We start from the raw sequence: 58,669 nt of genomic DNA, 5'->3' as shown, positions 1-58,669 counted from the left end.
TTGAATTGCAAAAGGTCATCAATGCCGTTTGCAGTCCCAATGGTGTGGAGAGAGCCAAGCAACCACCTAAATGACTGTTACTTCTGCTTGGTTCCTCCTCTTTCCGGCGGAATAACGAAGCGAAAGAAGTCGAGAATAGTCTACCCAAACATTCCGTCTGCATTGAGACCAGTTCCACATGGTGAGGGACTTCCTATTCCAGAACCTCCAGCAGAATATTATCTTGATTCATCTGACGAAGACAAAGGTGAGTCGACCTGTTCTTCTCCTGGTCCATCAGCATGCAGTGATCCAGATTTTCACTGTGGTGCATCATCAACCCCACACAGAATAACACAGGAAGAACTAAATGACCTGATTCGTGATTTGGACTTATCAAAGAACAAGGCAGAATTGCTAGGATCAAGACTCCAACAATGGAATCTTCTAGAAGAAGATGTCACAATTACTGCATATCGAAAGCGCCACCAGCAATTGGAGCCTTTCTTCAGAAAGGAAAGTAATCTGATATTCTGTTCCGATATTGAGGGCCTCATGAATGCTTTAAAAATCACTCATGACCCACAAGAATGGAGACTATTTGTGGACTCTTCGAAACTGAGTCTCAAGGCTGTGCTTTTGCACAATGGAAACATTCTTCCATCTATTCCAGTAGCGTATGCTGTCCACATGAAAGAGACATACGATAACTTAAGGCAGCTACTGAATTCCATTGAGTATAACAAGTACAGCTGGCACCTCTGTGGTGATTTGAAGGTAGTTGCCCTTTTAATGGGACTGCAGCAAGGATATACAAAATACATGTGTTTCTTATGCGAGTGGGATAGCCGAGCAAGGGAAATGCACTACATGAGGAAGGAATGGACTCACAGGCAGAATGTAGCCATTGGAGAGAAGAATATCCAACACCCAGCTCTGGTTGAGGCTCAGAAAATCTTGCTACCACCCCTTCACATCAAACTAGGTTTGATGAAGAACTTCGTGAAAGCCATTGACCGGACTTTGCCAGCATTCCGATACCTGCATGAAAAATTCCCTCGACTCAGCGAAGCAAAGATTAAAGAGGGAGTTTTTGTGGGTCCTCAGATTCGAGAGCTTTTCAGAGATGACCGGTTCAACAACTTGCTGGAAGGTGACGCGAAACAAGCATGGAATGCTTTTCGCCTAGTTTCTACAAACTTCCTCGGAAATGTTAGGGCAGAAAACTATAAGGAACTAGTAGAAGACATGTTGATGAAGTATAAGAAACTTGGCTGCAATATGTCTCTAAAGATTCACTTCCTTCATTCCCATTTGGATTTCTTTCCTAGCAACTGTGGTATTGTTAGTGATGAACACGGCGAACGTTTTCATCAAGATATCGCAACAATGGAACAAAGATACCAGGGAAAATGGTCCACTACAATGCTGGCTGACTACTGCTGGACACTCCTCAGAGATGCTCCCGAACAGCTGTACAAGAGACAGGCGAAGAAATCTAAGATGTAGTCAATGACTTGATTTTTTATAGGTAGGCTATTACAGTTGACCTTTTACTATTGGAATGCATTTCGTTATGTAAACATTAATTTCTTGCAGATTACAAAAAAACTAGAGCCAATTTTGCAATTTGACTGTCATATTCGTGTTCAGCACATAAAAATTGATAAGAATTGACTAATTTTATTTCAGTAACATGACTTTTGTAAAAATTTGTTGTCCAGTGTTATTATTATTCAGAGCTCGGTCAATAGGTTTACGAATTTCACGTCTATTTGCAGATGGGAAGGCTTCTGTTTGATTTTGTAGTACCATTGACCGATGCGAATGTATGCTAATACTTTAATGTGATCTTCAACTATTTCACAATTCCACCATGTCATGACTTGATGCAGATAAAGGTAACAAATGCACAAAAGTCTTGGTCAACCTCTACATCAGCCGTTGTGTTCGCTGTTCATAAACGTAAATACAACTTTAATACGTTGAGTATTAGAGAACATTGCCTGTCGATAAAATGAATTCAGTTGTGGACGAAAAATAAACAACAGGACAACAGGATGGATTAACTCAAGATAATGATGCTCCGACCGGGCATGTCATAACTGGATTGAATCATTGAATCACGGTATCAGATCACGTACAATATGTATCTTGGTCGCACATGTTCATATATAAATATATATATATATATATATATATATATATATATATATATATATATATATATATATATATATATATATATATATATATATATAGGCAGTTCTAGTTATGCTTTTCTGATTTTTGATGAACAATCATTTTTTGGCGATCTATAGATCAAGTGTCACAACTTGTTCTGTACCTATTTCCAAGATGGAAAAGTAAAATGTTGCATGGACTTCATTCTGAATTCAAACAATATGATATTTTATTGGTTAGCTTTCTGCAAAACTAGATTTAAATGTGTGTTGTTTGTAGTCAGTGCTCAGTGAATCTGAAGAAGAAAAAACAACGGAAATTTAATAACCTATCTCCTCGTCATTATCTTCGAGAGGTGCGATAAAAGCATCTAATTCGCCACTAGCTGGCTTTTTATACAACATTTTTTAACCGAATAATTTAATAAATTAGAACTCTCTGCTAAGAATATATTTGAAATTATGGCGTAAACTTTGAAATTACAATCATGAATATTGGAAAATAAGGTGAGTGGTTTTTTTACACACTTGTGATCACCAGTGCATACTTTGGAGTAAAAGATTATGATGAACACTGGGAGATGGTTTAAAATTACAATTCTGACTAGTAAAAGTTATTTTCATTAAAAGTGGACGACAAGTTTAACATGTTTTGAATACTATTCTGATGACCAGCAGTAAAAGATTGTCGTTGATATTCTAAAGGACTAAGTTTTGAAGTAATGTTTGATGACAAATTACCTAGCGTTTGGAGACAAATCGTGATGACATAAGGTTTGATTAAAATTCTTATATCCAGTGGCCCGGGGTCTTCAGTAAACATTTTGTGAAAAGAGGCTTACGTTTTTTTTTTTAAAAATTAAACTTTCTTAAAAAATATTGAAACACTAGCGCTTAAAATTGAGTAGGATGTTAGAAAGTTTAAATTCAAAATTTGGATAACAATGCTTTAGAATGTGGCATGTAGTCAAATGTTAACTTAGCAGTCAAGAACGTTAGGGTATTATTGTAATAATGTTAATATTATACCATTTAAGACAAACGTAGACGTTAGACGAAAAGTCTTGATAAATGCTAAATTTTCTTATTTTGTTCATTCCATGGAACAATCTGGATCATGGATTTTCAGGAGTGAAAAGTGTCATTTAAAGTTATTTCCGTCCTAAAAGGAGTGAAACTGTATAGATTCTAGTTTTGTTCTGAACTTATTCATGGTATAGGTGATATATGCAATATTAATTTTGCGAGACCTGCTTATATTATATTATGGACAGAACTTATTATTCTATACAACTCAGAAGTTTGTGACCTAGTTTAAGTTTCGCCTTTAGCAGAATGTTTGATTCCTTGCATAAGTAATATCTTTGGTTTGATGATATGACCAAATACATCAGCAAATCAAGCTTTAGTTTGCGTAAAACGTAAAATAGGCTATAGTGTAAGGAACTGCTATTGTCTCCGATTTTATTTATCCACACGTGTATGGTACTAGAAGTGAACAACAAGTCCTGATTGCATTTGTTTCTTCATGTATTTTGATAATGTACGCACAGTGAATGAAACATTCCTGTTCAGCCAGCCAATGGTGTTTGCCTGTTATCTGATCATATGAACACAAAAGATTTAAGATATAAGTCAAAGCTATAAATCTGTCTAAAATTAGTGTCAACAGGCACAGTTTGTTTCTTAAAAGTTATACAAAATGGAGACTATTTTCCATTATCCTTAAGCGTATTCATTTAAGTGTTATTTGAAGAGACTTCATCATAGAAGATACCATATTCAACGCAAATACTTATGACGATTTCTGTTTGTAATCATCATTTGACATCTCGAGGAATTTTGCAGAATATGGCGGTAAGATTTCCATTTGTTTCTCTCCTTTTGCCAATTCAAAAAGATTTCCTATCAACTGATCGTATTTGCAAACAAATATTCAAGCTTATTTTGTCTGCAAATCAACGTCTGAATAATAATATGATTGTACCTTTCGTTTTAAGTTTTTATTTTGTACTTCTATTTACCATACAACACGATTTTGTTGTTGTTGTTTTTTTTTCGATGAAAAGAGATCAACCGGCGGAAGATGAAAATTTACTAACTGCATTTCTAGGTGAGTAACACGTGGAATGAATCAATTGTTAATGCAGGAATACCCTCTCTGGCTAAGTATTCAATAAGGCAATAAGAAGAGAATAACTGAACTGATTTGAAGCTGGAAACATTAAACACATTAATTATTCTTAGGACATATTTTTTAAAGGCTATATGTCTGAATATCTCAAATTTGTAAGTTAAAAAAAATGTACAAAGGGACTATGACAATAGTAAACATTTGAAACTACAACAAAAGCAAGCCAAGGTCTAAATCCCTTCTGGCATTAATCCTCACGCTTTCTTTGCATGGCACTCTTTCATGTGATAAATGAGGCAATTTCACAAAATCATAGTTTAAGAAAAGTATTGATGAAGGAATTAAATCAAATGAATAAATGCGCAAATATTACAAAAATGTGAAAGTGGACAGAGGAAAAAGGCAACATGCCTAAACGATATCTTAATGCCTCTGCCAACAATCGCAGAAGGTAAACTGCGCAACACGTTTATAAGAACACTTTTTTACTCTGGACATTTTTCATACACAACCTGAAAACTTGTTATTAAACATCATAACTATATCACACATGAAACAATGAAACGTTTACTAATAAAATTGTGTCCTTCTGTTGAGACCTATGTTTTTATTAAGCATCGGGACTACTTGTGCATCCTGTTTATATATAAATTATAACAGTGATTAAGGATTGCGTGAGACTCTTTGCCAAATGATTATAAATGCTAAAGACATAGAATATTGTTTAATTACAATCATTATATTATATATATGAAGAAGATGCAATCAGGCAGTCTTATGTGAATTTTTACTATATATTAATACGCATAATTACAGAATCCTCTACGTTTAATTTGATGTACTTACTGCCAACATCTAGTGTGTTAGGTACCGGTTTTTTGCATGAAAATTCATGCATTTGTATATGTGTATTTCTTTGATATCATTTCAGTGTATCTTTAGGTACCGACATCTAATACAATGTAAAACATTTTCCAATGACGTCCCGTCATTACTTAAGACATATACTTTGCATAGAAAATGTCCTCTCACATCCGCGGTTGAAATGTAGTCCTACTGAAATATTTAATATTAGCTTTTTCAAGACCAACCCAACATGTCTAATTTCTGAAGCCTTGTAGGCATGCATTTCTTGCAAATCTATTGAAATGAGGCTTATCCTACGGTAAACAACACCATTTTATGATATAGGTATATTATTAATAACACATATTTACAATAAGAGCAGAACCAAAATCGTAAACACATATGCTGAGAAGGGTTTCACTGCCGCTCTAGGAAGCTCAGAGGGTCGCTTGCCATAAAACCTAGTTATTTTTTTAAAATGCAATTATTTCCCCAAAACGCCACATAGCCTGTATTGATTTTTGTACATGATGTGTCCAGTATAGTACTAACATAAGTAAGATGGTCTTGGAGTATTTTGAACTTGGAACTATTGCACAGTATTCAATGAACAAATGTCGAGTAATGAAGGACAGATACAACAACTTATATTAATGATCCCTTATAAGCACTATTTCAAATCAAGCTGTTTTAAAGAAAAGTTAAAGATATTATCTAAATCTTCATATTTTATTGGAGGAATTAGTCATTATGTAATTCGTCCTTCAAAACAATTACTAGGTACAGGAAGCATGATATCGTTAATCCTACAGTGGATGACACTAACTTCCTATAATTAATGAACAGCATGGCACAGCTGTAATCACCGACTGCAAAAGACATGTTGGACAATAGCTGCTTTCGGCCCCACCATTAAATGAAAGTGTCTGTAAAATTATTTTTGTGGTTATGCTATATCCACTGTTTGTATCCTGCAGTATAAGTACACTAAGTATAGTGAAATGAGCAGTTAATTTTGTTCACAAATAGGTGTCTGTTCCATCAAAAAATCAAATTGTTATATATATATATATATATATATATATATATATATATATATATATATATATATATATATATATATATATATATATATTACGACTCCATGCTCTGAAACTAAGAAACAGAAAGAGGAAAAACCAACACATTTTCTTGAAAGAGACCAGAAACCAATGGAAATATAGAATAATAATAAAAGTACTATAGCAGAAAACCTTATTCTGAAGTATCCTCTGCGACTGTAATGCCAATATTTAAATATTGGCATATCTTCTAGGAGCTGAATTTCCGTGACCTCGTATACTAAATTTCCGCGCCTATTCAGTTACTTTCGGGATGTGACGTCATAGTAGCGACTCGAACATCCCAACTATGAGTTGCCAGAGTAAAAGACAATGCCGTTTAGCGTTGCCTACGTGTGTAATAGCACACTAAGAAAAGCATGTGGACAACATTTCGTTTTCTATTCCAAAAGATAAAGGCATAAAGAAAGTATGGATACATTATTACAAGCGAGTCGATTTCAAAGCAACACCATACAGTGCTCTGTGTTCATTGCATTTCTAAAAGGAATGTTACGAGAGGGATCAAGAAAAAAATGGCAGTTCTAGGATAGGCAAATGCTAGGCCTAGACTAAAAGTTGGCGCTTTTACAGACATACCGTTGGATATTTTAAATCCTGAGAAAAGTGTTAAACGTGTGAGTTACGAAAATAGGTAGAATGCCGAGTAAGTGACCACAAAATGCAACAATCAATTCACAGATATTTTATCTACACCAGCAGTGCTAAAACAAATCTGATAGCCCGACACCCAGGGCTCGTCTGATTTTAGTTCGGGACCATCCTGTATTCGAAGTGAGGTGCCCGTCGGGCTTGTCGAAACAAACATTGATTGGCTGAGGAAACTTTGTTTCGAGAAAACATAATTTTTAAAAAAATCTGTAATGATTTGAGCTGATATAAAACTATCGCTTGGGAAGTTTAAATAGTAACGATTAAAAGAAAAGAGGTCATGTATAATAATAAGTTTCACATTAACTGGCTGACAATAGAAATTGGGGGGGGGGGGCGGGCAACTATTGAACCCACCCCTACCCCAATGTGCGAGCGACAATGGGACGCTTCATTTCTCCCTGTGATACACCTTATTATCCCCCAGGACAAGCCCCTTTTTCATCTGGTCAGCTGTAGCTAAACTGCAAAATAGCTAAAGGTTTGATTTAGGTACACAAGCAAAAAAGCCAGTGTGACTAATTTACTGTTAATCCTTATCCTTGCATTTATCTTGTGAAAAGGACTGCCCTTTCGGACATGCTTCAAAGTGAACATGTTCGACAGAGTGTGTATGTAAGCACCAGCAATAGATTGTCAAAAAAACGATGCTATGAGGCGGACAAAAGCTGGTGCAATGAGAAAGTTGCAGTTGAAACTGCGATATCGTATGTCGAGAAATCCAATATGACGTGTTGGATCAAATTGCATTTCCTTAAAGTTCCATTTTCAAGATCGAGATTTTAGATTTTATATGTTGAGTTATACAGTGGTGTTTTAAAGTTCTATTTCCTATGTAGACGTTTTAAAGTGCATATTTTGAATTATACATTGGTGGTTGAAATTTCAATATCATATGTCGAGAATCCCTGTTTCACACTTTGTATGTAACTGTTTGTGATGAAAGTTCCATTTCATATGGCGAGTATTTAGATTTCATCTGTTGAATTTCACAGCAACGATAAGCAGCGTCCTTATTTAAAAATAACGCTTTCCGTTCACGATAGCGACCTCTAGCGAAGAAATTCATAGTAATTCTCGACTTGTGAATGGTAAATTTCAAACTGTAAATGCACGAAATGTAATGGGCCTCATAATTGAATACACGAATGACGTATCTTAATACTCGATATTATTTTAAATTGTTGAAGTGGAATGTTACATTTAACACTAACAAATCAGTACACCATATAAAAACAACAATTCTGACAAGCGCAATAAAAATGTCCAACCACCGCTGTATAATTCAACAGATACAATATGAAAACTCAACATACGAAACGGAACTTTCAGCACAATCAATATGATTCAACATGTTAAATTGAAACTCTCGACTTATGACATTAAAATTTCAACAACCGCCGTGTAATTCATAAGATACAATCTAAAACCTCGACATTGGACATCGAATTTTCAACCAGCGCTGTGTAATTCAACAGATGAAATTTAAATACCCAACAAATGAAATGGAACTTTCAACATAAACTCGTTGAACCAATACGTAAATTAGGAATTCTCGACGTATGCTATTGAAATTTCAACCACCGCCGTGTAATTCAAACAACACAATCTAAAACCTCGACATAGAAAATATAACTTTCAACCACTACTGTTGCATTCAACAGATACATTCTAAAATCTCGAGCTAGAAAATGGAACTTTGAGGACAAACATTTCTGATTCAACAAGTGAAATTGGAATTCTGGACATATGACAGTAAAATTTAAATTGCAGCATTCTGATTGGACCAGCTTTTGTCATCTACGGCGTCTCAAACGATGCCCTATTTTGTTGTAACCTACAATGCCTAGGACTTCATTTTAACAGTTCAAATCTTTGGGAAAAATTAGGGACCGCTGAATAAATTAAGGCGTACACTTTAGAACAATCCGACTTTAAAGTGACCACCTTAGTCAAAATTGTTTAATCTGAAATCTCCTGAAAGAGGAAAGAGTCTCGACTCCGTGGGAAGCCTAAAGAGAATAGTGCTTTCCTCGTTAAACAAGAAAGGGACCAGGTGGCCATCTTGTAAAAGAAAAGACGGGTTTTAGTGCTAGGACGCAAAAGTTCTGAAAAAGAACAACAATAAGGTACGCACTTTTAGTTTCACTTAATATTCTATAATTTGATTATTTGTTTTATGCATATATGTTTGCTATGACTATGTTTCCATCTTATGTATCGTGTATTCAATTTCATGGAAAGTGTTGATGCTAGAATTGTTATATAATTTACCTTTTCATTACACACTTATTAGTTCATTGGTAGAATTGATTGCATGCGATCCAAATGTTCATATGTGTAGGATTTAATAGGGTTATGTGAAATAACTTCCTTTGTTTGTTAGGACGTTACAGACTATCATGAATTAACGATAATTACCTAATTATATCTGATTTTGTAATGTTTGAATAATCTTGTAGGTTATGGATTGCTGTGAGTTACAATTTGTGAATTTTGTGTAATAGTAATCGAACATGTAGTAGCATGTAAAAGAATACGATAATATTCGATAGACGCTCACGTGATAATTTAAGACCTGCCGCTGGAAGCGAGGTCATTGTCCTACCGTACTAAGTCAGAATTTACACAGTGTGTTAAGCCAACATGCCCTGAGTAACGTAAGTGAATTGTATGTACCTCTAGAGAGTGGGGTATACAGAATTATGGGGTAATTTTGTCCTTTAAGGAACAGCTTTCTGAGAGAAAGACAGGACAGTCTGAAAACCGAAGTCCGAGGAAAAGAAGGGCGAGGTCAGAATAAGAGGAACAGGAAGTCCATGAAGGGGCAAAGCATAGAGCACAGACAGGAAGGTGATGCAAATCGGTCGTGGACATTGCGCTTTTTTCACCTCCCGTTACGAGTATGAAATAAATCCAAATTTGACACACCTGTTAAATTCTATTGATATAATCTAACTTGAATTGGAATTGCCGTTATTAATTTGTTCTAATTAAATATATTATTTTCTTGTCAAAGGGGGCTCGTTTTGCTTTATTTCATCCCAGTATTCTCGCTCAGTTCTCTGTTGAAATTCCATTCTTCTTTCACTCCCGCCGGGCTATAATCTCGAGGGAGGTCATCCTCTAGATAACGCCAGCCAAATCCAATTAACCACCCCTCTTACTAAGAGGGCGAAGTTACAGTATGGTTCGTATTTTTTTCTTCTGAGAACTAAAACTTGACAGACATAATGTAATAATCGGGAGTTCTCTGCGAAAAATCTGGAGATATCACGAGATCGGGAGGTAGGTGTGGAAATACCCGCAAAATCGGGAGGTGTTTCTCCCGGTTTGAGAGCTGACAGGTATGAACTGTCCGGGCTTGGAGAATTTCAGTCAGGGCTAGTAAGTTTATTTAAGTCACCAGCTTGGGGCCTGTGCCTAAAAAGTTTTTCTTTGAACACTCCTTAATACAGTACATAAACTATTTATACCGGACATGTATATGCTATTAGATTTGTCAATACGCTAAGTGTAGCCTGCATGTAAAATACACTGTAATTGAATCAAAAGAATGAAGTTTCTTAATGTTTAAATTAGTTACTTATGATTTCTACTTTACATATTTATTTGTGGGGAGGCGAGGGTGTGTGTGTGTGAAACGTTAATGCACAATTTACGACCGATGAAAACCGTTCTCAATGCATTTTACACCTCCCTGGTAATGGATGTTGTTTGACACACGAGTCGGTCCCCGTTCTAGTCTCTTGGCCCAGAATTCAGTATTATCTCTCAGCGTTTCAGTGTTGGATATATATTTTCAAGATATCAGTCTTTAGGTGGTGTGTGTGTGTGTGTGTGTTGTGGGTAGGTAATGAACATTATTTTTAAATTAATTTATTGCATTCTGGTAAATTTTTAATGTTTACATTGGGCACATTCACTTAATGCTTATCACAGTTTTGCACGGCACACAATGTATAAGTATTTATTTGCTTTTTTAAATTCCAAAATATGAAATATGAGCATCTTTCTGTTGTACCTTTATGCTGTCAGGTCTTAAACACATTATTAACACACAATTCAACAAATATATAATTTTTTGGGGTGGGGTGGGGTGGGGGTGGGGCACCAGACAGATATCCCCCTAATTTTCCACCAAAAAAAAAATCAAAGGTGTTTTATGTGTGTATATTGCTTCCGAAGTTATGTATGTCTGTCTTATATTAACAAAAGAATTTCGATCAAAAATGTAGTTAACTACTAACATTTTTGTCGGGGTATTATTTTTTTCCCCAGTGTCGGAGTTCCTTCCCCCTTTTTTGTGATCTGTGCCAACGATCTCCTAAGTCTCGTGTATGCTATATGTTTTGCTATATATTGTGTGTATGCTATAGATTTAGAAGTAGGGACGGCAGTCTCAGTCAAATTATATCCCATTTGTCTTATCATTTAATTTTTTTTGACTTATAAATTGTCCAAAATTTTGGATAATTTGCTTTTGTTTTTATTTACATTTTTGAATTTTGTAGAGAAAACGGTGTATTTCAAGGTATTTAAAAGAAATTCCGAGTAAGGAGTCGCATTTTCTTTATTCGTTTATGCATCCCTTATCTGCCGGGTTTTAGCCGTCTCATTTATCATTAAAGATATAAAAGTTCCAAAAGGGTTTTATTCTTGGGTTAGTCCCTAAAAGTTAGTGTGGGGAACTCTTGGCTATTTTACCAAATTTATAGTTTGTCCTCGTATAGTTGTTCTGTTTGTCCATTTCCAAACATGTGGAGTTTTCAGACGCTCTTCCGAAGGCCGTTTCACTTCGTGTAGCGCCATATGACATAGCCCTTCAACGTCTGTGCGTCATACTTCTCCCACATGGAAGTTCCCTGTATCCCTTAGTTAGAAAAGAATGCAAAGGACAGAATACTGTATCGGTGCTTTATTAGTATTATTTAGTGCAAACATATACTTAGTATTGCGTTTTTGGTTAGATTTTATTGTTTTCTCAAAATAGTCTGCAATAGTTTGGTTTCGTATATTGGTGCTGTGAGGTGAGAGTTGAAGTCGGGGTCTGGCCCGTCTTTAACGCTACTCGCCCATAGTTGGGATGTTTACTGAAGCCTCTCCCGCATCTCCGCTCTCCCTGGCCAAGACACACAACCTTAAAAAGTAGATTTGTTGTTAAAGACAGGATACGTAATACAAAATCACAATGTACCTTTTAGAAATGCATAACAACAACCTACTAAGTTTAATTGCTCTACCTTATGTAGTTTGTGCATAACTGTGCTGAACACATTTGTTTTCAGAAAAAGATAAGTTTCTATGTTACCAAATTGGACGTCAATTGATTTGTTTTGCAGAAAACTCGATCTCTAAACATAGTCGGCTATATATGACTCTTTTGTTATAGTACTGCAACAGATTCAAGATAATTCTTGTTTTTGAGCATATCTGACATTGGATCTATTTCGGCATTTTCTAAAGGATAAAACGACTAGGAAGGAATGTAAACTACTCCTGATATCGTGTGTTCAAAAACATACTCAGATTTTACACTGACTATCTCCTACGATTTGAGAATATACAGGAAAATATGTCTTAGATCGGTATGCTGACAGAAACAATTATTTGTGTTTCAGTAACTTTGGCATACCGATCTAAGATATGTTGTTTAGTACATTCTTGAATCATATCAGATGTAACAAAGTTTGCTTCCTGTCAGTGACACTGAATCTTTCTCAACTATGCTGTGTGTGTGTGTGTGTGAGTATGTGTGAAATCTATAACATTTAATGTGATTTGTGATTTGGATTTTTAACGTAGCTTTAACAATTTTTCAGTCATAACCCTACGATGTCTGCTATGTGGCAGTTTATAGTGATGTCTAACACTGGGGTATCATGCCGCAGACATGTAGCATGATGTCCCACCCAGTCACATTATCCTGACACCGGGCCGACCAGTCCTAACACTAACCTCTTAATGCTGAGCGCCAAGCGAGGCAGCTTTTAGTACCGTTTTTGTAAGTCTTTGGCATGACTCGGCCGGGGATCAAACCCACGACCTCCCGCATCCGAGGCGGACGCTCTAACCACTAGGCCACCGGAGCAGTTATTACATTTAATAATTTGAACAATAAATTATTAACTTATATTAAGGCAGATATGCATCTAAACAGTACAATAAAAAGTTAGTTTTTTTAGAAACACAAACTGCGTATATATATGTCAGACGTGTTTTGTGTGTCTGTGTGCAAATGTGTTTGAGAGAGAGAGAGAGAGAGGTCATTACGACGCTATTATCATAAAATAAGTAATAGAAAATTGTGAGAAGCAACAAACTTTGCAAAATTGAATAAATAATATAATTTCCAAGAACACAAAGTCAAATTGAAAAACAGGAACTTAACAATAATGTGAATAAAATCCCAAATAATTCTAGAATTACAGACACAAGTCATTTCATTAAAGTTCTCAATAAATTTTAGTTAAAATAATCCAACGATGAACGTATTGATGTGTCTATGATGGCTTGTATAGTGTTGATGTGCCAACAGTTTTTTGTTGGATCACAATGATATAGTCCAAGAATCAAATCCTTATTTGAATTTTCAGTGTAAATTCAAATGTCTATTTCCAAAAATGTTATCAGAGCACTTTTGTATTTCCAGAGAAGAAATAATTTGAATATTTCCAAATCAAATACTGTACACAACAATGATAACTTTATTCTGCTTAGATGTTAACGCAAGAATGAAAAATGTTTTCAGTGACAGTCCTGTACTTGACCTTAGGTCACAATTATCATTTTCTAATAAACACTATTGCCTGATTAAAAAAATCAATCTGGAAGGTTCTAAAAGTTCGCAAGATAAAATGTTAGTTATAATTAGAAATCATGTTACTAAAATTATAATATAGAACTGGAATATATAAAGTACGCCAGGGAAATTCTTGGGGAATTCCAGTAACCTTGTCTCAGATCCAGATAAACATGTTTACTTCTATTAATAATGGTCTTCATTTTAAGCTCATACACACATATTAATATTTTACCTATGTACCAATTGTTTACATAATATAAAAAAGTTATTAACTCACGTCAGGTAGAAAAAAAACTATGATTTAGGATAAGGTTAAGTCCAACATACAATGTTACATTACAATATGACCGCTCCGGTGGCCTAATGGTTAGAGCGTTCGTCTCGGATGCGGGAGGTGGCGGTTTCAAACCCCGGCCGATTCACATAAAAATCTTATAAAACTGGTACTCTCAGTTGCCTCGCTAGGAGCTCAACATTGAGAGGTTAGTGTTAGGACTGGTCGGCCAAGTGCCAGAATAATGTGACTGGGTGGGGCATGATGCTGCATGGATATGGAATTATGCCTATTAAGCAACGTAATAAATGCATAGGTACACCAAATGCTCTTATTTCTAAGACGTCAAAGGTCATGGTTGTGTATTGAAAGCAATATATTTGGTGGGTCAAACAAGCCTCAGTATAATTGTATTATAGAGAATTATGAACCATTCATGTCGACCGGTTCTGTTATATATATCTAATTTGCATTGTTTGTTAGGTTGTTTTTTTAATATAAAAATTCATTATATACAACGGATAATTATAGTATGGACTTGACCTTGTCCAAAATCAAGTTCATTTTGTTCCTGACTAGAGACACTGATGTTTTCTCATTATTTTGTTAACACAAATACATAGTTATTACGTTTCTGGGAGTGTGTATTAAATTCTAGGATCATTATCTTAAACTGAGTCAAGGACAGTATGTTTACCATATTCTTTATTATAATGTTAGTAACATATTTATCTTGTTGACAAACTCACAGTCTTCTAGAATGGAAAATGGCATTAAGTTATAGTATTTCCAGAAAATGCTAACTGTGACCTAGGTCAGATAGAGGAGTTTATATATCGCGTATCTAGAAATTACCCATTGATGCTTTCATATCTTTAGGCATAATCAGTCTTACTCTGTATTTGATTTCGGTGATTTATTTATTAAATTATTTACTCACTGTAATTACATAGTGCTCTTGAATAATATTCTTAGACAGAAACATTAAATGGAATAATAGTGAATTCAAACAACGACATCTTGGATTATATTAGTGTGATTTATCAAAAGACTGTTGGCACATCATCACACTTCATGTCTCTAGTACATTAATACATTCAAGACTACAGGAATATTAACACATACAGCGCTGGATCTTAGTTCGAACACCACTGGAATTTAATTAGAAATTTATTAATTAGGACTGATGATAGAACTTTAGTGCAGAGAAGACCAAAATGATGGCCAACAACATCAAGGGCATCAGCACTGACATCAGGGTCCAATGTACAAAGCTTAAAACAGTCGACAGCTTCAAGTATTTGGGGGCAACTGTAACAAATGAATGATCAAAGCCTGAAATACTATCCTGGATTGTACAGACAACAGCATCGCAGACAAAAGTGAAGCTCATCTGGAAGGACAAGAACATCGCACTCAGCTCATATGTCACACTGATGCACTCACTGGTGATCTCCATATTTCTTAACGCCTGCGAATCATGGACCATAACAGCGGACTTGGAGAAAAGGATACAGGCTGCAGAGATGAGATGTTTCCGAAAGATCCTCGGCGTCACATACAAAGACCATATCACCAATGAAGAAATACGGCAAAGGATAAGACAAGCCATTGGGCCTCACGATGACTCCTGACCATAGTGAAAAAAACGGTAACTGCAGTGGTATGGGCATGTCTCACGATCATCAGGACTTGCCAAGACAATCCTACAAGGCACTGTACAAGGAAGAATAAAGAGAGGCAGGCAACAAAAAAAAAAAAAAAGAGGTGGGAAGATAAAATTTGAGAGTGGACAGGCTTGACACTGAGCGACTCACTGAGAAATACGGAAAATCGAGAGGAATGGAGGAAGCTGGTTGTTAGGTCTTGTGCGGTGCCCCAACGGTCTTCCATACTACGGGACTGATGATGATGATGATGATGATGAAATATATGAAATATATTGTCGCACTTGGACCACCATAAGTTTTTAAAATAGCTCCATGTTTTGCACAAACGATTATTTCATAGCTACACGTGACGTCATGGCTACGTGGGTATAATGTGATGTATAAATATTTTTTAACTAATTTTAAATTCTTCAACTGCTGGTCAATCATTAGCCATGGTATTTTTAGAGCAACTGCTTTTCTTGAAAATTTATAATTTTTGGGGCCAAAAAAGGACTGTATGAAATAAGCAAAACCAACAAGTTTTGCAAAACTTAACAAATAATTTAATTATCAAAGTTATAAATGTCAGTGTGAGAGGAAACTTACAGTATTAGTAATTGAATCCAAGATGGTCATGCAAAAGTTCTATTAAAGTCCAAAAGAATGAAAGGTTCCGTATATATTTCAGAACCGGTAATGTACTGGTCCGCCAAGAATTGTGACGTTGTCAAAATGGCGTTATCCCAAACTCCCCATAATAATTCACAATAATTCCAGAATAATATTATAGTCCAAAAAAGAGCACTTTCTTTTACCACTGAACAGTACAAACAAATGTTGTTCTCTCAAATAATATCAAAGTACAACATAAAACGCGTCTGCAGATTTGATGTTACAAAACGAACACAAGAAATAAAAATGATTCCAAAATAGAAATGAATCTTATTGATCAGTTCTCTTCTTTTATACAGACGTTCAAGAATCTATTACGACTATATGTCGTAATAAACCCCACTTGACAGATCTTATTACTCCATCTAATATTTCAAAATACCTCCTCACGTGACCTAACTCTTCCAATTGGAATTAACTTAATTCACCTGACCGATTTATCCAATGTAAAATGGCCCTATATCGTAAACATATTTACTAAAAATTCTGTTTTTGTAACTGTCAACACGCAAGTAAGCATACAGTTATAGATCCTATGCAAGTTTACGCTTTTTAATATTTTAAATTAGACTCAATGCACGTACGAAATCCGGCTATAGGCAATCACTACAATTTATAGTTTTGGATACAAATTACAAGCAATCAAGTACCAGGAGCTACATAAAACAGTATCTAGCAATTTGCTATGTGAAAAAAATGTTTGTTTAATCAAATTACACATTACTTGAAACGCATTTAGTCACATTACGTAATTGTATTGTTTATTGAATAACATTGTATACTATTAAATTGAAGATAGAATAATAACTTTCCGTTTGTAAGACAGTCTAATGCACATAACGTTTGAAGAAAAAAAATAAAATTCATTTATTTTATGGCAGGCGTTTTCAAAGGCGTACCTCGCTGTACGAGCACAATAAATGAATATATAATGTTATCATCAATCGTAACAACCAGACAGCTTTCATAGCATACCATCGTGACGGGTTCGCCAATTTTCCATTTCAACCGGGTATTCAAGCCTTCTTTCGAGCTTTCAGACACGTCAATCTCGCACATTTCCACTTATCCGTGACTTACACCAAATCTACCAACTTAGGAATGCGTAACGTCACTCAGTCAGTATATGGTATTGTAGAACGGGCTGCTCATATTGACCTGGTTCGAAATTATGTTGTGCGATGCTTCAAAGTAATGTATTGTTGTTATTTGCTTTTTCTGCGTTTACATGAGCAGAAGCAGAGGAGAATTGAGAGTTCTTTTCAATGTGAAACAGAACCCAATGTGTGTCAAAGTTAGTCCAATACACAAGTGGGCTATGGGATATTTACAAGAGAAGATATGTTGCAAGGAGTGAAACTTGAGGTAAGTTTGGAATAGGGTCTGGAGAAGAGCTTGACTTTGACGAAAGTTGTTATAATACAAAACTGGGGAATATATTAATATGAAGTATCCGTAGAGCATAATATCATACTCAGATCAATTAAACAAATGGTTATACCGACTGAGTGTAGTGACGTAATTTACCGAATTTTGGCCTAAGTGTCGGGGGTCTGGAGGAAATGTAAGAGATTGAAACATGTTAAAACATGTCTGACAACCCGATAGATGGCCTAGCAAGCTGATTCTAGACAGCACTTCAAGCGTGTTGTCTGCATATTTAATATTTTGCTATATGGACATGTGCCAAAAAGAGTAATGCTGCCAGATTGTATATTTCTCAGATCTTGATTTATGTGCATCAATCTATGACATGGAAATGGACAGTATATATACCACCTCTGGACTCCCTTATCTCTTGATACTTATGAGTATTTTTGCTAAATATTTGTGACCATTCGTCAATCAGAGAGCCAAAAATGATATGATCTCTTTGCCTCAGTTTGCAAATTTGTGCGATTGACTGGAGCTTTTAATATTCTTGATAACATATTCATCTAGGAACACGTGTTCAGGAGACAATATTATATAAGGAGCGCAGAGAATAGGAAGTCGAGGAGACAGGAAGACGATGATACACGGTCAAGGGAGGAAGGTGATGCAGTTCAGTCGTGGACATTGCGCTCTTTTCAACACTCGTTATTATGATGAAATAAATCCAAGCTGGACACAGCTATTAACTTCTGTTGACGTAATTTAGATTGAATTGGAATTACCGCTATTAATTTGTTTATGTTAAATTTGTTATTATTCTGATCTAAGGGAGATCATATTGCTTTATTTCGTCCCAATATTAATGGTCAGTTCTCTGTTGAAATTCTATTGTTTTTTCACTCCCACCGGGCTATAACATCGAGGGAGGTCATCCTTTAGATAACGCCAACCAAATCCAATTAACCAGCCTTCTTACTAAGAGGGCGACGTTACAAAGTGGGGTCTATCGTCTGAGATTATTTTGAACGGTGTGAGTGACAGAGTCTGAGTAGGATATTGAATAGAAAGTAGAATACCATAGCAGTGATAAATTTGGTTATTGTTTAAGCAAGGAATGACGAGAGTAAATCGAGGCAACATATATGCATTCTGTAGTTAGTGCATGCCATTGTTTGATAGTTCTTTAATGTATATTATGACATTGTAAGAAATTAAGATTCCGTACCTGAACCGCTCTGATAGTATGGTCATTGTCTGAATAAAAAAAATTCTGAAATAATGCTTGCCTTTAGTTACTCTTGCGAGCAAAGATAATTAAGGAAGTCCCGAGGGAGTAATTGCACATTGTTGGTGCGAGCCAGCTGAATTTTGGAGAGAAATTCAGAAATTTATACTGCCAGACGCTGTTAGGTTGCATTAGAGTTATTTTAGTACGTACGTAGGTTGAGACTTTATTGAAACAGAATATGGGTAAGTATTCTTAAGGAAGCTGTTTCTTGTAAGGCAGCAAGAGTTAGTAAATACTTAAGATAAGTAAATTGGTTGGTGTTACAATCGTGTAGACTAGAATGGCAACTGATAGGCAGTTGGTCAAAGAGTTTAAATCTATTGGTAAAAACGAATTATGTGATGAAAGGACCCAATTAGCGGAATTTGTAGAGCGGAGTCTCAGGGAATACAGAGGACAGCACGCGGAAGAGAAAGAAAGAGTTAGACAAGCAGAGGTTAAAGAAAGAATTAGACAAGCAGAGGAAAAAGAAAGAGAAAGAGAAATCGAGTTAGCCAGATTGCAGGCCGAAGAAAAAGCCAGGGAGATAGAACATACGTTAACCATGGAGAGAGAACATACGTTAGCCATGGAGAGACTAAGGATATAAGCGTAAGCTAGGAGAGGTGAAGAACTGATTGAATATTCAGGACCCACAAGCAAAATATCAGAGGATAGACGAATCGTCCAGGTAACGATGCAGATGTTTAACGACAGGGACGAAATCATCAATAACGTTTTAACTCAGTTTGAAAAGTTAGCTTTAATCCATCATATACCCAAAGACCAGTGGGCCATTACTATCTCCGCATTTTTGCAAAGAGCTGTCGCAGATGTCTATCATAATATCGCACCGACTGCAGTAGACGATTATGCTCTTAAGAAAGCGCTGTTAAGGCATTACAGGCTGTCGGCCGAAAATTTTGCAAACTTTTCAGAGAATCGTCTCAGCGAACAACGGAGACACGCGCACAATTTCATACTCACGTACGCGTGATTTTCGATATATGATCAAAATGACAGGCACCGCGCTCAATTATGAAGGCATACGGGAAGAGATCTTGAAAGAAAATGTCCTCCTTACCTATCAGATAGAAGTGAACGTATTTTTAGCGGAGCGTGATTTCGAGACCTTAGAATATATCAGTGTGATGGCTGAACGAAATGAGTGTGCACACTCTTGTCCAACCACCTGGGGTGGCAGGGATCGACCCAGCGCCACTGACTTTAGAAGAGCTAACGGTTTGCCACCTCATAGGTGGAATGATCAAAATGGTTGGAAGCTAGGGGCTGATAATCCCAGCAGTGATCAGTTCCGTGGTCCAGGAAAGACCCAAGGGGTAGATAAGGGTACCCCTGATAAGAGCTGAAGTTGTATGCTACGGCTGCAACAAACCTGGCCGTATTTTCAAAGACTGCAGGAAAAATAGGCCCACGATAAACGCAGTGACATGAGGCACTGGTAGAAGGTGTAAACTACTAGAATGGTCTAATACAGCAGAAACTACGGTAAATGGAGAGAAGGCTACCGTGTTGTATGACACCGACTGTAGTTATCCAGCCTTGGCGGATAGCAAATTTGTCAGATTTGCTAATTATACAGGTGAGACAATGAAAGTCAAATTTGCTAATAGGACTAAAGATTCTCTCTCGGTTGTCTACATCGACCTTGATTCGCCGTATGTGAAAGGACGAATTCAAGCAGTATGCTTGTCAGGATTGTCGCACGAGCTAATTCAAGGATGTAGGTATGTGTTGCCATAGCCTAATCCTATGACGTATACATCTGTACACGTGGGGTCCATAGAGACGAAGTCTTTAAAACGAAGGTCAGGGTCGAAGCCGCTGAACCCCTCGACTTAACTCAGAGACAATTTGATACCTGGTGCATTAAGGAGACTTCAAGAGGAAGATTCTACTCCTAACAGGATACGCGGGTATGCAAAGGAGGAGTCCGTGCGGAACTGCCAGACGGTGAGGAAGAGTTCGTGATGAAACGAGGTACCTTGTATCGATACGCCCGGAAGAGTTCTGATAGATATAAGCAAGTGATTGTACCTCGATCTAAGAGAGAAGAAGTGCTTAGGAACGCACATGAGAGTCTACTTGGTAGCCACATGTGCGTGCCAAGGACGAGAGATAAGTTAGTGAGGGAATTCTACTGGCCAAGTGTACATGGGGATGTAAGGATGCTTTGTCTGGCATGTGATAATGTCAGGTGGTGGCACCTAGAACCTCACATCGCCCAGTGCCACTAGGAACCACTCCTGTGATTGATGAACCGTTCTCGAGGGTGGCGATATATTTGATAGGTCCGATTAAGCCTGCATCAGAAAGTGATAATCGTTATGTGTTAACGATTGTTGATTACGCTACCCGATACCCGGAGGTCGTTACGTTGAAGAACATTGATTCAGTCACGGTGGCTGAGGCTTTTGTAGGAGTTTGGTCCAGAGTTGCTGTACCCGAAGAAATACTAACTGACCAAGTGACACAGCTTGTTAGCCAGGTGATGGAAGAAGTGAACCGGTTACTTTCCATTAGGCACCTGATAGCTACCCCGTATCATCCGCAGTACAATGGTCTAGTAGAGCGTTTCAATGGGACGTTGAAGCAAGCTCTGAAGAAGTTGTGCGAAGGTCGACCCAAGGACTGGGATCGATACCTTCCCGCGATACTTTTCGCGTACCGCGAAATCTCCCCAACCTAGTCTAGGATTTTCACCTTTCGAACTAGTTTATGGGAGGACAGTGAGAGGACCCATGGCTATATTGAAACAGTTGTCGACGGATGAAAAGGCATTCAAGGAAGTACGAACAACGTATCACTATGTTATTGACCTCCGTAACAAACTGGATGAAGTTTGCAACTTGGCCCAGAATAATCCCTGTGACGCACGGGGACGTCAAGCCAAGTACTACAACAAGAAGGCGAAGGAACGGAAGTTTGAAGTGGGTGACAATGTGCTGTTGTTGTTACCATTGTAGCAAAACAAACTCCAAGTATCCTGGAGGGGACCGTTCGTTGTAACGGAAAAGAAGGGTGGACAGAACTACCGTGTCCGGGTAGGAGATAAAGATACGTTGTACCACGTTAACCTTCTTAAACGCTATAGTTAAAGGGAGACACCCATTGAGATCGTGGTTGCTACAGTTGTGACTGAAGAACCCGACGACAACAGAGGAGTGGCGAAAGTCCTTCTTAGTTGTCCTTTTAGGAGGGATGAAACCTACGATGACATTGTCCTTGACGTAACGTGAACGGCAGAACAACGTGAAGAGGTGGAGGAGATACTCCACGACTACTCAAGTGTCTTGACAGAAAGACCAGGCATGATGGATTTGGAAGAGTTGAGTTTGAAGCTGCTGGATGAAACGCCAGTGAAACTGAAACCCTGTCCACTACCTCATGCGAAGTTAGAAACTGTACGGGACGAAATTAGAACTATGCTTGACTTAGGGGTCATTGAACTAGCCGAATCTGCATATAATTCACCGGTTGTTTTGGTCCAGAAGAATGATGGTGATCACCACTTTTGCGTCGACTATCGGAAATTAAACAGGATTACAGAATTTCAGATGGAAATGTTACCGGATCCTGAGTTCATATTTGCCGGAGTAACCAACGCCAAATATTTCTCTAAAATAGACTTGTCCAAGGGATATTGGCAAATTCCAGTTCGTAGGGAAGACCGTCCGAAACATGCCTTTTCAACAGCAGATGGGACATACCAAAGGTAGTCATGCCGTTCGGGGTCCTGAATGAACCCAGCATTTTCACCCGAATGATGAGGAAACTGCTGGAAGCTTTAAGAGGGACGGGAGTTTCAAATTTCATAGACAATTTGTTATTGGCTACATCTACTTGGGAAGAACACGTGGTCTTACTAATAAAAGTTCTGGAACAACCTAGACAGACAGGGCTCACTGCCCGACCATCTAAATGTCACATAGGATTTCGGAGACTGACTTATCTAGGACACACACTCAGTGAAGATACATTAACCCTAGACAGTGCTAAAACCGACCAACTTCGGAACACCGCACGTTCAACTACGAAGACAGAAGTTCGATCTTTTTTAGGACTTGCAGGTTATTATCATAAATATGTCGCAAACGACAGCGCTATTGATAGTCGGATTACTGACTTGACAAGGAAGAAGGCTCCGACGAAGGTTATTTGGACAGACGCTTGAGAGAGAGAATTTCAGACGTTGAAGGATAGGTTAACGTCAGACGCCGTAGTGAGACTACCGGGCGTGACAAAGGACTTTGTCTTACGTACCAACGCTTCTGACAGGTGTCTTTGTGCAGTTTTACTGTAGGAACATGATGGGAACTTATTTCCGGTTGCTTGTGGTAGCAGGAATTTGTCGCCAGCAGAGCGTAATTACTCTGTTACCGAAATAGAATGCAAAGCGATTTTATTTGGGATCTCTAAATTCCACGCGTTATCTGTATGGGTGAAAGTTTATTCTGTAAACTGAACACCAACCACTTGCCTATTTAGCCCAAGCTAAATTGACAAATGTACGTTTAATGAGATAGTTATTATTTCTTCAGCAATATCAAGTTCAATTTCGTTACATTAAGGGAAGCGCCATTGTAGGAGCAGATTGTGAGGTGAAGAGGTCACTTCGGGACATGTAAACAATAAACTGAAATACAACTTCAAAATTCGGAGAGCAAAATCCCTGATTTTAATCGTAAAGGGGGCCTATGTAAAGTGTCGAATTTTGAATTTTATTGAACCTTAAAGTTGAATGAATTGAGCATTAAAATTATGTCACATTTGAGCCAGAAAAGACTTTGTGAACGGTCACTTCGACCTTTCTTCTTTTCGCCCCCCCCCCCGTGTAAGTGATAAAACTTGAAAGGCTAGAATTTATGACTGAGTGAGATTTGACCAAGGCATTGCTACGCTGTCCTGTGAAGTAAACATTTGAGCTACCAACCATACCTGCTTGACAAGAACCCGTGTCAAATTATCATTTTCAAAGGGAAATTGATATGCCCGTACTTTACAGATTCTAAGCTGTCTAAATCTGACGGAAGAAATGAATTTCTTGGGATAATTTAGGAATCGCTTCTTACGATTGGGCAGAATAAATTAAGGCGTACACGTTAGAAGTAAAGAGAATTTATAGAGACGACCTTAGTCGATATTCTTTAGTCTGAAATCATGAAAGAGGAAAAGTGGCTCCAAGGACGCCTAAAGAGAATAGTGCTTTCCTCGTTAAACAAGAAAATAGGACCAGGTAGCTGTCTTGTAAGAAATGACAGGGATTAGTGCTAGGACGCACAATTTCTGAAAGACAACAGCGTTAAGGAACGGCTTTCTTGGGAAAGAGACGGGAAAGTCCGAAGACGGAAGTCCAAAGAGAAAAGAAGGGACGAGTTCAGAATAAAGATCTAGGAAGTCCAGGAAGAGCCAAATCATAGAGAATAGGGAGTCGAAGGAGGAAGGTGACGCAGATCAGTCGTGGACATTGGGGTCTTTTCACCACTCGTTATTATGATGAAATAAATTCAAGCAGGACACTGCTATTCAATTCTAACGTTGAAGATTTAAATTTAGATTGAATTGGAATTACCACTATTGATTTTTGATTAAATTTGTTATTTTTCTTATCTAAGGGGGATCCTATTGCTTAATTTCTTCCCAATATTCTTGCTCAGTTCTCTGTTGAAATTCTATTCATTTTTCACTCCCACTTGGCTATAATATTGAAGGAGGTCGTCCTCTAGATCATGCCAGCCAAATCCAATTATCCACCCCTCTTGCTAAGAGGGCGACGTTACAATATATATATATATATATATATATATATATATATATATATATATATATATATATATATATATATATATATATATACATACACACACACACATAGAGAGAGATTCATACCTGCATACATGTCTCGTATTTGCAGGAAATGAAGACTAGAAGTTTGATTGTTTTCCTTTTGGCCCTGACTGGGATATCTGCAGCGTATCAGCGGGAGATTTATACGTATGACGAGTATTTTCGATTTTCCTGCATAGACTACAAGCTTCTGACCTTTGTGAGGAGTGACCACAGTAACTATCACGAGGACAGAACATGGGAATTTCGATGCGATGACAGCCGCCTTTCTCTTGCCTCTGTACCTCGATCGTGCTCTTGGAGCGGTAAGAGCATTGAGCAAAACGATACATTGTATTTTAGGAATTTTACGTAATTTAATACTACTTTTATTCCTTTATGACGCCCTTAAGCACCTCATTATTTTACTTGATTTATCTGCGTGTATGTGTACGTTTGTATATATATGTCATTAATTGTGCATTGAAGCGAGTACAACATGCAAATAATAGGATTTGTCTACACCTCAGTTTTTGGCTTAAATTTTTGTCCAGCAGCCTGATTACATTTGTTGCACATATTCCCACATCTTCTGTGCAACCGAAAACAACAGAACGGAAGAGATGCCTTATTTGACAAGCAATTCCTCAGTCCACTTGCACATGGTATGCCGAACAGAATTGTATTGTATTTACTCCATTAAAGTATGACGTTACGTAATGTAGACATACAATGTGGAAATGGTATATATATATATATATATATATATATATATATATATATATATATATATATATATATATATATATATATATATATATATATATATATATGTGTGTGTGTGTGTGTGTGTGTGTGTGTGTATAGACAGGCAAATAGATAGACATATAAATAGACAGACGATTCTAATACAAGAGTTGCATAATACAAAGGGTCAACTCTGTTGTTGTACGAACAACTTTTGCATAAACAAATTGTCGTATAAAGAGACTTTGGATCTCTCATATATTGTTGTCATCACTGAAGAACATACACAAGTGACTGCAAGTTAAAGTGGTCCTTCATATTTATTTGGATAAACAAAAACACATTATGAGGTTTAGCATTGTTAAAAAAATTCAATATCACCTTTGACACATTTTTATGTTCTGTACTTTTAAAGTGAATCTGCTGAAGAAAACAGTAGTACATTAAGTTGATTTATCAACAGGTTATGTCAATGAGTATGACGCCCCTGTTGTATTCAACTGTGGTGGAAATGGCTTCATACAAGGGATAGAGAGCATTCACGACAACTACAAGGAGGACAGAAGATGGAACTATTACTGTTGTTCTTCGTTTCGCAAGTAGATGTCGTTATATTCGATTGACACTCACACAACTTAAAAAAGAAATAATCACCTTTCCATCCATCCAATGAGCCGTTCATCAATCCATCCATCCATTGATCCATCGATCCATCCATCAATCCATCCATCCATGCTTCTTTATTTTTAATTTCGCGCGACGGTATAACTGCTATTCTTAAAGAAAAAATAACATGTGGGAAGAAATACTGTTAAACATCTTTTCAGAACGTCTTCCTACTGGTCACCTTTTTATGCTAGTGTTTGAAGGATATTTTGTTCTACCAAAATTAGGAAAAGATAGTTGGCAATGTGTGGTTGCCACAAAATGTAAGGTAGATTTCGATGTACGGAAAGAAGACCACATGAAAGCTTTCTTCAAATTACCCCACTTGTCAACAGCAATAGTCAGACTATTCCAATATATCGACGTGCACATTTATGTTACAATTATAACACTTTTAAATGAAAGCTCATTTGCATATAAAGGATCAAATCATAATATAAAAACACAGAGCTGTGATAAGAAAACTTGCAAATTGCACAATTATCCACTGCTTTACTTACAAACTCCCCTCTCCATCTTTAACTTAGTTTTTTATTTTTTTTATTTTACTGTCTCCAACTGTCATCTTTTGTTTAAATGCTTCAACAAATGTACCGTAGAATCGGAAATATTTAGTTGCTTTTCCACCGTGTTAACAACTATCCACGAAATTGTGTCCGCCAAGACAATAAGCTTATTATTGTACTTCATATTAACGTAAACAGTGGGATCCCATGAAGTGGTATCTACACAAAAGTGACCATTTCCTCCAAAACGATTCGATTTTTCGCCCCGAATATTTCCCTTTTTACAGTATTTGTGTAAACGTCTTACTTTATTTTAACAACTTGATTAGAACTTGCTCCTATGGATTGATAATGTATGTATCGTGCCGTCTAATGTTAATTGTATCGTAAGAGAGATGACTGGATAAGCTGCAATTCTGCCAGACCTATCTTCATGCAAAACCTGCAATAATGGCAATTAATGAGTTGTAACAAATGTCAAAGACTTGCTTGATTTAGTAGAATTTGAGACCGATAAAGGGAGTTATGAAAATGAATAGACATTCGAAGTGGCTCTTTTTATGCATTAACAATCAAACATGAGAGAAGGAGATTCCATCTATCCCTCTGACATATAAGGCCACTTTGATAAGTCAAAGACCTTTATTTCATAATGGATACTTGAACTTTTTTCTTCCACCATCTAGAATACAAAATAAGCGACTGCTACTTCACGAATCAGCTCAATAAATGGGATCAGACTCTTCAAGTAACGGTTCGACCTGGAGAAGTTCTGCGTGGGGTAGTCAGTATTCATGACAATGGGAAAGAGTAAGTATTCAATGAATAGTCTATACCCATCTGTATATCTGTTTGCCTGTTAGCCTGCATTTATATTTCCAAAGGCACATGAATTTATATTTATTGGCAAAATGATTGATACACGTTTTCGTCACATATATTATAATTATTTAAATCTATATTAAAGACGTCAATATTTTGAGCTAAAACCACAAACAAAGCTCTGCTCAATTTCTAAATTATTGCACGTACAAATTGATGATCTTTAAAAAGATCCATTTGATTGCAAATGGTTAACGTATCATATGCTTGTGCGATCAAATGTTTTTCGCAAAGAGTATTGTGGCACAATGTATAAATAATATACTGCATTTGTGCTGGATGAATAAAATGGAAACTTAAACATGTACCGTTTAGCTTTTCAATTTATATTTAATTACAAGTGGGGGAAAGAGAGAAGAAAAAAAAACAACAAAAACCCCATAAAATAAACAAGAAAATTTGAATAACATCATACCATCGAGGATTTTACAGTACTTCGAGCAGCAAATTCTAAACGAAACCTGTTCAGATCCATATCACCGTCTGACTCTATCTTTGCAATGCATTAAAATTAAAGACATTATTGTTGTAGCTTATTATGTTGAATGTTGAACCCATTCAATTCATGATATCTACACTATATTCTCATTAGAACGAAATATATCATCAGGTGACCTATATTGCATTCTCAGTCATTTTTAGTTTGAATTACTTGCATTATTCTTAAAAAGGACAATTGACTGAGATAAACCATGTAACACTCACGTTTATTCTTTCAATTTAGGGACAGGATCTTCTGGTTCGAGTTTTGCAGGCTGCATATTTAATGATGGCGGTGACACGTTAAAGAGCTCTGAAGACGTACATGGCATGATGCGAACACGAGTCTTGGTGACTAGTTAGTACGGTCTTGTGGCAGTGTGTTCTGGATTGTGCAAACCTCCTGATTCAATATTTGCTGAGACGATATGAAATTAAGGAGCTTTGTACCATGCTATATCCAAAACGTTATAAGAATTTATCATTCTAGAGCTCCTTCTTTATCGATTTTTAATATTTTTTTTTATGGAAGCAGATACCGCTTGCATTTATAACTTTGCGTTATATTTTTAATTTACAGTTAAAACATATAATGCATGAATGAATTCTTTACCATCTGAAATTAAAATTATATATGTCAAATCAATATTGTAATGTCGTTAAAATTGGGGTGTTATCATCTTGAAGTAATTTTGCCAGGACCGCTGATTACATACGCCCATGAGGAAGTCGCGTGATTTTCCGTATATTTTGTCTACTAAATTAATAGTTTCACTACATGCTCTAAGACCCCACTCCCATCATTTGCATAGGTTAAGCTTTACTAACTGCATAAAAATCATACAATTTTATCGATTTATTTCCTTAAATACAAATAAGAAAACCTCAAAATCTGAGACAAATCGAGTCATCAAAAGTCAAAGTTACGAAATATTATCTACATTCTAACTCAGTACTTAGAGATCCTGACCTGTAGCTGATGGGTTACGACTTCGAATCACATACCCCATGGCGTGCTTCAACTATCTTTGAGCAAAGTTCTTTACCATAGCTAAGCGTTTCAGAACTATTTCTTATGGCAGAAATAGTTGATAACAGCAAATGTTGCTGAAATTGATAAGCTGCGTTAAATTATTATTATTATTATTATTATTATTATCATCATCATTATCATTATTATTATTGTTATTATTATTATTATTATCGTCGACCTTGTCAGGTTTTGCCTTTTCCAATTCTTTAAGTGAACTTGGGTTATATAGCGACATTCTTTGACACACTATGCAACAGCCGGCCGCTCCTCTCGCTATTGGGCACAAGTAAAAGGCGAAAGCAGAGTAAGATTAATGGGATTTGCATGATGGAACTGTTAACACTCACCAATTAGTGGGCGGGAATTACCTCCGAGGAATATATAAGTTTCATCGCTATCTGTGTAGTCTGAAAAGAATTGTACTTTAAACTTGTTCCTGATGTCTGTCAAACATTATCATTATATTCACTGCATCCACTACAAAACAAGCTGGATCAGATCTTCGTTGCTTTTTCACTGACTTGCATGTTGCTAAACATATTTGTGCAGTTGTTCTGATTATCTTTTACATAATTATATATTACAGTATGATACTTTATAGTCCATATACAGGAAAATCGTTTTTGTTGTCTTCTTTCGGTCTGACTAGAAAATAACAATGAAACAATATTTTTTGACCACTTACAATCTTGGAATTGACATAAGAGCGAAATATGATTTGTTGGAAGATACTTTAATCACAAATCCAGCATATATCTGTCAGATCCTCTATCACTACATAATCGCTGGTTTATATTTCACTTGAATCTTTTTTCTTAATGGAAAATAAGAAAACAAATATTCTCTCATTTTTTTCAGCAATATTTAGTAAGGATAAGGTCTCACGATCGGTTGTGCTTAGTGTTAATCATTTGATATAATGCAATCACCCCTTTACTGCGCCGAATTATATTTTAGATCTTGCTTCTAGGATGATTGTCATCCTTGTTATAGTGTGATCTTATTATAGGGAATCGATACTGGACGAAAATCAATCACTTTCCAGGCGCTTCCAATCTTATAATCGCTGCTTCGAAATGTCTGTAATTTAAAAAATTGACGCAAATATAAATAAATGAGAGAAATATTTTGAAAATATATTATATCCAGTTGCTTTTGTCTGGCTCCCTTTTTAAATCACGTCTTAGTTTTTATGCTAGTAGTTTCACTATTTATAATGGCAGCAAACTACAACAAAACGTTTCTTCTCAAAGATATTGCCTAGCATAGCCGTTTATTTGTTTTTGCTCCCCATCATATTGTCTGTCTGAGAATTAATGATCTATGCTGATATGCATGTAATTTTAAGAAGTAAATATTTCGTTTTAATACAACATTTATATTAATTATATTTGTGTGATTATATTCTGCTAAATTAAAGCAAAATAGACATATCTAGAGGTATTTACTTGTTTATCATCATTTGGCCGCTCCGGTGGCCTAGTGGTTGGAGCGTCCGCCTCGGATGCGGGAGGTAGTGGGTTCGAACCCCGGCCGAGTCATACCAAAGACTTTTAAAAAAATCGTACTAACAAATGGCGTTCAGCATTCAGAAGTTAGTGTTAGGGCTGAATCAGCTTAGCGTCAGGATAATATGCTTGGGTGGGACATCGCGCTACGTGTCTGTGGCACGATACATCATGATAAACTGCTAAACTGCAGACATAGTAGCGATTTGACTGAAAAAATGTTAAAGCTACGTCAAAATTCCAAGTCACACGCACTCATCAATTGTCACGGAAGACGCAGTCGGGAGGATGGACGTTTGTTAGTAAAATCATGAAAGCTACTGCTCAAATTATAGTCAATCGGACTGCTTTCGTGTCTACTTACTTTTCCAAGGTGGAAATTCAAACCGTCAAACTTGTTATCACTATATTAATTAATCACTTTTAATTATAAGCTGTGGCATCAATTTCCTAAGGTTTTCCTTATCAGACAATTATGATATGGACTAAAATTAAATTATCAGAGAACCGCGTCATGTTGGTTATATCCAGGTATTCCGTGACAAAGTAAATTAACTCCCTTTTACTTCATATGACGCCACCTTACTACATGTCGTCGTGAGAATGAGTGGGTTGTACACGTTTTGATACGAGTCTGCTATTCTCAGACTGCATGAACAAAAGTTTTACACATTTAGTATATAGGGGCACTTTAGCAACAATGGGACCTTGTCGTTAAAACAGGGGGTTTGCACTTCGGTGAAAAGCGGAGTTAAACCTGGTGGGCACTTTGGCGACTAGGTGAATTTAACATAGGGGTTGTATAAAGACAATGCATTGGGCCTGTATAGCGACAAGGAAAAATGGAACAAGGTGGGTATGTTTAGCGAAAAATGAAAATGTATAGGGTCTGTCTAGCGACAAGTGGAAATGTAAAGGGTTTTTATAGACTTACGGGTGGACAGGGACAAACACAATAGAGACAGATATATAAACATTTACAAACAAACAAACTATATAATAGAAAGTCAAATTATTGTTGGCAAATTAAGAATAAATATGTTTTCGAGGCCATGGAATTGCCATGAAAAGAGCCTTTGGTATTTTGTGAACATCATTATGTTAACATACAAAACGTCGCACGCGTCTTCTTCTCTTCCTCAAATTTCTTCTGACATTCGGACTGTAGATTAAGACTCTCTTCAGACAGCCTTGCCTCTCCACATAGATCCTTCCTTTTCCAAATGTCCGTCTATGTGATCTTGGTGATTGCCCATGATGTTTTCACATAAATGGGGTAGTCCAGGTTGAACAGCGTCGACGATATGAGGGCAGATGATTCTACGTTAATCCACATCTTGTCGTGAGAACAGGTGACTGGAATAAGGTCATCCGTGGCTATTTATAGTGGAAGAGCGGTTCGAATGGATTGACTTCTTTTACCAATCCAAATTTCGCGTTATAAAATCCAGTCACAGAGCTGATTCTGTTTTCCAATCAGAAGAGAGCTACCTCTGACGTCACATACCCTATATATGTGCGCTAGCGTCTGTACGCAGTGAATCGATGTGACAGAATTGGAACATGACGGAAACTACGAAGACGATGCATAAGGGTGCACCTGCCGTGGAGGCGAGGAGTGATGGTATAGCTACTAAAGCGACAACAGACCTACTTCCAGAAAAGAACAATTTTGATTGGGATTTAGTGGATTTTCTCTCTTCTTAACAAGAATTTGTACCGGTGGCAGCACTTCGCCGCCTTTTCATTCCTTACTGCAAGTTGAAGATTTTAGACAGAATCAGAAAGAAGAACTGGAGAAATTTTTCAACAGCAGAAAGAAGAGAACAAGCCTTTCTAATTCAGCAGCAGCAGCGAGAAGAAGAGGCAAGAAGAAAACGAGAGGAGGAAGAAGATATAGAGAAGAAAAAAGGTCTAGGTGACATTATGGCAGAGTTAAGGAGTCTGAGACAAATGTATCAGACTTCTTTAATACAAGCCAAGAGAAAAACACTTTCCCGAGCCAAACAGTCCATCGGGTCATCACTCCTACTACTCCTGAGATACTAACATTAGTGATCTTTACTGCATCATCGACAGTATCAGGTCAAGAAGTAGGTCTTGGCCGTGGCAAGGGGATAAGGCATTTAAAGCTGATTTATCATGACAGTTTGATGTTCCCTATTTGGATAGAATTAAGCAGCCCTGCAGAACTGACACCTTCTAAAGTCATCGACAATATTCAACATGTGCAGCAAACCAACGACAAGTTTCACAAAACTGATGGTATAGCGAGACTGTATATGACCAGCGTTTCTCTTCCCAAAGGAACCGGATGCGAAAAAGTTGTATTGGTGGACAACCTTCGCAGCACCAAAAAGAGCCTCATCCAAATTAACGACACTCAAGAAGTGATTAGCATGAGCCATGGTAGTGGCACGAATGTATGCCGACAAGAACGACACGACATAATGAAAAAGAGCCTGGAAAACTATTCAAAGATCGGAAAGAGCTAAAGAACAAAGAGAAGCAGAGCTCCTGTTACAGATAGCTGGCCTATCAATAGACACACCCTGTGGCATTCCTGAAATGCAAATGTTATAGGACGTCTTTGGTCCACGCTACACGTTGAAAGTTTATCCTCAAGAAGTGCATGGACCTCTGTTGTTTTGAGGTGACAATTTCAAAGACGGAAAATACATTCAGGTCTATCATCACGATAGACATTTCTATAATATGGCCAGTATCCATTGATTTCTCGGATACAGTTATTATTGTGAGAAATATGACTATGTACATAACAATCGAGAGCAATAGAAATGTCCAGGATGTTTGGTCTCTGAGTCCTGTCTAGACAATGGACAAGAACGAGTTCATTGCCCGGCTTGTCAGCGAACATGTGTCAGCCCTACCTAACATCTGAAAAAGCAAAGTGCACACCAGAAAGTTGCTTGTCAACTCCTGAAATGGTGTTCACCTTGTGGACAAGTTATACGTACAAAGAGAGCCAAGGCGCACATTTGTTCAGGGAGGAAACGGTTACCTATTTGTCGCCAAATCGTGGACTTTGAGCAAAAATGCTACATTCAAAAATATCAACCCCAACAGGAAAGTAAGGAGGAGGAGAAGGAAAATGGCCAGAAAAAATGGAATTTCATCTTTTTGTATTTCAAATTCATGCAAAGACCGGCATTCACTTTCATAATTTCGGCGTGGCTCATCGAGAATGCGAGAAGTGCATCCAAGAACCGATCTTTTGTCATTGTCCCCACTGTAGCAAGATTCCTGGATGGACGTGAAAAAGTCTTTCGAAGACCTAACACAATGGCTGATTTTGCCTAGTGGATCTTAGATCCTATGAATGGGACGTGGAGTGAAGATGATATACGCTACGGAGATTACCAACGCAATGCCACGGTGATGGCTCACATTTTTCTCGGGATACGATGGGCAATTTTCTTCTGAAATACTATAAGCAATAATGCAAAGAACGTCCTAAAGTCACCTTGAACGGAGCCAAACTCATCTACATACATGTGGGTAACTACGATTTATAGATTCGATGTGTTACTTGGCCATGCCATTGAGCTGAATGCCTGAAACGTTTGGAATGACAGAAATGACAAATGGATTGTTTCCGCACTTGTTCAATACCGAAGCCAATCAGCACGCCGTACTGTCACATTTGTCTGATGCTCACTACTACGATCCCGACAACATGCGCACCGAACAACGAGAAGCTTTCTATGCTTGGTATAAATATTATGCATCTGATCCCTTCGACTTACAGGAAGAATTGTTAAAGTATTGTCGTTGTGACTTGGACATATTACGGCGCTGCAGTGGAACATATCGAGAACTGTTTATGGAACACGAAGTGATCCTTTGAAAAATGGTTGCACCATTTCCAAAGCGTGTTCCTTAGTGTACCGCAAACGATTCATGCCCGAGAAGACCTTGGCTGTCATTCGTCCTCAAACGATGAACTTTGTCAAACATCGATACTCGGACAAAACTCTACGCTGGCTACATCACTTGTGCGACAAGGAAGACAAATGGACCCAACATGCCCTGTCATGTTTACCCCGACCCAGAGTAGCCCAGTTTGAAACATGTATAATCAAGGTAATTCTGACGGGCCATTGTTTGATGTCAAACATTGCCGAAGGCTAGCACTAATCCGTTACGTAAGATTGTTGTGGCTAGAATTGAAGAACCGGACATCGGAGTTGCGAAGTCACAGACAGCCAATTATCACCTAGGTATCGAAATGTTTCCAAGATCAAAGGAAATTGCCTGAAGAAGTGGGAGTGTCCTAACTTCTTTCCCCTGCAAACAGACAGGTTGAACTGGCCGCTAAGACGATTGGACAGGGGCACAGCACCACCCAATCAGAATCGAGACCTTGATTTGGGTAGAATGATATCCCCGCGTTTTCCGGCAAAAGTTAGTTCGCTGAGAGAAATTACCCAGAGAAGAGTTTAGCGTAACTCCGAATAGCCATTCGTTATTGGCGGGAAAATCTTAGAGCGGGAAATTCTAAGTAGAGAGCTTCAAATAAGGTCAGTAGATATTTGTTCGGTCTTTGTGGAATGCGACTGCATTTTAATTGTAGGTCGTATGTATACTTTATTATTACTAGAATCGTAGTACGAAGAATTACTTTGTTTTGTTAATATGTTTGCATATTTTGAAGAAATGAGTTGATATTTGTAAAGAATTATATAGCTTGCAGCCGTCGTAAGAGTTAATATTGTACTTTGCTATGTGGGTATTTTATAGTAGACTAACACATATGTTCATATGATTATAGATTTTGCCATTGTTGAATATTTGTAATGTACAGACATGCGTCTGATTGTTGTCAGATTGTAGTTCGATGAGATTAAATATATATGTGTATATACTGACGTGACGCAATGTATTGATGTCTGTATAACAATTCGCTGATACCGTGTTATTACGCCATTGTTTACCCTGCAAGAAGTGTGTCGGAATTTCGATGTGTATGCATGCGTGACCGAAACAGTGATAGCTATCTGATGATTAATTGTCGCTATAGTGTGAGGTGAGATTCGATAAAACATATGTTAACGCCTTGTGGTTTTTCACAGGAAGCTTTGAGGGACAGACCAGTTAAAGTTTGGTCCCGTAGTCTCGGATAGAGAGACGGAGGAAAGGAGGGAAGCAGAAGAAGGTGAAGTTGAAGTCTGGGAGCGAAATTGGAGGAGGAGATAATAGAGAGGGAAAGGAGAAGAAAGGAGAAGTTGAAGTCTGGGAGCGAAGTTGGAGGAGGAAATAGTAGAGAGGGAAACGGAGACAAAGGAGGAGTTAGATGAACGGAAAGAAGGAAGGAATCAGCGGGAAGAAATAGATGAGTAGATGCAAGGACGGGGGAAAATCGAACTCACACTGTAAATCACGGGATGAATTAGGCTGTCACTTGGTCGAGGGAAGGACGAGTGATTGGAAGTTATCGTTTTAAATTATCAAATTTATTAAATTGTTATTGATTGAATTTCATCTTCGTGTTCTCTATAATTTAACCGTCGGCATTGCTGACTGGGGGCTCAAAGCTGTAAATCTATCTCGTCACTAATTTAACTTTCTAACCTAACGAGCCAGGGTGGAACTTTCATCATAATTTAATTAAATTATATTGGAAGAACCCAACCCCAATACGTGCAAACGTCACATGCCCGAATCGTAGGTGTCGAAAACACTATTGGAACTGTTGCGGAGGGCTGGGACTTAGGAAAAACTAAGATCGTGTATGAGTTTAACGGTTGCTTATTTCATGTATGTCCTATCGGCTGCCCTCAATGTGGCACCAAAAATGAGTTTTTACAAAGTACCATGGAAGACTGGTAGGAGGCTACTTGTCAGCGCCGCTTAAAGTTAGAACAGCAACGATACCACGTCGTGGAAATGTGGGAACACGAGGACGACCACCGTTCGAAAACCGATCCCGAGTTTAAACGGATCTTGGAAAGTTACAAGTTGGTAGACCGGCTGAATCCCCGACATTGTTTGTATGGAGGGAGGTCGAATGCCATCTGCCTTCCTTTAGTGGGACCCCATTAATTGAAGTGTCTGCACCAACTTGCATACCATGTTCTTTAGGAAACCATCTTGGTTAGGATGTCAAATCGTTGGACAACACCAAGATAAGTATTTAAACAGCATTCGAAAAGTAATATTGAAGGATTGCCAAGCGAATTGCAGGAGAAGATACACAAGGAAGTTTGACAGGGACTTGCCAGAGCAAAATCTCAGTTTCTGACTGTATAACCTTTGTGTCGGGGAATCGATAAGAGATAAGCGAAAAATTTCAACAATCTCGTCAGATTTCTCTGGACCAAGTGTGCGTTCTTCAGAGAATTAGAAGATTTTGATGACATTCTTGACCATTTTCCGGAATGGCAGTGGTCTTGACAGAAGTTTTCAAGCACAAGATTGAATTGATGACTTATCGTTTTCTGTGAAATAAAAGAAGAAAAAACATAATGAATACCTGGGAACTTCATTGCGTTTTGAAAAACAGTTCGTAAACCGCCTCTTGTAATTCTGTCGTGTGCGCTAAAGATGAACTTCCTCATCGCAAACCTAACGACAATCGAGTTGATGTCATCAGCTCTGACGACAGTCATATCCCAGGAACCCACTGGGTAGCCGTCTACTTTCCCCACGATGACCGTATAGAATAGTTTGATCCTTATGGATTGCCACCTTTGGAAGACGACATCTTCGACTTTATGAGGAAAAAATCTCAAGACAACCTGATTAAATAATAATAGGTTGCTGCATTTGCATGGAGAAATGTGAACGAGTTTTTTTTGGAGGGAAATACTGTACGACCTTGGGAGTGCAGTATATCCATCCGAAAACGAGGCCATATTTTCTAATAGTAATGCAGTAACCATTTTATTATATACTCATGTGGTTATTCTACCTTAGGCTTAATTATATAAGCAAAAATACACTACAAAAAACACAGTAACTGAATGTATGTCGTATTCCAAACTAAATACATAAGCGTAAATTCATCATTACACAACAACATTTTAATTCGCACGTATCTCCGCCCAGATAAATTTGAACTTAGTCGCGCGCTAGACATAACTTTCGAAAGGAAATGTCTTTTTGGTCTACTTAAAAATGAAATTTGGATTCATTGTGTGAATGAATGCACATTGCATAAACGTTTCCATTTGATCTGGAATAAATATATTTTTGTCGATTCTACGAAATTTCCTGATTATGGACTGGATTTATCTGTGTTAATTCTACACGAAGTACATCAGATTTCAGCAACGTGTTGACATCTGCAAGCGTGTTTCTCTTCTGTCATTGAAGTTTGAAATCAAAATATGGGTAAAATATGAAGTCTTCAAATTGAAAATATCAAAAAGACGCTATGGAATATAATGTTTATTTCATTTTGAGTGCAGTAAGGAGGATGTAATTGCTCTTGGAATATAGTCGAAATTACAGTAGGCTTACAATTTCGAAATGTGTAATCAAGCTTGAGAACCCATGACATTGACTCGTGTAACTCGGATTTACAGAACTAAGAAAGTACATTTGCGAAAATTCAGGATGTAAAACTGTAAGAATATGTTTTATCATTCTTATTACCAGCTAAAGAAAGCCGCGTTCGAACCCTGGAGTTAAAGCAGCAAGATAAAAACAGGATGCTGCTAGCTAAAGAGCAATCCCAGTAAGGTCGGGCCGGTTATAACTTAGGTCTTAACTACAGAGAACGGGCGCCTTTGATAAGTCCATCGGGACCTGAGTATTCTGCAAAGGGGCCCGTATTCTCAAATAAATAATAAACAAATAAATTACAAATTAAAGAACAACCCCCCCACAAAAATAAACAACCATAACTTTTTACGAACAAACATATACGTAATTGGAGAAATGAGGAGAAAAAGGGAAAGATTTTTTTTCGCTTTTTTTCCCGCTACCCTGATGCATGTGGCTCACAAACTAACCATAATAACATTTGCACTAACCAAGGTCTGAACACAACATCAAAGCTTATAAGGTGGCCAACCCCGCCATCAGGCCCCATTGGAAATAAATCACAACCACTAGTAAATACTACCATCTAAAATTAAGCATTATAAGGTGACCCAAGCCCAATCATCAGGCCCCTCCGCACAAGGCGGAACAAAAGAAAACATACACAATAACGATAATATATTAACACATCACACATGTAATGGCCACTCAGCAATTACCTCAGACCAATTGCTCACAAAAAGGGGCACCATGTTCTATTCGAAAATAATAATTACCGTGGCAACAAGCAGCAAAGAAGAAGAGCACGATATCAACGAATAAAGGTCGTCAATCATCAGGTCTGAAGCAGCCAGGAAGTCAAGTCAACAACAGTCAACCTAACTCGGATAAAGTAACAACCCAGAAATCAACCAAGAAGCGTGGAAAGAAATCAACAAGTACAACGACTTCCACAATTGCCTTAAACATGGAGTTCTTCCTTTGGCAATGCTATTGAATACATTTTTCGGATAACTCTATCTTATACGGCCCAAAACAGATATGACCCTTTCCAAACCACCTTCAAAATTAACACCTTCAGCTCAAAATACGAAACTCAAAAGTAATTGGGCGACTAACACCCAGCTGATTGGCACTGTTTTTTTATTAAAAAAAATTGTTTCAAAACCTGACTGCACTCTGTACATAAGATTCCAACTATTATAAATACTGATGAACAAAATTACAAACCTCAGTTGATCAGGTTAATTACACAAGTAGCTTTCACAACGTTGGAACATATCTTTATTGTCCTATCGTACAACTTGACTAAAGTTGGTTATAATAAGCCATCGGATGCTTCCTGAAGATGTCTTTCCTCCCGTGCCTCATCCAGACATCATAATTAAGAAGTGTGACAATCACACATAAAGGCGGGATTGTAGTGGCTCCATTCCTACAACCCCGATTAATGAAATATCCTGGTCATCAGGAATTAACAAGTCACAACAGCACTTAGTTTGCGTAAGTGGCTATACTTATATTGAGATTCAGATTCAGTCTGACCATTATTCCATTTAATTCATTCCATTCCATTCATTCCAAGGATTCAACCAGGAGAGGTCGACCAGTGAACATCATACAGCAGTACTCCCGTACATATACATGCGGATATGAATTTGCAACTAAGAATGGTGATAATGATCAGCTTTCAGCCAGACAAGGACAGAATGTTGTCTGGGATAGCAAGGGCTATTGCTGAAATTTTTCGCTAGGGACAGGGAACTTCGCATTAACCTTTTCAGGAGAGCTGGTCGCTGTATCGAAAAGGGAGAAGAAGGGAACAGACTAAGCATGCAGCACGTGGGCCATGACTAACCATTAAAATAAGAAACGGGTGCATGGCATTATACATGTGTAGCAGCCTGCGGTGATCTAACTACCTAAACATCGAGTCTGAAGAATTAGGTTCGGATTTTCAACAGTGACCGGTTATTATTAGTCCAGTAATAACTCTGAGACCGGAAAGTTCTCAGGACAGAAAGGGCAATGGCGGACTCCGTCTGGGGGAAGTGCAATATTGTTGTTGCCTGCAGATGGAGAACATATCTACCTGTGTAGCAGTGCAGACTATTTCGGACTCGCTTCAAGACGTTCCTGGACTCGATTTGAAAAGGTCGAGGAAGAATCAAATTGCCTGGTTGAATGTATTTGGTTCTCAATTTGGCTCGAGAACGTTTTTGATAATATCTTTATTTGTGAATTCCAAATTTGATCTGTTTCGATACCGCCATCAAAATTTCTTATTATCTCATTATTTTCATGCGTGATACAAACTTTGTATAAGTCATTCCGACTTTCTTGATTGTTTTCGATTAGTTTACTGTATGTACACCCTGTACACAAAATTCCAACTTTTATTAATTAATCATTTTGCAAAATTTTTAACTTAATTTATTTTATATGTTGCACAGGTGGCTTACACATTACTGGTGCGTTTATGTTCATTAAATAACTGTACTAGATTAGGTAAAGTACGGGTTGGCGTTTGAGGGCTCTGTGTCACTTGCGCCTGTTTTAAGGTACTTTTCCTCCCGTGCCTCCCCCTGGCTATTGCACTAAGACGGTGATGTGGAACTATTTCCACCCGTCTAAACCCAGGGTGACCCGATGTCATACTGCTTTGGTTGACACGAGGCTCAGTGATTGCAGACTGCAATTCATCTATTTAGGAAACAGTGGGTCGGTTCCCACTCATGTAAGCCCTACATTCAGGTTGTTAGGGATTTAAATTAGTCCTGTTACCTGACGGCTGAATTAATCAGTGTTCTGTGAAGACATAAATGCCTAGGAGATAATGGACTTATTCCCAGGAGCAATTAAACATCATGCCTTGCAGGAATATAACTGTGATGCATATACAGTCGTACGAAAATCACATTAATTTAATTATAGATAGTCTGACAATCATATATTTATTCCATACACGGTTGCTATACAGACAAGAGGGATCACACTGCTCGCAAGAAGAAGTGCCTTATACTAGATAGTGAACTACAAAGCTGTTGAGTCAAATCGGTTAACTGCCGAATCCACCTCCACTGAAACAGTACAAATAACATCCCCGCCTAGCGCCTATCAGCCCGCATAGCCGCCATTATAGCTACACCACCAAACAAAGGTAATTTTTTCTAAACAAAGAAATTTTTATTCAAAAATGTAGGAACATAACTCAGTGTTGTTTAAATCATTACGTCAATCTACTAACAGAGTAAACAATCTGATCTTAAGAAATAATAATTATAATATCCTTTATTCATCTTCACTAACTCCATTCTTTAAACTTAGCGCAAATTTCTCCAAAACAGGTGCTAGGAAACATGCTAGAATATGCCTGGGAAGAATCCCCATAAGTTTAACAAGCACTATTAAACCTCTATGAGATCATCTGCTAAATTAAATTTACACACTAGCTAATTACTACTGTTACTAATTCTATACTAAAATATACTAATCTTCTCTTTGGCGCCGAATTCCTGAAACAGGTGCTAGGTTCTGTATCATACCTGGGCAGACTCCTCACAAGTACTCGAGCTCTAGATCACCACTGTAAGATTCTTTGCTAAAGGAAATTGCACCACCGCCAAAACGTATTCTAGCCAGACTATATTAACCATCCTACTCACCCTCTTTTTTAAACTCTTTCTTACTATTTAACATAAACCTAGCAAAAAAGAAACTTCTCACCAAAATAACAACTCAAATAAGAAAACACTGAAAATTGCATTATATCAATAACACCAAATTGTAAACTCAAAATGACCCTCCCAAAATGTCTCAGATAAATAGTACCATTAAGATAGCATTTAGTAACCGACACAATCTTTTTAGAAGACGAAACTCACTCACCAAAAAAAAAAAGAAGAAAAGAATGATTGCATGATTGCAACCTCAGGATACAAACACAGGGAACCAATAGCCCCCCCCCCTCCCCACCGAAAAGCACTTGCTCGTTGAATTTCAGAACTAGTCCCGCTAGCATACAAATTGTTGAAAAAACTCTCAAATTCACGGCTCACTCCCTTGCAAGACCCAAACAAACAACTCTTGAAAACCCACATGCAGACTCCACAGTCACCTTTAAATGCCCAAATTTAACTTACGAAGAGGAGGAACTTGACAACACTCTCCCAATGTCAGTATATGAATTCTCAGATGATAACATATCCACAATCGCTATTGCAACTAACGCAAACTCCAACTAAAAAAACTATATCAATCCAACTAACACAGACTGAACCTGAATCAAACCCACCACAACAAAAAAAAAAGAACAAATAAGCAAACTAAATCAGAACATACACCAACAAAACCCCAAACGAAAATACAGGACTCACACATTACCGTAGATAGACATAACCGCCTTGACATCCCAGATAGAACTAAGGAAAAACAAACACCAACTATACTAAACCAGGAAAATAAAATGAAAAGTAACACTACCAACACTAAAAAGAACACAAGGTTAAGTACCATCTCAGCCAAACCCCAGGACCATCCAATGTTCAATCAAAATAAATAACCACAAAAAATAAATTAGATACAGACAGGACCAACAAGATAAATAGCATCCCCTTTTACAACGAACCAACAGTAAGGAAAGATTAAGAAGGCAAAAGGGAAAAAACCATGAACCCCAAAACAACAATAAACATAAGAGCACACAGAAAATAAACCCTGAAAAAAGCAATAAACCAATAAATAAAAAAACAAGCCAAACCGAATTGCCACTCACTGGAACACACTTTGTTCATAATCAGCAGATCGATCCAGCTGCTTAATCTAAGTTCCTATAGCATCACAGGGGCTCTGTTAAAAGTACACCTAAGGCTATTCTCTATTATCCGATCAAACACATAACACTTGATTGTACACTGCAGCACGCTAAACCAGGTAGAAAGATTTATAGAAATAGAATCAATATGCAACATCAACGTCATAGTTGAATGAAAAATAAATAAAATGACAAACAAGCCAGATAACCCTACGCCCAAAACAAAACTAAATAATGTACACAAACAAGAAACCCAACCAACAAAAAAAATATCAAAAGAAAATACCCAAATCCTACAGACCACGACATTCAGATCAGTGTTAAAACTTAAAGTACCCAATAAAATAATGCATATTTTAACCCTAGCAAAGACACTTGAAGAAAATGAGGCAAACATTGAAAAAATGTATAAAGGAATGGAAAACAAATGTAGCTGTGATTGAATCAAATACACCCCCCCCCTCCCGAAACCCCTGGCAAGACTAAGGCCATTTGGATGATACCACACACTAGAACCATTCCTAAACAAACCCAGACTCTGTAGTAAATGCCAACACTGGAAGCATTACTCATCTAAATGCCGCTACCACTCTAAATGTGGACATTGTTGGGGGTAACCATAAGGGAAAATGTAACAAAACATCTGCCAAATGTGCAAACTGTCAAGGACCCCATACACCATGATCAACAGAATGCCAACACACGATTAAAGAAATATAAATAATCAAAACAATGAACGCCAAAACAGCTGCCCTACCATATAACCAAAAGAAGACCTGTCAACTCACCCGAAATAAACAATCTCACACTAAAATCAAGTGCAAATAAAAACCCTAAACTCAGACCCTTTCCCAGTGATAAAACCCTAACCACTACAAACAACCAAAATAAAACAAACATCAACCCTCATAAAGAAAAACCCCACATTAATTCAAAATCCACAATACACCAGAACTTAGGAATAAACAAATACCTCACCCTAATCAACAAATAAACAACTGACAATGATACTGTAATAACAACAACACTACCATTAATACAAAAAATAGTGTCAGAAACTCTAAACCTCACTACCAAGACACCACAAACCATAGGGACAATATTGGAAAAATTAAACAAAATTATTAAAAAAACATCACTGATACATTAGTGCTTATCAAAAAGGCAGGTCAATACCTTAATCTTTTAAATGAACCTATAACAACAGGAATAAATCAATCAAACGTCTCATCTGGTAATGGAACTGTAGGGGAATTAGGACCAACCACCTGCACCAAAACACAAACTGAATGAACAAAACCCTAAACCAGAAATCAAATGTGTCCAAGAAACCCATCTCCCTGGAAATTCAAAACACCTACCCAGGCTACCTGGTTACTTCCCCGGGATTTTTAAAAATCGCAAAAAAGGGAAAAGGGGAGTGGGACTCGCAGTCTTTGTTATAGATACAGTACCTAACGTCACTGTGACAACAATACCAACCATACAAGGTAGTAGCGATACCTTTGAGCTCCAATCAATAATAGTAAATAGGGGATCACTAAATATTCAAATAGTTAACTTATATGACCCAGAAGGAAGTGAAAACCCCAGAAACTAACTCACTTACCAACAACTCACACAGCATCATTCAGAGGATATCATTATCTGTGATGACTTTAATGATCACAATGAGATATGGGGGTAGTAGGAGAAACAAAAGAAGCAGGGTGATTGAAGCAAGGACTGCTGAAGCCAACCTGATCATCCTTAACGTGAGGTCTCAAACAAGACTGAACCCAGTGGATGGATCACTCTCTGCCATTGACCTCACCATAAGCTCACCAAAATAAGCCCTGATGATTGGTTGGAGAGTGGATCAAACCAATACGTTAGGCAGTGATCACTTCCCAATCATCACCACCCTACAGGTAGCAGTTCAATTTAACCCAGTTACTAAAAGCCCTAAATGGAAATATGATTAAGCTGACTCGGAAAATTTCAAGCACATTTTATGAGAAATCGACACAATAACTTTAGAAAACAACGATATCGATAAATATTATGATAACATAATCACCACTATACAAGAGGCAGCCACTAGCATTATACCAAATTCAAGTGGGACCCATATTAAACAAACAATCCCATGGTGGAATGAACACATAAAGATAATTAAAAGGGAAAAGGAAAACTCATGGCAAGAAATATGTTCAATCCTAAACATTAAATCCAACTCAAAACAAGTCTGGGATAAAATTAAATCAATTAAGGAGAAAACAGTAACTACCACTCTAAATATCCCATGGGCACACACCAACCAAAAAAGAGCAAGCAAGCTAACCAGTCACTTTTCCTACATTAGCAGCAATAAAAATCACACCATCAAATTTCAGCAAAATAGGGCAATGGTAGAAGAAAACTTCAAACATTTACTTAAAGATTTAGGACCAAAATCATCAAAACTAAATAGCGAAATTACTATGCTACACCTGCACCTATTACCCACTACGACACTGCAGGCGGCGTCAAAATTGTGATTCGTTAAGCAATGCAATACGACTGCTGATGTCCATAAGTGGTCGGCAGCCAATCCATCCCATTTTCTCCCAAAGACAAATACTACAACTTCTTCCTTCTTTCTTCAACATCTCGTGATATAGTGGATCTTTAAAACATAAGCAATAAAAACTGGCTCATTAAACATAGTTATTGTCAGGTGGCTTAATTCTCGGCCATCAGGACCAGCTGCAGAATGCGTCATCGATTTGACTAACTAATTTACTAAGTATAGCATAAGACCCCAAATTAGCTTTATAAGCCATCAGGCCCAGCCACACAATGTGGCAGCTAAAATAGTCAAATAAGATATACGACTCAAAAATTAGATTTTTAAGGTGGCTAAACCCAGTCATCACGTACCCCGCACAATGCGGAAAACGTTAAATTTTTAGCACGTTTTCCTAATTATTAACTTATTAAATAAATACCCTATGCCATCTCTATCACTACCAACAGTACAAATAATGTTTTTCTAAATTATAAATACGGCACGATGACACCATTTATCATTCGGAGAAATGGAAGCTATACAAAAATGATCCCAGATGTATGGCGCCTTCCTCGTATCCAAGTGAGTGTTTGTGTGGTATACTCCCACGCAGCACACGTCCCGTGGGACAACAGTATCCCGAAAACGGACAAATGAATTAGCACACGGTGTGTACATTAAAGCTTTGGGGGACGCGGCACTATTCCGTCCCCCTCGAAAAAATCCATCAGCCTCCTGTGGGGTCATTAAACGATCGCGCATACCCTAGTGGGCGAATGCGACCTAAATCCAAACAAACGAACGAACGAACGAGTCTGGATATTGATCGTTGACTGAAAATTATGAGGATGGCAAAATTGCTTGATCACCAGATAACATCTGAGTATGCTCGTCGCCTCCTGGATGAGCTGGCTATGGAGGCTATTGCCGAAAAAGCAGGGATAGAAGAGGAGGAGGAGAAGAAAAAAAGTAAAGGAGGAAAAGAAGAAATATTTTCCTCTCCTCATCCTGAGATAGAGTTGTGAGGTGATGCCACTGGTGAGGACACCATCACCACCAAACGCCAAGCATCACAACCGATACCACCACCAAGAGCTGCTGTCCACCAGATTGAGTACTGGGAAGAGCAATGTGAGAGGCATCGGCAAGAGTGGGAGCGTCAGCTACCGTAACATCCACAGGTACACCTTAGAGCAAGGAGGGAAAGAGTCGTAATAATTCTTCAAACATAAGATCGGGGAACCGAAGCAACTCAAGCTCCCTCCACACTCCCAACAGGTAGAATAAATTGGGAGAATGACTGGAACCGACATTGCGTGTGTTGTGCCAGGCCTGGGACAAACAAACAGCCCTTATTAGATCGAATTAGATCTTTAGAAAAGATCTAAAGTTGCCACAAAAATTAGTGTTTGTTAGTATTGTGTGTGTGTCCATTTGTGTGTCTTTTCCCTTAATAAAGCCATTGTCCCGACACTAACGAGTGTTTTATTTGTGTGAAAGTGGAGTACTGTGACTATAAACATTAACTCACTCTGCTAGTGCGATCGTGTGTGTGTGTATGTGTTTGATATGGTTTTTTGATTGTAGGTGATGGTTTGTGTATGTCTCTTTTGATGGCATGGAGTATAGAGTCTTTTGTTGGTAATAGAATGTTGGTTTGTAAAAATATGTAAAAACAGTTTCTTTCAAGTTGGCGCTATTATTTCTCACATCATTACCTTGAAAAGATGTCTATTCTCTGTTGCCAATTTTTTCCGTCTTTCTATTGTATAGTTGTTTGTTTGTATATATGTCTGTCTCTGTTGTGGTTGTCCCTCTACCACCCTTAATTCGATATAGTTTTCTATATTTCACCTTGTCGCCAGACAGACCCTATACAGTTTCGTTTTCTGCTAAACAGACCAACCGTGTTCCATTTTCCCTTGTCACTATACAGACCCAACACATAGTCCTTATTTAACCCTTGTGTTAAATTCCCCGTCGCCAAAGTGATCCATCATGTTAAATTCCCCTTCTCGCCAAAGTGCAGACCCCTTGTTTTAATATTAAGGGCTAATTGTTGCTAGAGTTCCCCCATATACTACTTTTGTAGCAATCTTGATATTAATTAAAAGAAATATGTATGCATTTTCTTACATAACAAAAGTCAGTAACATCAGGGATAAGTCTACTTTTTCTTCCTAGATCACGTGGCGTATTGTGAGCATATTATGAAAAACAATATAGAATAAAAAAATTGCTGATACGTACAGCTATTGGGACTCAATTTAATTAAATTTCTCGTTAAATATATTGACTACCGCATTGGCTCAATTTTATTATCACAGTAGTATTAAAAATTATTTGCACATTTTTATGTATAAATGAGGCTGCGACGCTTTTAGAACCCGCCGCTACGCTATGCACTAATGCCGAAACACTTTATTCATTCGCAATTTTGAGGTCATTCGCATGGATCATACCTATAATGTATGCCTGTAGATGCCACTCGGATCAGCGTGGCTATTTACTATACCATAAATGACCGAGAAGTTACAAATACGTGCAACTATTATTTCCTTAGCATCCTCTCTGTCAATCTTACGGTCAATTAAATCATAGATATAGCAGAGATTGTTCGAATAGACTGCACTTTATTATTTGGGAACACATGTCTTGCTAATAAAATGTTAGATTTTTCTGTAAATTACTGCGTGCACATATATCCGAGGCATACTTTCTCATGCAGAAATAGCCGAGGTGGTCCGAATGACGTTTTGAAATCTTTGAAACACGAATCTGTTAAATAAACACCCTCTCTCTTAATTCAAAGATACTTTACTCAAATGACACCTGTTCCTACCTGTTCTACTGATGCGCGACCTTTGATGCTGGCCCCGTATATGATCAGCCAGAGAGTCAACTGGTAGTGTGTGTTATATATGTTATGTCCCTCCCCAAAATGTCTTTAAGTAGGGTAATGATCGGAAAAAATAACCTAAAACTTTTTTTGTGGATATCCATCTGACGTCTATAATGGCGCTAGAAATAGCCAAAGTCGCTTAAGGTGATACAAAAATATAAGCTGAAATAATGTATATGGCAAAGGAAACAATTAAGGGTTGTGGTAATCAACTCAGTAGAACTGTAAAGTATTTGATGGAAGGTAGTGTAAGGTATTTTCGAGGATAAAGTACCAATAACGGGAAGGCATATTGCATTTATGTTGATGCTGAATTCATGTAAAAAATTACTAAGTTTATCCAAATATAATATTTGTCATTTAATTATACATTTATCAATATGAACAGAAAGTAATTAAGAAAGCAGGGGTATTTTATATTAGTAAATGATGGTAGGTATATAAAACACCAAATTGAATGACAGGAAGACCCAGAACTGAAAATTCCACGGTAAAGCTCAAGTCAGGTTAACTAGATATGGAAACATGTTTTCATGAGTTACTTAAGAACATACTAATACATTTATTTGCAATAATATGAGAATCCAAGACAAATATGAGAGGTAAAGACAGATGGAACAGCTAAGGTAAGGTGGCACAACTGTCGAAGCAAATTAACAAATATAATTAGCGCTACTAGTACATTATGGACTAGAATTTTCCCTTATCCCTTTATAATGTAGTGTAGTCCCCCATTTTTGGAGGTTTGGGGCAGGGTATGTTTTTTCCTCGCCCTTGGGATTATGTTTAATTAAATAAATAAAGAATACCAAGCAAATAAACTGTAACAAAATAACGCACGCATGAAATAACTTGGTTTCGCCTTAGAACGATTTGATCTATTTCGTCGTACATGAGTACAACGTTACCTAGGGTGGATGTAAGTGTGAGTGCGTGATTTAGAATTTTAACATAGCTTTAACATTTTCCTAGTCATATCGCTACGATGTCTGCAGTGTGTCAGTTTAAAGTGATGTCCAGCACTGGGTCATTATGCCGCAGACATGTGGCATGATGTTCCACCCAGTCACATTATTCTCACACCAGGCCGACCAGTACTAACACTAACCTCTTAATGATGAGCGCCTGGCGAGGCAGCTGTTAGTACCATTTTTGTAAGTCTTTGGCATGACTCGGCCGGGGTTCGAACCCACGACCACCCGCATCCGGGGCGGACGCTCTAACCACTAGGCCACCGAAGCGGTCACCTAGGGTGGATAATTGTTTTTCTAGGTAACCAACTGAACTAGCATGTATCTAGTCGTAGACAACTTGCGGCGAGATAAACACCAAAAGCAAGGTATGCACGGGTATTTTACCCGTACTAATACTCACTCTCCTGTAGATTTTAGTCAAATTTTTTTCTAACTGACACTGGTGTTTTGGATCTGGTCAAGTAGTGTACATTCTCCATATGTGTTCTAAAACATAGGAGTAAGTGTTACATTTGTATTTTATTTGATATGTGAAGCATATCCAGATTTTAATGTCATAGCGTGAAATGATGCCTTTACTACTACGCGGATTTGAAACGTTATGAAATTTTGAATTGTTACAAATTTCTATTAAGAGTTTTATTTAGTAGCATTTATCTATAGCTTTTAATTCCGTATGGTTTTATATAATTGTCTGTACATATGTGTGTGCGGATATGTCAGGCTATCTGTCTGGCCGTCTGTGCGTCTGTATGGGCATGGAAGATGATGTAACCATTAAGGCCATACAAAGACAAAGCCGCTGATTTGTAAACTTGTGCTCATGGTGGATCCATGAAGGGTATGTGGGACCGATACAAGTGTGGGCCAACCCAAGAATTCGGGAGAACTGTTTGATTTGTCAGTGGACACATTTGCAAGTTTTTACAAATATTTATGAATCATTCGATTGTACAAATGACTGAGTCATGAGTCATATGCTGTTTCAATTGAGTAGAATTTAGTCATTTTCATTACATGAGATTATTTTAAATTTAGTTTAGTTACACGAGATTATTTGAATCTTATTTTCATTCCTTGAGATTATTTGACTCTCACATTCATTACATGAGATTACATGACATTATTTGAATCTTACTTTCATTAGGCTAGATTATGCGAGTAATACTTTTATTACGTGAGATTATATGAATCTTACCGTCATACATTTGAATATAAGAATCATTATTTTGTTTTCCTATCTGTGACTGTTTGGATAAAGGAACTGAATGAGACGTATGTTTAGAGCGCGAAAGAATCACTGTATTTGCATAGTATTTATATTTTTATTAATTCATTTCATAAATTTCCATATTTCATCACATTGTGTTTCGATTTCATTTGATCCAAGCATCTATTCAGGTCTGTCCTGTTAGATAAATGCAATTCGTTTCTTTAGTCCAGATTGTAGTGTTTCCTTTTATCGAAGGTGGGTTTTCGTCTGATGATTCTGACGTGATCCCCTACTTTGAATTTGGGTCTAAAAAATAATGCCTCTGCGACCTTTTGTTTTGGGGTTGTGATGAGGGTACTTCAAGTGTCATTCGAATGCTTCGATGCCAGTATGATTGTAATGGTCGACGAGGTCTGGGAGGAAATCTAAGTATCGGTTAGTATTATCGCAGGTGAGTCTGTTTCACATGCGATTTTTGAGAGTTGTTTTAAACTGTTCGACGACAGAGACCTTGAGAGGATTATGGGTGCTGTACAGAGTAGTTTAATTTTTTAAAGCAACTCTGAGACGGTTTTGTTATAAAATTCACTAGCCTTATCTGCCCAGATTTAATTGGGTTTTCGTTCACCTACGATTTTATTAAATGCCTCCACGATAGAAGTTCCTTTGTAGTTTTAGAGAGGAATGACCCAGGCATATTTACTGAGGACTTCGATGAAGGTCATGAGATAATGAAAACTATCAGGGTACGCTCTTTAATCTCTCATATCGACGAGATCTGTTGATCATATCTCGTCTACGTCTACAGCGATGACTGCGTCGGGGAAAACGCTTGCGTGTAGGTTGATGCAGTTCTTCTGCGAGCGACGAAAGATCTTCCACCACAGCTGACGTTTTCATTTTACCTGGAATCCCGATGTCAAACTTATTTTTAGTTCCATGATGCCACGCATGAGAGCTCGATCACAAATTTCTCTGAAAAGTTTAGGCTTCAGTTATTTTAAGTTCCTCAACTTGGCTCGATCGCGTCCCACCTTATCGTCGGGGTGATCTCAGTAACATATACCGTGATGCGTGGCGATGGCATCGACATCGTTGTAGGGTTTCTGACCTAGGATCAGTTGATCGTTTTCATCCATTTGTTGTTCTAAGGGATTATATGGTCCTGTATATTTGTGTCCTGGCAAGGTCCATCTACCCCGAGGTTTGGGAAGCTTTCCGATGAGAGCACGGATATCCATAGCCCCTTTTTTCCGCGGAGTTCCATAAAGGCCTTATGCGGAAGTAGGTACACATATTCGTCGCATGTCTCTATTTTTGATGGTTGCTCACGTTGAGATCAATGATGTTGGTGTTCTGATACGCCAGTACTCGTACCTGGTTGGTGGTGCTATCGTCCATAGGAGTATCGTCGTTGAGACGGAGATAATTGGGAGTGAATCTCGAATACATGATGTTATGCTATAAACGTGTGATAAAAAATTACCATAATCTTTTAAATCCATACCCAGACATGATGACACCAACGAAGGCCGCTGAAGTATTCAGTGTACCCTTTTCACCGACCTTTCTATCCAGGTCCTGTAAAATTCTTTTGAATCGCTAGTTGATTACACTGGCCATTTTTTGAAGTACCCGTGTAGCCTCTCTAGGCACGAGCATCGCTGCCACCGGAGTCGTTGATGGCATGATTTTGCTAAATATTTTTTGTCCAACCGCCGTTTTCGCAGCAGATGTTGCTCCCGTGGCTCTCGCTTCGACTGCCTTGAGAGCCATTGGGGCGGCATTGGTGGTGATGCTTGGAAGGGCTGCTCGTACGTAAGAAAACTGTGTGGATAAAAGTCAACTCACGATTTTATGTCGATGTGCGCGTGGAGATTTCATCGTGACTTTATTATCTGCGAACATTGGTTTTTATAGATGATCTCAAATGGGTATTGATTTAATATTGAATTTATGAATCGTGCTAAACAATGTCGTTACCCATTTGAGATTCTTTTTATCACATTGTTTTTATTTCATAAAAAATTTAGATGGAAAGAAGAACGAACAATTCCGTTCATTCTGACAGACGTTGCAGTTTTCATTTTGATGTGCGTAAAAATAGACCAACCAAAGATGAACTAGTCTTGACTTTTAAAAGTAGATTATACTTTTCTTACAAACTATAAATCAAAGGACAAGTGTCCTTCCAATGAAACAGAACATTTTACACACACACAATCATTTCATCACCGAATGTCTAATGCCCGTGATGTCACATTGTTTGATGCACAACCTGTTAGATACTGTTGAAGATCCATGTTTACATAACCTCAAGTGTCACATTTGCAACTAAACATTACAAGGTAGCGATATTCATGTGGAAACAAGATTTACTGGATGCTGAAATTACCATATTTACCGTAATATATGTGTGACCAGATATTTGCAGTATTTTATTTGGAACAGTAGACTGCAGTATATGCAAACATACTTCATTTTCAGCTCGGAATTTCGTCACATATTTACCGCGTAAATATACAGTGGTTGGATAAACTTCTGTCAGTATGGAGACCAGTGTATGTCCACATTCGTCTAGGAACAGAAGTGAGTTTAATTACTTCTGTAAGTTAACATTTAAACATCGATTGTATATCGGGTGGATTCTATGCTACAGATATACCACCTCCAACAACCCCCACCCCACACAAACAATAAATTTAGTTTTACGTGTTGGTATTATTGTGTTATTTTCTTGTGGGTTTAGCCATTTTTATGTTATGATATGTTGAACATGACATAACAAACCCCTGTGGTGGTAAATTAGCCATATTGAAACAGACGAGACCATTTTGCCCCAATTCTCTTTTGCGAGTAGATTCGAAAAATGGCGGCCAAGGATGTTCATTGAAAACAAAAATTCCAGAAGGCGGGGTTAGAAAAGTTTTCCCACGATCGCAGCCGATCAGTAAAGAGAATACTGCACATTAATTTCATGGGTTTATTTTGACCAATCAGAATCACATCAAGTGATATATTCACATGTTATAATATAAAAAATGTGAAGCTGCACACACTATAGCACACACTATAGGGAAACCATACCGACTATGTGAGAAGAGACTTTGCGTCACACGGATTGTTGTTATAACGCTTTGCGTCTCACATGCAGGTAATAGGTGATTCTTTCGTTGTTGTAATAGACGGCATTTCCAGACTGATCGGTCAGCCACATGGTTATTTCCCATATCGCGTACGTGTTCAGGATTGGATAGTAAATGAAATGATTGGGACGAATTCGCCTGAGAGAGCCTGGAGGGACGTTAATCGAGTTGGAATAAATCACGTTGGAAGCTAAGCCTACGGAAGACATGCAGTTGATGAGGAGGCGTTTTCATCATTGATACTGACCGGCAGATCTCCTTCGTACACTCCATTTTTAGTCAGACACGTTCACGCGGTAAACCACAGGAGACATCCGATGAAGTTAGCGACGTCAGATCGTACGAGGTAATTTCTAGAGCGTGATGACAGTACGAAGTGTACAGTAATTGGGCTCAATTTCAATGTTAGCTGGAACGTCTCCGTTGGCGGTGATCAGTTGGGAAATTTCGGTGGCGATGTCCGTGATGTTGTATTCTCCGGGAGAGATCGTGATCGTTTTTGTTGAAGCGAGACGAGGTACGAAAACCGATTGTTGCTGACGGTGACGTTGAAGAAGCTGTTCCTGATTTTGGAGGTAATCAGTGAGATTTCGTACAACAGATGATTATACCTCAACGTGGACATGACCGATTTCGAGTCGAACAATAGCGTGTTATCACTGAGAGACATTCTATATCAAGTCTTCGTACAAAATGAGATATGATCTGAGGTGAGTAGGTTTTGAACCAGACGATGCTTGAGGATTTCCACCATCTCGTTATTGATGTCCACGCCCACATTTTCCGCTTGTATAGAGGTGATCATCAACTTGAGTCTTGAGACTCTTTCGGCGTGGGTATGGAAGTAACGGATGTTGCCTTCACCTTTAAGCCCTTGTTGTTTTGTGGGACACGGTGGATCTTGTTGTCGTTTAGCTTCCTCCTCACGTAGCTTGGCTATCTTGATCAACTCTGGAAACGTCAGTGCCCCTGCTTCTGCCGCAAAATTCTGTTTCGTCTCTTCTGTTTCATGGGTTGGAATATGCATCACTTGTTCTTGGGAATACTTCCTTTTGCCTCATAGAACCATTTTTGATGCTTTGGATGATTCTGACTTAATTGTTCTCCCTTAGCATATCTGGCTCCCATGGCTTCTTCCCTTTGTTTCGCCTTTTCATCAATCATCCTCCATGTCGATTCCATGAGTTTCTTGGTTGAGATCCCTTTTTAGGAGGTGTGGCTCCTTCCTCCGGAGGATTGGATCTGTATGCCCTTGTTCTTTGAATCGAGAAGCTTCTAATCCAGAGGAAGTGGAGGGGCGTAGAAGACGGAAGCTCGAGTTTCGCCATGGTAGTCCTCTTTCCTGACTTTTCGTCTTCTACCAGGGATTTACTGTAGACTCGGATCTCGTTAACGAGACTCAACATGGGCTTTTTTCAGCTTCTTTCGATTTGTGCATAGAGGAGCTATGATACCTTTGAGTAATGTTGGTCATGATCTCACGTGCCCTTCTGAGGGTAAGGTAATCATTCGTCATGGCTGCTGTAGGTCTGACGAGGTCTTTGATATTGGGAAGATCGCGTTGGACAAATTGCTTGAGTCATTGGGGAACTAGTTTTTGCGGTCATTCATCAAGCTTAAGTTTGTCTCGGAGAATTTCACCAGCTTAGCTTTCCTTGGCCAAATCATACTTGGGCATTTTACTTTCTCTTCCTACGTTGGCTTTCTCTTATTCTCAGTCTCCTGCCCCCACTTCTCTTATCATCTCCGATAAACCTTCTCTCATGATTTTTCTTGTTTGAGTTGTTGTTTGGCCATTTCCATTTTGGTCGTTTCTTTGAGTTCGGCTTCAGCCTGAACAATCATCTGGGAAACTTCCGCTTCTCTCGACGCCCTGACTAATTCCTCGAGCAAGGATTGCTGCTGCTGTTGAGTTGTTTTGTGCTTATCTAATAATTGATCTTCTTTGACATCGTTCTTTGTTTTCGCTTCGTCGAGTTTGGTCAGAATGGGCTTGAACAATTCTACGAATCGTAGCTATTTTTTCGAACGACATGTTATATTAATCAGGCATGAATAGTTCGTCAAAGCCCTTGCGATAACTTTCCGGAACAGCGTCGGGGTCCCGATGAGAGGTCATGAAATAGTGTTTGGAACTCAACCAAGCTGCGACAAAACAGTCTTTGACTTGTTGGGCAGAAATGCCACGACAGTGATCTCTCGAGATGGCGTCGATGTCTCGGTTATCCGATCCTGAAAACAGCAAGAAGCATCATGTGTTCCGTCTGATGTACCTGGGTACGTCGTAGTACGACTGAGTGAGATAAAGGCTGTTACAACGGTTGAGTCGCGACAATGAAAAATACAGACAGACTTTGTTCATGTTTTCTCGGTCGATTCTAATGTCGTCAAACACGATGATCTTGTGCAGGTCTGAACCCACTTCTTCCACATGCTGAATCTCGTCTGGACCAGCGATCATGAAGACATCATTGTCACCATCAATCAAATCTACAAATTCGTGCATTTCTAGGACGACTCGTTCGTACTTCAGCATGATTTTCAGAAGCATGTTCATGAGGAGAGTGTTTTTCCACGACATGTGGGACCCACCATCATGTAATGGCTGTCTAACATCAAAAAGTGATGTGGATGATCTGGGGTGTTCTTCCCTTCGTGTCAAAGTTAGTGAACTTCATGGTTTATATATAAATGCTGTACACCTTCATTGGGACGTTGATCGGATCGAAAAGTTCAGTCAATCGAGATGATAAAACCAATCGCTCTAGGGATACCATATTGGGTCATCACAACATTACTGTCACTCTCACCAATATCGAAGATGTGAGTTATCCGCTTCCGAACGCCAATGCCGCACGATGGTCTCACGTCAATCTCCTCGCGCAGACTAAATTATCTGCGACAGGTGGCACGATGTTGGAAAATCTCAACATGGGTGGTATGAGCTTGTACGGACTTCCTTCGGCGGTAGCTGGGTCTTATCCCGCGGGAGCCTCTGACAATGAGGTGTCGCTGGCTGGCGAATACAATAAAACAAAGGGTATGATGCGAAGAAATGTGGCAGTAACGGCTTTGTTGTCCGTAGGGGGTCAATTGAGGAGTGATCTGGTAATGACTTCTACAGCTTCTGGCACAACGTCCAGGAATCCGTGGCATGAGGTAGTGTACGGTGGACTCAACACGAAAGCGAGGATGGTGTATAATGTTGGAACTGTAGATTGTTTCATCTGGATTAATAGAGATACGAGTGGCAATTACACCTCCATCAACGTTGAAACCGTATAAGGATTTCACATCAATAACCGTAGCTACTACGATCTGATGAAAGTCAATATTTGTCAAATTATTATCTACCAAATGACCAAGAGGCAAAAGCAAATGTTGTACGGGCTTTCTACCACGTGGTTATCATCGATAATACTCAAGCGATTTCGTATTCTCAGATCAATGCGTTGGGAAGTACTACATTATCGACGACAGGAGGCATCCTGACTGGAGTGATCACCATGTTGAGAAATGCCATCAAGGGTCTTCCCACATCGACTCCCTTGAGCGATGATACCGCGGAGAGTTACGGCAATGTGAAACGTTATGCGACGAATAAAAGCGGAGATACGGTCACGGGCAATGTGTTTTTGGCGGCAGGAGTAAGATTGATGATCACCGATACTACACCCAAACAATACGTAGACAAGCGACGAGTCAAAATTAACAAAGGCCACGTTCCCGTGTTACCCACAGAGACGTGAAATCGATGTGGATAATTGGTCTCGGAATACGATGTCTCACATGGCTTATCTCCTTAGACTAGTTGCACGTAATACCGTTAAGGAGTGGGCGACGGCGGGAACGAGTTCTAATTTTTGGATGCAGATGCAAGTTCCCGTGCCATTTTTGATCTGGAAAAGTTTAGCTGCGTGGACGTGTGACAGGAACTCAGCGCGTGCTGAAGTGGCTGATCGATGATATTAAATCCGACAGTACAACCGATGTGCTGCATAACGGAAACACCATCCATGGAAGCAATCTACAGGAGTTCACGACGAAGATCACCGATACCAAGTACGTGACGTTTAAATTCCTGGTATTGACTTCAGAACCTACCAATCTTGACTTGAGTTACTTTTATATATTTACTTTTGATGATCTAATTTGCATCATGGAGAAAATCATGCCCATCGCTATGGAGCTCTACCATTTGCTGTTCGACGGTACGTACAGACAGGTTGCGTCGTACGAGGACAATGATCAGCATGTGCTTAGGCAGACGACGGGAATACACGAAAGCTAAAGGAAGCCAGACATTATCGCTGGAAGAGGCCTACGAGTAATGGCAAGATCGCGAAGAAAAGCTGTCTCATTTGTCTGTGGAACACATGCAAAAGGAGCAGTTCAGAGAGGCCATCGATCGGTACAGGACGGTCTTTAAATTTTGCAACGATCGACAGTCAGCGCGGTTAGTCAAAACCATCGAATACATTGTCCAGGATATCATTCAGGAATTACATTGAGACTGCGTAGACTTCATCTTGAGCAAGGGCTTCGTCAAATGACCTTGATTTGGTCGAAAGGAAGACGACGAGTCCCACAAAAAGATTACCATTGCATGTACAAAGTTGTCTCCCGAAAACGCTTTCGTGGGGATCGAGCCATGCGTGGGCCTATTTAAGCAGGTGGGTCTTGAATATGAAGACGTGGACACGATTATGGCAGTGATGGCGCTAGATGATCGCCCTGCAGATGAACTCACTAGCAATGAGGAGTGTTTAAAAACCACAGGTTATGGAAGCGTTTTTTAACGTCGTGATGCTTAGTGTGCATGGGAAGATCGAATCAAACATGGCTGCGGCATAATTTGCGTATTGAGAAAATGTTCAGCCAAAGGAAATAAAGCAAAAGCTGAGTCCTCTGTTTAAGAAAGGAAGTGTTCCTTCACTAGGACATTTTGTTTATGTTCC

General features: G+C 38.3%; 1 protein-coding gene across 2 annotated transcripts; it reads left to right on the top strand.

The window, feature by feature from the left end:
- The first annotated feature begins 3,841 nt into the window (after positions 1-3,841).
- On the top strand, positions 3,842-30,552 carry LOC149773042 (dermatopontin-like). Of its 2 annotated transcripts, none has more exons than XM_089946843.1 (5): positions 3,842-4,019; positions 24,894-25,131; positions 26,016-26,147; positions 27,411-27,534; positions 28,331-30,552. In XM_089946843.1, exons 1-5 carry the CDS (start codon positions 3,960-3,962, stop codon positions 28,371-28,373), a joined length of 597 nt encoding a protein of 198 aa, XP_089802969.1. In that variant the 5' UTR covers positions 3,842-3,959; the 3' UTR covers positions 28,374-30,552. The 2 variants fall into 2 exon arrangements, with proteins under 2 accessions (XP_089802969.1, XP_089802970.1); XM_089946844.1 differs by lacking the exon at positions 3,842-4,019 and adding an exon at positions 17,480-17,682.
- The last annotated feature ends 28,117 nt before the right edge of the window (positions 30,553-58,669 follow it).

Source organism: Sinohyriopsis cumingii, unplaced genomic scaffold, assembly GCF_028554795.1.
Source record: "Sinohyriopsis cumingii isolate HCF-2022 unplaced genomic scaffold, ASM2855479v2 utg000913l, whole genome shotgun sequence".
In the NCBI taxonomy this organism is placed as follows: domain Eukaryota; kingdom Metazoa; phylum Mollusca; class Bivalvia; order Unionida; family Unionidae; genus Sinohyriopsis; species Sinohyriopsis cumingii.
This window is presented reverse-complemented; position numbering and strand designations above follow the sequence as displayed.

Coding starts and splice junctions, on each gene's coding strand:
- LOC149773042 (XM_089946843.1), top strand. CDS start 3,960: ATGACGATTTCTGTTTGTAATCATCATTTGACATCTCGAGGAATTTTG. Junction 25,132..26,015: donor TCGATCGTGCTCTTGGAGCG/GTAAGAGCATTG, acceptor ATTTATCAACAG/GTTATGTCAATGAGTATGAC. Junction 27,535..28,330: donor ATTCATGACAATGGGAAAGA/GTAAGTATTCAA, acceptor CTTTCAATTTAG/GGACAGGATCTTCTGGTTCG.